General features: G+C 43.1%; 3 protein-coding genes across 4 annotated transcripts in view; 2 read left to right on the top strand and 1 right to left on the bottom strand.

Annotated features, from left to right (window-relative positions):
- Positions 1-30,113: 30,113 nt before the first annotated feature.
- Positions 30,114-33,271, top strand: LOC311358228 (uncharacterized protein; the record flags this gene model as incomplete). The annotated part of the gene is made up of 4 exons (XM_084478231.1): positions 30,114-30,564; positions 31,333-31,493; positions 32,859-33,094; positions 33,178-33,271. 4 exons carry the CDS (start codon positions 30,114-30,116, stop codon positions 33,269-33,271), a joined length of 942 nt encoding a protein of 313 aa, XP_084334357.1.
- An 18,649-nt stretch (positions 33,272-51,920) lies between these two features.
- Positions 51,921-57,574, bottom strand: LOC311358607 (tubulin alpha chain-like; the record flags this gene model as incomplete). 2 transcript variants are annotated; one of them, XM_084478696.1, is made up of 3 exons in its annotated part: positions 51,921-53,407; positions 54,031-54,241; positions 57,437-57,574. In XM_084478696.1, the coding sequence occupies 3 exons, from the start codon at positions 57,437-57,439 to the stop codon at positions 52,194-52,196; spliced, it is 1,428 nt and encodes a 475-aa protein (XP_084334822.1). In that variant the 3' UTR covers positions 51,921-52,193. The 2 variants fall into 2 exon arrangements, with proteins under 2 accessions (XP_084334822.1, XP_084334823.1); XM_084478697.1 differs by lacking the exon at positions 57,437-57,574 and having other exon boundaries at positions 51,921-53,168; positions 53,259-53,407; positions 54,031-54,265.
- Positions 57,575-64,468: 6,894 nt separating this feature from the next.
- Positions 64,469-72,089, top strand: part of LOC311358227 (tubulin alpha-1A chain-like) — a gene marked incomplete at both ends in the record, with an annotated part of 14,120 nt that continues 6,499 nt past the window's right edge. The window contains 3 exons of the mRNA XM_084478230.1: positions 64,469-64,496; positions 64,881-65,071; positions 71,427-71,504. Of these exons, the coding sequence (XP_084334356.1) occupies positions 64,469-64,496; positions 64,881-65,071; positions 71,427-71,504 (297 nt within the window). The remainder of the gene's footprint in view (positions 64,497-64,880; positions 65,072-71,426; positions 71,505-72,089) is intronic.

The following is a 72,089-nucleotide window of genomic DNA, read 5'->3' as shown; positions in this document are numbered from 1 at the left end:
CTCTGCAGGCTACACATGCAGAAGCTCGAGCAGCAGAAGGAGCATCGGGAGGACCGATTGAAGAAGGCCATGGAGAGGACTCAGGCCAACAGCAGGAAAACAGTCCGTCTACACGCACAATATTACAATACAAAGGATCACTCATACATCACACCTCTTCTTCATCTGGTAACATTCGGCAGATTGCCACTAGTCAGCCCAGATCCAAGCCTGTTACAGCAAAGATCAAGTACAGCAACATGAACATCTCAGAACAGGATCAGCTGCACGCCTACTTCTTCACCTGAAGAAGAATAGCCTCACTAGTAGCCTTGGACATATCCTATGCTAATAAAATTAGTAGATGTATGTGTATATTACAGAATCCGGCTTTTCCCTTTTACAGTTTCAACCAAGTCAAGCTGAAGGTCTGGCAAATCCCTTGTTAAAGGGCTTATATAATGCCAAACAGTACGAGTGTGATAAGCCATTACAAGCCGCTTTGTGTTTTCGTGATAACACAAGTGGGAGTGTCCACCCAGATGTATGATGGATAGATGAGCAACATTTGCTTCAGATTTTCAAACAGCTTTAAATGGCTAAACACTAAACCTGTTGGCATAATATAACCCCTATAAAAAGGTACTGCAGCTAAGATTTAACATCTACTGTTACTTAGTAGAAATGCCATAGCCATCCAGTCTTAGAAATGCAGTGAGAATATTTGTGTTGAGTTTACCTTGCCTGCATCTTCATCCTTGATGGAAATTCTTTGTCGAGTTAAACATGGCCCGGAAGAACAATACATTTTGCTTTCGCATTTCATTTGCAAGAGAGCAAGGGAGCAGAGTTATGAGCGTCCACAAGGTGCACCTTGAGCCTGGAGCAGAGTTATGAGTGTCTGGATGGGGCCTCTTGAGCCTGCGGCAGAGTTATGAGCGTCCACGTGGGGCTCATAACGTTGAATTAGAAAAAAGATTCAGCAACAAGGCGAAACAGGTCTCATTTAAATAGAGTGCCATTAGTCTTGATTGTATACAAACGAGGATTCAGGACTGGTAATAGAGGACAAAGCTATGATTACAAGTTCACAAGTATGATGTGGACGATGCAAGTTTATACTCTAGTGGTATGTATTTCAGCCATTAGGGCATGATGCTTAATACACACCTTGATAGCCCTTAATAACATCATTAGTACATTAGTGACCAACTATAGCCAACTAACTAACCAAGCAACTAAACAACCAAATCACAACTATCCAATAAAAAAACCTACCAATTGATGATTTCTTACCAACTTCATTGCGACCCAGATGTTTGATGTCTTCATTCAGGAGGTAGAGAGACGACCTGCTTCCAGTGAAGGTTTATGTTGCATTTAGCAACACAAATGTACAGTATGTTGAGGGTAGTGGTGTAAGCCCCCATTAAGTTACATCTCTCCAGCCCTCTGGCACGTCTCCATCACTAGAGGAACTTCTCCCATATGTGTCTTTCACACTCTGTGGGCCGTCACACTGGGCTATTTCTAACCAATCCCACTAAATATAGCTCTTAAATCTTACCTACAGCAATCTAGAAAACATGATGTGATTATACATCAACGTGATTATATCATTTCGTAGCTGCTCCATGAATGGAGATAAGCTAGACAATAACCAGTGTGTGGTTGGTTTTGCAGTCCAACTACCTAAACCCTCTGGTGGCCGTGAGAATGGTGCCTGGTGGGGAAGCGCTGGGCCAAGTTCCAGTGCCGCGTGGTCGCCGATAAGATCACCTATGAGAACATTCACAACCCGTATGAAGGGAAGGTCGTCTTCACCCTCAAGAACCTCCACATTGAACCCAACAGTGTACACCACCACGGCCCTGCTATGTAAATATCAGCGCCAAGTTGACCGGAACCTCTATTTTAAAGAGCACAGCTCTGTCATATAAATATCAGCTCCAAGTTGACCGGAACCATTCAATTATTTGGATAATTGGTTATATCCAATAATAACCACTGCTTGGACACCACTTTGTTTGTAGTCTTGGTTCCTTTTAATAATATCATAACTCAAGTTCATACTGCAGGCCGTTTCTGTCACCTTTATTCTCTCTAAGTTTGAAAACATGATGTTTTTGCAAAGATGCATGCCATGTTAATAAATGTTAATAACTTTTTTTTCTTGATATGTATCTTATCATTTGATCAATAAAGAAACAGATGTTGTCCTCATGGCTTCGATGGAAGACACCTGCGAGCCGCACTTGACAGTGAACCTTGACCATGAGTCAGCCATTTGTTAAAGGCCTGAATGAAAAATATGTACTGTATATGCTCATATATGTCCATTTAGCTTTTTCGTCATTAATCAATGATTTAACCAACAAAGTATATACGCTTTATTCTATAATTGATTGTGGTCTTGGTTGCAGCTGACTTAATATTACTTTATGTGTAAGTTATTGAGTGAATAATCTTTATCATGAATCCCAAAATGTGTTTATGCATAACACAGTAGGCCTACTAAGATACCATTTTTATTCATCTGAAAATAATTGTATTTTATTATGCATTAAACATTGGAGGAAGGCATGCTTTATTTTTATTATATGTCCTATGTTACCATTTATACCATTTATTTTAAGTGACCTTCCAACTGAAAATAAAGTGCTTGGCGGTTCACTATAAACGCTGTCAGTTGATTGACAGCCTATGGTGCTATACCATTATGACATCATATAGGGCAACTGTCATAATCATCTCCACGTTAACAACGGTTTGTTTTGGGACATAGTACTGCATTGCGTTTTTGACTTCCAAGGTAGTTAGATGCTATTTGTGTAGACGAAGAGGCATTGATTGCATGTTACACATACTTTCAAAGCCAACTCGACACGAACGCAAAAACACGCCAGGACAACGTGAACTGCACAAAAAGGTAAGAGGTAGGAGTTGGGAAAACTTCTGGCGGCGAAATCACAAACGTCAAATGTTGGGAGATGTCTGGGCTAGTGCACTGTACCGAAACATACCGTAACACGGCTCGTCCAGTGTCAAATCCATAGTTTCTTTTCTTTGGTTAAGTGGACGTGACAGCGGAACGTTTACATCCTAGTCTGCCATCTATTGACCAAACATGATATGAAGTAAAGTTATTACCATCTTGTTGGGAAGGGTAACATAACCTTTCATGTGGTTACAATGTTTTCATTGGAGGAAGATATGCTTTATAATCATATAGCCCATGTTAACTTTTGGACAATTTATTCTATTCAATTTATTCATTTTGCAATCTTATAAATAAAGCCTTTGCCTATGGCTTTTCTTTATATGCACGCTGATGTCACCATGATGACATCATAGAAGGTTCACCTCACAATTACCTTACACATTTACATAGGCTTGTTTAAGAACACTTCATGTCATTGCGCTGTCGACTTCCAAGAGAAGAATTTTAGGCGACATATGAATGTGACCAGAACATGCCTGTTAATATTTTTTTTTTCTGTATGAAAAGGCTAGCTATTTGTGAGTCGTGACCGACTGGGTAAATTTAGAATTAGCTATTCATTATAGTACATTATTTATACAAGACTATAAATCCAAACACTTGTATATAAGATCCTGGGATTCAATGTCAATATGCATATCTTAATATTCTTTATAATGTAATAATAATATTAATGAAACTTAATAACAATCTTGAAAATAAGAATCAATATTATAAACACACACAATATCAAAGCACACTTCCACTCCTTCAATTACTAGGAGCCCGTCAGCATGGAGGCCCCCCGGCCCACCCTGCTGACCCCCCAGTGTGCTAAGCCTCTTGTTCAGAAGAAGAGGGTCGTCCTTCCCGACATCACCAAGACCCGGCAGGGACCCCCCCGCCGAGCTGGTGAACTGGTCAGTGTTCCTGGTGAACTAGTCCAGTGCTGTCCTTCATATCCACATTATCTGTATTATCTCAGATGAGGCACAGGCTTTCCTGATTCCCAGCCATGTATGCACTGTGTGTCCACAGTGGCTACACTGAGACAGTGTATATGGTAAACCTGGACATATCTGTCCCCATGTCTTGTCTTTAAATTCATCACAGCTACTGATGGTGGCAAATATAGTCTTCCTGTGCTTTCCTGTATAATAACAAAGAGATCAAAATGACAAAGTGAACCACCACTGAATTATACAACCATGATGTGCAATGCTGTTACTTCAACATAACATTAAATTGTAAAAGAAATGGCAGGTTTGTTTCCATCGTCGCATTTGTATGATTTAAACTAGTGCTGTCAGTTAAACACGTTTTTTTTTTTTACCCTTTTATTGATGGGCAGTGTTACATTGTCTGAGAGATGCTTCTGCTCCATTTGCTCCAAGTGAGAATGTTAGTGTGAAATTGAACACTACAGGTTATGAAACCCAGCCTTCCACTCCTTTGCTTGTATTACTAGGAGCCCATCAGCATGGAAGCCCCCCGGCCCACCCTGCTGACCCCCCAGCGTGCTGTCCTTCCAGCAATCAACAAGACACGGCAGGGACCCCCCCGCCGAGCAGGTGAGCTGGTCAGGGGGAGACCCCAGATGATGGTTTCCTCCGCCCTCTTTCAGTACTCTGTGAAGGTGAAGCGGGCGGAGATCCAGAGGCTGGAGGAGGCCCACCACCTGGAGGAGCAGCGGATGCGGAAGGCAGAGCAGCTGCTGGAGCAGGACCAGCTCCTGTTTGAGAAGATCCGGAAGGAGAACAAACACAACTTGGTGGAAGCCATTCAGATGTGAGTCTCCCATGTGAAGGCATAGAAGACGCGTGAAGTGCGTTGGGACTCGGATTATCACCCGTATTAACACAGGGCTTTACATAGTTACAAACCCAACCCACTTTGGGATCTTTGTGTTCTCCTTTAACGACATGTCTGTTAAGCATGAATAGGAGGTGATGAAATAAATAGTATCTTTATCTAGGAAATAAATTCCCATGTAATTTCCCTTGCCATGTCTGGTCATTTGACAGTGCTCAAAAAGAGAGATGGTGCAATCTGGAGAAGATGGCTGATATCAAGAAACTTGAAAAAGAAATTGTGTCAATTAAAAGGTAACTTCCTGTTCGTGGTACAAACGTGGTGTTTCCTTTCAATAGACATAACTGGCCTTCAAGTCTGTACACTCTTGGGAAAATCAGTGGAACAATCTCATCAGCAGCCCAACATGGATTGTGAGTCTTGAACTCTTGGTGTTCTTCTCCATCAGTGACATCTCGAAGAAGGAGGAGCAGCTGAAGGAGCATCAGATGTCCCAGGTCTTCCTTCTGAAGCTGTCCCCTGCGGACTGGAGGGCGGCCCAGCAGGCCAAGGACCTGCATGGTAAGGCCCACATAGGTAAAGCCCTGCTAGGCAAGGCCGGGCTAGCCAAGGCCCATCCAGCCAGCACTAAGGCAAGACAGGTGGACAGAGACAGGGCTGCCGTCCTGGACTGAGGAAAGGAACACCAAGCCTAAGAGCTGAGATCAGTCTATCCGATGTGCAGGAGACATCGAGCTACAGAAGTAGCACCAGACCACTAAACATGCTTTTTCTCAAAGGGTTTTGTTTTGATTACTGCTCCCCCACATTGCTCATCATTTCGTCTTGTTTGGGGGATCAAACTGGGGCGACTGAAGAGGAGCGCCCGTTAACAGACGGTGAATAACCCGTTGTTCACCCTGCAGGTTCCCCAAGGAAAGCGTCGGCTCGTGTTCCGAAGCTCCCGCCCATCAGAGACCCAAAGTGCCGGCTCTCCCCCATGAGCACCGATAGACAGTAAGAGACCTACCTACCTCCACCCCCCCATCACTCCCCCCTCCCAATCAGGGGTTCTGTCCCCCTGGTGACGGGAACTGACCTGGGGTTTGTTTCCTGTGTTTCAGGACACCTGAATCCAACCCCAGCCCTAGCTATGACTATGAGGTAACGTAACACTTGAAATACAATCAAAAATCCCCATTTCTTTCTCTTGTTAAACTCATTTTCTCCATTGCTGCACTATTCACTAGCCAGCCCCTCTAGACCTCCATGGACGGTACAGATGAAGAAGTAGTATCCTTTACTATTTTTATGCACCCATTGCACTCGTAACTTTCGCTGGAAAGAGGGATCCCTCCTGTCCCTTCTCAGGGTCTCCTCCTGCTCAGGGCTGGTCCTCCATTGGGGCTCTGAACCCCTTTGAGGCTGAACCGGGGACTGGGACTAGGGGCTGCTCTGCAAACCTACTGGACTCGGAGGGGAGTAACTCTGCCCCCCATCTCCCTGTAGGAGGAGCCTGAGCTGTATTTCACAGAGCCGCAGCAGCTCCTGGACCTGCTGACGGAGCTGGAGGAGCAGAACCTCATGATGTTCCAGGAGTCCAAAGAGGCCGAGGAGGACCTGGAGTACCTCCAGCGCACCACGGCCGCCATCAAGAAGAAGATGTAAGACCCCCGCAGCAGCTCCTGCAGCCCACTGCCCAGAGCGGTTGGGAGTGGACCTAGTGGTACTAGTCAGACCTGCACGGTACACAGCGCCGTGAGAGACGCTCACAGTGGATAGAGTTGCAGACTGTAGGTTTACCTGTCTTTGGACCATGTGTTACTTATGACTTATGATCCACCACAACGATGATCCGTATATATATACAGTGCTGCGTAAACGTTCACCTCCCACCATGGAGCCAAGCCAGGCACTCGTGCGTCAGTACAGGGAACATACTGCCTGTAGTACTCTGTTGTACGGCAGGTTGCATTGAGAGGTTGTGACGTTAACGTGTGTGTGGTACACTGTGCTGCTCCTTGTTCAGGGAGAGGGACAAGGGGGAGATGAGCTCCAAGATGGACATCGTCTCCCAGACCATCGCTGCAGAGAAAGAGCAGGCCGCAGAGCTGGAGCTGAAGGCCCGCCTCTGCAACTTTGGGAAATCGAAATCAATGGAAGAGGTATGCAGGAATTTATTCATTATCTTTTCATAGAGGAAAATGGATTTAATTTTCATTTAGCCAAAACAAAGGCAAAATAAGCCCCGCCCTCTAGCCCAGTGTCATGAAAACCAAAACAGTTACAGGATACTACTGATCTATTGTTGTCCTCACCTCTACGGCTCTGCATCGGGTGCACAGGACCAGATGCTGGAGGGCCTGGGCTGCAAGGTGGAGGAGGTGTACCGCCGCTGCGTGGGTGACATACAGGCCAACCTCACCACCATCCAGAAGCTGGCAGTCATCGAGAGCCATGTTATCCAGCTCCTGGATAACATGGAGAGCATCCCCCAGGACACCTTGGACCAGGTGGAGCAGATGAAGGACCAGGAGAGGATGATGAGGTGGGTGGCCTGAGACTATTGGGTAATGAGGAGGAGGAGGAGGAGGAGGAGTTGGAAGGCCTTGAGACTACTGGGTCATGAGGAGGAGGAGGAGGAGGTGGAAGGCCTTGAGACTACTGGGTCAAGAGGAGGAGGAGGAGGTGGAAGGCCTTGATGCTACTGGGTCGTGAGGAGGAGGAGTGGTTAGTGTGTTTTCTCCTAACTGAAAGGTTCTTGGTTCTGATCCCCAATGTTCGCAGTCCATCTGTAGGCCTCCTGTGCACATGGAAGAAGCCTGTGTCTTCCATATGCGTGAAAGTCCTGTTTGACCCATTGGTCCTCACAACCTACTCCCGACATGCACTTTGTCACGTTACGTCACCGACCTCCTATGGCTTTGTGGCCCGTACGTAAGGTACAGGACGTACTGTGTGCACATCCTGTACCTTAACCCCATGCATCTGAACTCACTGAAGTAGCTTTGTACAAGTGTCAGTAAACAGTTTCAGTTTTCCTTTCCGACAGCTACATTAAGTTTCAGGAGATAAGCGTAGGTGAATACAGTACGTGCACATGAAATATGTATGAACTAAACTCCTCAAACACCAACACATGTGGGCGCCCCTCTCACCCGCTCTGCAGGCTACACATGCAGAAGCTCGAGCAGCAGAAGGAGCATCGGGAGGACCGATTGAAGAAGGCCATGGAGAGGACTCAGGCCAACAGCAGGAAAACAGTCCGTCTACACGCACAATATTACAATACAAAGGATCACTCATACATCACACCTCTTCTTCATCTGGTAACATTCGGCAGATTGCCACTAGTCAGTTCATAGATGTTTGCATGATGTATGTAATGGGCATTTGTTTATCCGTTACAGAATTACAGACGGTTGATGCCCAGATCCAAGCCTGTTACAGCAATGATCAAGTACAGCAACGTGAACGTCTCAGAACAGGACGAGCTGCACGCCTACTTCTTCACCTGAAGAAGCATAGCCTCACTAGTAGCCTTGGACACATCCTACACTAATAAAATGAGTAGATGTATGTGTATATTACAGAATCCGGCTTTTCCCTTTTACAATTTCAACTAATCAAGCTGAAGGTCTGGCAAATCCCTTGTTAAAGGGTGTTAGATTGCAGTTTATTTCTAAACTGTTTGTATAGACTCTGCGTTGTGTATTTTTCGTTGTAGTAATTCTTTAAGTGGAAATCAAGGCAACTTCACAGTTTGGATCAGAGGGTCGAATAGATGGTTTATTCAAGGATGTAATACAACACAGGTACAGACTTGGGTTGAATAGTCTTTGGCCCTGTCCCAATTCTCCCCCTTCTCCTAGATTTGAGCCCTAACCCTACGCTGTAAAAACGATAACTTGAAATTGCTGGCCTTGAAAGGATTTTTACGTTGAGTGAATATAAAACTACAAGTTGCACTGTAAACTGTTTATTTGAGCTGTTTCAACTAACTTCCAAACGTTTCTGGTTAAAAGTTGATCTTACTCCATAAACTGAGTTATAAACAAATAAGAATTGAATCCTATGGTTCCAACTTCCCATGCATTAGCGCCCGGAGGTGATGTAATAGGTGGTTGATTTCATGCATGATGTTATTATTTCACTCTTCCCCTGTCCTTCTTAAAGTGCTTGGGCCCGGTTTTGGTGTGGGACACGAGCTCGGGAGACTGGTGGGTGAGAGGAGTGGCAGTGTGTATGAGTGTTGGTTGTAGATAGCTGGTGGTGGTTGAGTTGTTGTTGTTTTTACTTGTTCTGGATTGATTGGTTATTGATTGATTTATTTTGATTGTTTCTTTGGTACAGAATCCCATCTAGGTGGGCTTCTGTTTTAAGGGGGGGGATGTGACGACCCAGGTGGGTCTTGACCCCTCCCCTGCTGTTTGTATGCCTGTGTTGCTCTCCCTACTATTGTCGGCTGTTGGACCTTGTGGGTTGTGGGTTGGACCGGGTCTGCAGTATATAGAGCCTGCCCAGACAACAGACCTGGCTTCTCCCTCCTCCAGGCATTTGATTTCCTTTGGTCCTTTGTTTGTAAATGGTCCTCATTTATATAGCACTTTACAGTGTTGACTGACATTCACCGATTCATGCACACATTCACACACCAATGGCAGAATCAACCATGCAGGCCATCCCGGAGGAGCCGGGAATCAAACCAGCAATGGTTCCCAGCCAACCCGCTCTACCTCCTGAGCTAATGCTGCCCCCATGTGTTTGTAACACATGGACTGATCTTCGCATCTTCGACCTTTTTGGTTACTTTCATTTATACTGACTTGCACCACACTTCTTATTATATTTATTTCAAAATAAATTCTTTATTGTTTTTGAAACAGCGTGGTCTCCCCAGTTTATGTTGCATGCATAGAGCCAGCATGTCACATGGGATCCTATGAATCCTATATGGCATCCTAAGTTTTAAAGCTGTTTATTACCCTCATGGTGAAAAATAAACATGCAAAATGGTTTAAAATGAAAAGGCTGGTTTATTGTCCGTTTGTGTAATTGTTAATAGGATTTCCTTTGTAAGGAAAACTCAAAATTGATTTTTTTACACATGAATGATTCAATATAATATTGACTTAGAATTCTTAGTGTGTACAACTAGATTTGTGAACTTAGTCTCAACTTTGAAATTAGCTGGTACAACTATAAGAATTAAGTTGGCACAACTGTGTGATATTTTCTTCAAAACGTAGAAGTTTGAGTTGACATGAAAACCCAAAAATCCTGTGCAGACAGTTGCCTTGAAATTTCAAGTTGAATTCACTTTTTATTTTTTACAGTGTACATTATGTGCATTCCCGCGAAGGGGTAGGGTGTCCCAATACTCAGGGGAGCAAGGGGGAGTGCCTATTTTAAAATCAACCCTTGAACACTAGCCAGCTCAGGAGCTGACTTGCAGCTAAGGGCAGTCAAAGCAAGTGTTCTTGTTAAGGGGAGAGAAATTGGACTGGGCCTTAGTGTAGGAGGTGAGGAGCAGTCTCCCGACATTCTCCTTGGCTGTCGATCCCTCTTCTCACCGAACCAAAGGTTTGGGGCGAGTATTATAATAAAGGAACAACAACAAAAGAATAGAAGCAGTCTCTCCCATGATAAGGTCTATAGCCCTGGCTACGACCAGGTTGGTTCGATCTTGGTTGGTCCATAAAGAAATGGAGGATTGTTGGAAATCACACCTTGTTTTGGTAGGAGAGGCACTGGCCTTTTTCCACACTAACACAGAGAGACACTTAAAAACACCAACATTCTACATTCCTCCCTCTTGATCATATTAAATGTAGTTTAAAGATCACCCTGAGAATTCAGTGTATCTACTGGTAAACAATTAACAATGAATTAAATCAACCAAAGAAAGCATAAAAGGCAATAGAAAACATAAAAGTATATTCATCATACACAAGTAAATCAGGTGTAGGCTTCTTAAAATAATACAATTATTATTCAATTAAAATCTTCTGCTTTTAATTGTATTCAGCCACACGTTTTGGCAGAGAGGTTAAAAAACATACACAACATTGACCCAGGAATGGCTGATGGGTTTTTTTAACTGACAGATCTCAACATGTCAGGGTCAATGATGTTTTATCAGATGCTCTTATGTCTTCCACAGGTTCACCACAGGGCTGTGTCCTTTCACCTCTTTTATTTGTTTTATACACCAATATGTGCCAAAGCCAACACCAAGGACCTTTTATTGTTAAATTTGCTGATGATTCTGTCATAGTGTCTCTTTTAAACTCAGATGACCAAGATCATTGCCCTGTGGTGTCAGACTTTATCAGCTGGTGTAATTTATCCTTTTTAGATTTCAATGTTAAGATTATAGCTGCTGCGCAGCAATGGGTCGGGTCCGGGCTAATTTTGGCAAATTCTGAGCAACAAACAGGAAGACAGGACAGTTGACCTTATAATGTTCAATTTGCACCAGTTGAGGATTGAACCCACAACCTCTGGAACCAAAGACCATTGTCTATCGCACTGAGCTAATTGGCAAGTGGCATCTCAACAGTGGCTTCACAAACCTGAAAAAAGTCCACCAAGAGACATTATAATATGCCTTCGAAGGGATTACAGTAGTGCCTAGCCTACTCTATGTAGGTGTATGACTACCATGGTAGTGTAATGGATAGAGTGCCTGCCGTTAGTGCGGGGGATCAGGGCTCGATTCTCAGAAATGACGACACCTTTCATAGACTTTTTTTTTAGTCTCTACTTGATCTTAAACTTTTTACTTTTTACCAACTCCTTTCTACATTGCGTAAAGGTCTTCAGAAATTTCGGATTAGCGGACCGTCGGAATGGCAGTCCTTCAGAATGGGGATCGCCCCCCCAAAAGACAATTGTGTAAACATAGACTAGCCTATCCAATTCCTGCTAAATACATTTTCAATCTTCCTAAGAAAAATTGAGAATATTTTGGAGTCTCCCATGAAGCAAAACACTTAGGCTATGGTTAAAACCAAATCACCAACATTTCCATGCTGTCAAGATACAATTTATGTCAGACTTTTGTTTGATAACAGAATTGCTGATATTTTGACTTGCTGTATACAGCAACCTGGACAGCGACTCCTTGAGTCTATTCAAGAAGCTACACACAAATTATCTTTACCAGCCAGTTAGCACAGTGGTTTAGAAGCTGGTTCTTGGTGCCACAGGTTGTTCAAAACCCAGTTAGAATGAAGTTGATACCTCATCAAAATACCAGATGGCCTCATTTAGAAATATAAATTCTTCTTGATGGAGACAGCACACCTCTGAATAAAAAAAAAAGAGAATCCAGGACACAATTGTATTCCTAGGTTGTTTTCTTTTTCTGAGAAAATCATCATGAATGAAAACTCACCAAACTCTGCACACAAAAGCCAATAGTCCTGATGGTGGCGCTACAGCAAATGTCTAAATTTTAAAACTTTGAAAATTCATACGAAATCAACCATATGCGACAGCTTCACAACTTCCATTTAACTGTAGCCCCAACATTGGAGAAAGTTATGTACATTTTTTTTCCTTCACTCTGTTTTTTCAAAGACCAATTATGCTTTTCCAGCTTTTCAGACTCATAATGATTATTACTATCCTGTCTTCCTATTCCCGTTTGTTGCTCAATTGCCAAATTTTGCCCGGAACCGACCCATCGCTGCGCAGCACCTATAATTGTATTTTTTATTTGGAGGCTTGCTGTGATGTCACTATGAGGACTTCTGGCATTTTTATGTGTCATTATCATCATCCCCTTGCTGGGTCTTGAACCCACATCCCCTCGCACCACAAACCAGCGCTTAACTCAGTGAGCTAATTATCTGGAAGTGAGACATGGTGTGTGTCTTCTCAAATAGACTCAAGGAGTCAGTGTCCGGACAGCTGTTGTAAAGGCAAATTTAAAAAATGGTCAAAATTTCAGAAATTCAGTCATCTAAACAAAAATCTGATAATACATAAATTGCATCTTGACAGCATGGAAATGTTGGTGATTTGTTTTTAATGATAAGTGTTTTGCTTCATAAGAGAAAATATGATGTTTAAAAATTCCACTCTCACATTGGCTGCAGTTGTTCCCATGAGAGCAGAATTCAAAATGTTCTCAAAAATTCAGTTTTTGAGATAAAATTCTGATATTTGCCAAACTTCATCAACCATGACTCCAGAATATTCTCAATTTTTTTCAGGAAGATTGAAAATGTATTTATCAAGAATTTGATGGTATACGTTTACAGTACTGTTTACAGTCATACGTTTTCATGCACTGTAGGATCAATTTTTGCTTAATCAAAAATCTGAGAAACAAGTTTTGTTGAGGACGGTCTGGAGATGCTCTGTACCAAGAATGTACCAAGAATGCTCTGTACCAAAAATTGTGGGAGGAGATACATTTTATAAGTTTTACAGTTATTGAAAAAAACAGAGTGATGGACTTCATAATTTGTAATGAGTTTAAGTGGACAAAAGTTTCAGCAGTATTGAGGCTACATTGTGGTGAAGTTTCAACACTGTAGCATCTACCGTTGGTTTGGTAGGAATTTTTTAAGTTTTTAAATTTAAACGCTTATTGTGCCCCCCCTAGGAGGGGGGGGCACATGTCCTTGGAATTGAGTGAATCTGGCATGGGACTGGACCTTTGTGCAAAGTTTGGTGAGTTTTCACCCATGGGAAGTATGACTTCCTTGGAAGAAGAAAGAAGAAGAAGAAGAAAGAATTCCTAGGAATACAATAGGTTCCCGGCAGCTTAGCTGCCCGGACCCTAAAGACCAAGAATATGATTATTGATTTTAGGAAAAAAAACAGGATATCATCTCTCCTGTTGATATCAATGGTCTGGCTGTGGAAATTGTTCAAAATCATAAATGCCTCTGGACTGTTGACAATAACCTTTGAGCATCAGATTGACCAGGTATGTAAGAAAGCTCACCAACGCATGGATTTTTATCGCAAACTGCACTTTTATGAATATGTTTTACTCTTGTTTTATTGAATCTGTTTATTGAACTTTTTCTTTTATCTGCTGGTAGGGTTTTTAACTTAAAAAAAACAAAAACCGTCTGCATAGTATTAGAAATGAATGTAGCAAGATTGCTGGGGCTACCTTAAATAACCTGACATCCATTCACAAAAACAGAGCCACCATGAAAGCCCGGTGGATCCTAGATGATGGTAGTCACCCCCTGCTCTCAGAGTTCCTACCTCTTCCGTCTGGCCATAGATTTGTGTCCAAAAGATGTAAGACCAATAGATACATTTAGCAGATGCTTTTATCCAAAGCAACGTACAACTGTTAATACACACAGACAGCGGAGTTAACCATGCAAGGCGATAGCCAGCTCATCTGGAGCAGTTAAGTGTCTTGCTCAGGAACACTAGGAAGAGCCAGGGATTGAACTTGCAACCTACCAGTTACATATCACCCTACCCTACCTCCTGAGCTAAGCCAACCCTTTAAATATAGAATTTTAGATACCTTCATACCAACTGTCACTATAGTTTCTTAAACACTATCAAATGAGTGTTTTTAACTAGTACTGTCTATTGTTTTACGTTGTTTTTGACTGTATCATGTTTCTATGTTATGTTATTTATTATGTCCACTGGTGAGTTTTCATGTCTATGTAGCCTATGTATGAAATGTGTGTTTCTCTCTGCTGGCTGCACAACAAATTGCCCCATTGGAGATAATAAAGACACCCTGAACCTTGAACCTGTAGGGTTTAGCAACGCATTCTGAAAGAAAATACTGTAGCGTCTAACGCATAAAATCACCATACAAACTGGTCCTTAGCCCTACAGGTGGGGCTAAGGTGCAAAGTTGCAAAGTTGCCTATTTGCGGTGCAAATAGCCTTACATGTACACTGACTGGATGAGAAAATAAGCCTAGGTTAGTAGCCTACTTCTATTTCTTCCACCCTGAACTAAATATTCTTGAATGTGAGAACACTTTTTAAAACCAACAATAGCATTAAGTCAGCGGTCAGCCTTCAAATTTCATTATTACTATTACTATTATTGTTTGTGAGGTGAGTAGTAGGCTAGTCCAAGGCTAAGCTACTTTTTGGCCCTGGAAAAATGTGTTAGGCAGTTTTTGGTTAGGGACAATGTACAGAAATTAAGGAATACCACACTTTTAAAATTATATATTTTGTCTGTTGCCTATATTAAGACAATGCAGCTGTGCGCCTCTTTACAAGAGAAGCCAATAATTCTAGGCGTATTTGTAAATGTAAACATCACTCACCAACATGAAAAGTGAGTCAGCGGGCAGCATTCTGATTTAGTTATTAGGCTATTAATTGTTAAACTAGTAGGCCTAGGCAAAGCTACTTTTTAGGCCTGGATTTGGCTTTTGGGTTTTTATGTAGCCTAGTTGGTTAAAGACAATGTAGGCTACAGTGAAAGAAATTCACACTTTTTAAAATGACATAATTTTGTTCATTGTCAATGCAGCTGTGTGTCTGTTAATCAGAGATTCCAATTATTCTGGACATGACTGCATCCTTATGTAAAAAAAATAATAATTCCCCCCGTTTTGGTCATGTTCTGTTGAGCTAGGTTGAGATCCCCAGAAGAGGAGGTGTTGGTGAGAGAGAGGAGAAAGGATCTCATCCTTTTTTACTGGGTGAGTTCACAGTAGTCCAACGCTACCTTAATCTGGAAGACTGTATCAGATGAGTTACTAATCATCACTACTGATGATAACAACTCACAATGTGTGTGTGTGTGTGTGTGTGTGTGTGTGTGTGTGTGTGTGTGTGTGTGTGTGTGTGTGTCTCTCCCTCTCTCAAACATACATACTCAGAGTTCAAGAGTTCAAAGTTCATTCAGGAGTCAGCTGCATTCATCCTTTTTGACTGGGTAAGTTCACAATTTATTGCGTACTACTCTTGTTAGAGTTAGCATCTGATCCATCATTCCTCATCTCTATTCTTTCTCTTTTCTTCCTGAAACACACAGGTACACCCAATAGGATGAATGCTGCTTTAAGATCCTCCATCACATTACTGTGATGGAGTGGTGGAGTATACTTTTTTGTAGTGTTAATAAATGACACTTTTTCGAACTATTTAATGTGTCCACTCTCACTGATGTTCTGATCTGATCAATACCCCGGTGTATGTGGAGGGTGAAGCTCCGTCTGAGCAGCGATGTGTTTTATGTAGTTTCCGGACACCGATAATATAACGCTACGGTGTGTGGTGCATTTTATATACAACACCGCTCATTGTTACACAGTTACACAACCACGGTACTAAAGAGTATCGTAACCATGGGGATAACACGCCCCCTACTCCTAAACCCTCAGCCCTAAACGCAGCTCCTCTTGGGATTATCTCCTTCATTCATTTATTTTCTCTTAACTTTTTTTAAATGGACACGGTAAAGTTTTCTGGTAATTTTACCAATTGAACTTTTGCAGTACAGTACGCCCCACTAGGTGTCAGTATAATACAGGAGTAATATAGTAGCCTAGTAGCCTAACGTTTGATAGTACACAGCTGCCTGTTAGTGTACACATAGTTTAACACTTCCCAGATCAAAAAAGAAAAATCGGTTTACTTTGTATTATTTCCTTGAAGTCCAAAGATGCGTTCCACGATTCATCAAAATAAATGATGTAAGGGTAGTGAAGTCAAACTTTGTTTTGTCCTAGCACATTTCATATAAGGTATCTTGCTGGACAATAATAATGTGTACTATAATTTAATACTGTGGACACAAATCAAAATAAAAAGTGTCAATGCAAACTTTTATGCAGCACATATGCTGCACATAAACACAAAATGCACAGTCCAATGTTGCTTACAAATCAATGGAAATATGACGACACACAGGGCAAGTCTTAGTCGGATTAATAATGATCTCAATCTGTCGAGTTGTATGCCATATGTGCATATGATTTATGTTTTCCTATGCATAAATGATGCAGTCCTTTATTTCATTTGTTGAGCTTGGACTTAATAGCTGTATTCTGCCTAACCAACATGTCAGCAAAATAATTCCAATGCATTTTTCACCCTTCTTTCAAATGGAAGCAGCCTACACATCGTGACATAATTCATCTCCAATGCCTCTGGACTATTGCTAGAGATTATTTGAACAAGATTTACTGCCATTCAAGTCAATTAAATCAAAGTGTGGTGTGGATTCTTTATCTTTAAATCAATATGAATGTATCCCACCTCTCATTCGGTGTGATTGCTATAGTGGAAAAGACCCAAATAATGTTGACCTTTCTATCAAGAGGAAGTTGACCCTTTGACAGATGTTCCTGGGTTGTTGCGCTCTTTTAGTTAATTCTATTGGTTCATTTTCAGGATCGCTCAGGAACAATGTTTGACATTAAAAACATTTTACCTTTCAAAAAGTGGTAACAAGCCTCTGTCTTACTTATAGCTTATAACATCAACACAGCTCTCTCATAAATCATGATTTTAACTTATAAAGGAGTTGTTTACGCTTTGGCATGAAAACTGGGTGAATTAGCATAGTGAGTTGAGCTGTTAGTTGATTGTATTGACGGTATTGAGCCGTTCCAGTGTCAAGGCTGATTTCATTATGGAGCGGGGAACGTGTGTGTGTCAACACGCTGGCCACTAGACTTGTGATTTACTCCTGCATCAATCTAGTGATTTAGGGGAAAGAAGGGGAATACATTCCCTAACGGGAAAAAATGTGTTTGCAGTTTAAGGGATATCCATTTTTATTTGACCTCACAAACGTTGATAGATTTAAACGCCACTTTTTTCCTCCCAATGTATTATTTTCTTATTGTAACTTAAGAGGTACAAAAGGCTGACAACCTACCAATATTATAATATATATATATTTAGGAAATAATTCAATTTGAGTGAGTCTCTATCTCTCACAATGTTTAATAATACAACTCAACTTTGGATAACGTTGGAAAATATATTGAGTTATGGTTTCAAACCGTTTAATTCTGCAGATGTGTTTCTCTCTCTAAACCACACCTGGAATAACAACAACAACCACGTTATCTGAACCATTTCAGAATCAAAACATGCCGTGTAAACATGCCGTGAGTGTTAGAAACTACTCATAATCATTTAGAAGAGGCTTCCATCCACTATCATCTTTAAGTTAAATATATATATATATATATATAATTGATCAGGTTGTAATTGTTCCCACATTGTTCTCAAGGACGCCTATTAGGAATGACACCTTTCTACTAGGAGCCACAACGTTTCCCAGCAGAGACCCCCACCATGAAAAGAGAGAAAGAGAGAGACAGCCAGAGCGAGAGAGAGAGAGAGACAGGGAGAAAGAGAGACAGGAGAGACTGAGACACCCAAGCACTGACTGCACCACCAGGATTGTGTCCCCAGTGTGTCTCGGTGGCGGGCAGCAGGGCGGCAGACTGCGGGGCTTCTCCGTGATTAATGGCCTGTTGCTGTGGGCCAGAGAGCTGGTGTCCTCTGGTACCCCCCATGACACCAGCCCACTCAATGGTGCCATCAATTTGTAGCTATTACCATGTCAATCAGGAACAATGAGGGGACCAGCGATGACGTTGGGGGGGGGGGGGGGGGGGGGGTGGTGGAGAGAGAGAGAGATGCTACACCATCTGTGGTTAAAGTGCCGGACGCCGGAATTCATTCGAGAAATAATTTGTGCTAAAATACTTTTTTTGTCTTGGAAAAACACTGAAACATGGCAACTTGGAAAAACACATCAGGATACATAATAACGCACAAATTAAAATTTTCATCATACAAAGGAACATATGCACATACAGCTTCTTCACAGTGTGAACAGTGAACAAAGCCATGCTAGATACAAACCTAACAAGTAGCTGTCCCTCAGACGAGGTCGAGCCTCCCCCCTCCCCAGGCCCCGTGGGGCCCTGGGAATCGGGGCCGCTGATATAGGTGAGCAAACACATGATTAGCAGCCCATTAAATAGAAGAACAAACACACAAGTTAAGATGTGTGTGTGTGGGGGTGTTCTCCGTGTGTGTATAGGTATGGCTGTTGAACTCAGGGTCCATTCACACTGATACTCAGGTGTCCTTGAGATATTTCGATACATTTCGAGACCTTCTCTGTTCCCTCCAACCTGCTTCCCACTCAATCAATCTTGTTTTATTCCTATTAACACTTTATTTGTATTTATTTCCTCAAGCAGGTGTTACTTTTTAAGGGCCAACGTGAAACCTTTTCAACGTGTTTACCAAACTTGGCAGCACTATGAACTTAAATATGAGCTTTATCTCATTTATCTCAGAAACTGGCTCAACATACCATACAGGTTCATTTCTGACTGATTTATAATATATATATATATATATTATAAATATAAATATAATCTTCTGAATCGAACTGAATCGAATCGTTCCATTTTAAAAATTTATCGTTCCTGAATCGTATCGTACCCCATGTATCGAGATGCGCATCGAATCGTCTTTGATTGGAGAGATGCACACCCCTAACAAATACACTTCTTCTCTAGTCTTTGATAAATCTTTTTGAAGGAAATGCCACATTTATAAGTTGATTCATTTTGTGAAATGATTGTCTACTTTCAACAAGAAATCCATTGCATCATACCCTCTCGAATTGAGCCGTGCCACATCGAATCAAATCGAAATCCTTCTGAATCGAACTGAATCGAATCGTTCCATTTTAAAAATTTATCGTTCCTGAATCGTATCATACCACATGTATTGAGATACGCATCGAATCGTCTTTTATTGGAGAGATGCACACCCCTAATATATATATATATATATATATATATATATATATATATATAATTTATAAGAGGCAGGTTAATGAAGCAGTAATGATATTTAACACAACTCTGTAATTAAATTGCATCACTCATGGTTTAACAAAGACATGGTCACTAATTGCACATCACACAACCTGCAATTAATTCATTTGTTGATTGGTCACCTCCAATGGATTAAAAATGGGATTTTATTGAATCATTTAATGATAACATAAGCAATAGTAGAAAAGGCCTCTAATGGAACTGGGTGTCTCGTGTGTTTAGTGCGTCACCACATCTAGAGCCCTGCTCCCCCATCCAGCCCACCACCTGGAGGACACTCATTCCCTGGCTGACCACTGGCCTCTCAAAGCTGTGCTCACACTTCCCCTTTGCATGCACATGAACACATAAACAAACCACACACACACACACACACACACACACACACACACACACTGCCATGGGTTAGGGGTTCCCACTGCCCCCTCACTCCTCATAATGTAACCACTCACCATATTGTAAGACACTTTGGATAAAAGGGTTCACAAAATGACATATATTACATTAAATTGTTGGACCGAGTCGCATGAATGCCATTTATTTCCTTCTCTTTTCATAACGTATTGAATACCATGACGACTAGAAGGCTGAAGACCTGAATATCCAACCAATGTACCCAACTGAAAGTGATTCTGTTTAATTAAATGAACAACTAAACCTCACTGTCATATTCAGCCTATCACAGGAATAAAAAGATAAATCCTCGTAAAGGACGCGTCTCTTAAATGACTCCTCCGCTCCCTCCCAGCCACGCTCCACCGGAGGCTCTGCAGCCATAAACCACACGACATGTTGGTGAATCACCGGGGGTCAGGTGAGGAGACGATAATGAGTGATGAATTCCTCCCCTGTCCCCTCGTGGACATGAAAATACACACTCGCAGGCACACACATGTACAGGCGCCCACGCACACACACACACACACACACACACACACACACACACACACACACACACACACAACACACGCGCACAACACTGATTAAACGGTGCCGGCGTGTATTGGTGGGAGGGGCCGGCGGAGCGTGAGGCTAATTGAACTGTCAGCTTTAATGTCCTCGTCCCTCTGCGCCCGGGAAACGATGAAGACTAGATTAAAAACACACGAGTCAGAGGAAGAGGAGGAGGAGCTGGGCGGGGCGGGAGCGGTGGGCGTGATGAACAGAGGTGGTATTCCTTGTTTCTTTACTCCTCAGCTGTCGGTTTGACCTGAAGAAGGAGGTCACAGGGTCTGTGGAGCTACAGCAGGGAACCGACCAATGAGATTCACCCTGTTCTCCCTGTTTATGCAAACGTCTTGTTTTGAAGGTTGCTGTAATGGCCTGCGGGGTATACTATGAACCTCGATTAGTGGGTTAGCGAGGTATGTGGCGCTCAAAGTCGCTCTATTTGAGCGTCGCTGTAGCACCATGGTGACTTATGCTGTGCTATTCGCAAGGTTGTAGCTGCGCTCAATACATTGCTAAATGTGTTTGTGGTGTTTCCTAGCTTTTTTCCCAGTCAAACTGTCTGGGCAAACTGCCCAGTCTGCCTCCGTGAGAGAGTGGTAGAGTGGAGGTAGAGAGTGGTAGAGTGGAGGTAGAGTGGAGGTAGAGAGTGGTAGATAGTGGTAGAGTGTGGTAGAGTGGAGGTAGCGCGTCAGTCTTGAATCTCTGTGTGCGGGGTTCGTCTCCCAAGTGATTTGGGATTCATGTGATTTTGAGATTTATGTGTACTTATTCTCTAAAGGTTATGCAATTATTTTTTTGTGCTTATTTCTAACTTGAACCCATGTTCTCAAGGCCGTGCTGGCACCATGTCTAGATCAGGGTATAAGGCATGATGATGAACAGGTGAGATTTGAACCCCGATCGCTGGTGTTTGGGTCTTAAACTTATCCACTACTCCACCGCCGCTACCTCACAGCGGTTGAAAACATATGCGATACATTTCTTAGGGTGTATTTAAAGTGAATTCCCTAAATTGTAGAATAAAGCAGGTTGGACGTTTTTTTTCCATTTGAAATCATCACCACTCTATTGGGATTAATGGTGAACAATTCTGCATTTGGCATAGATATTTTCTAGACTATATGCAGAATCTTTCACTTACGAATTTACACGTTTGGCTGTTTTTTGCCAGCCCACCTCCCTAGCCTTATTAGGTGCTGTGTTGCCCCTAGTTGATATCTGATTCTTGAACTCCTCATAGGAGTTAATAAGGACTATCTGTTCCTCTTGAGTGAAATAGACTGCTCTTGATCTATCCATTTTGTAAAGGTGAGTAAAATGACGAGATAAACGCCCCTTTTACTTAAACATGCATTGAAGCTGATGCGGAAAACCTGGCTTGACAAATCAAATCCTAAGTGAGCTTCTTGGTACCATTTAACTCTGAACGCACACACACACACACGCACACACACACACACACACACACACACACACACACACACACACACACACACACACACACACACACACACACACACACACACTCCAGTCCATATTATTATTCCTGTGTTTGGTTGGCTTTAACATCTATACCATTCCACACAATGGTATAGATGTTAAACAAAACCAACAAAACCAACACAAACAACTTCAACACACATGTTGTGATGTATTTTGTGATGATCTTCATTCATCTCTCATTTCAATGTTCACAACCTGTCCAGCCAGGGTCCAGGTGGTCCTCTACTGCAGCTCTCTGGAGCATGCTGCTCCGTCACTCTACTTTAACACATAGAAATGTTTAAAAAATACAACTTTACCTTGAGTTGTGTTGCTGGTGTTGTGTTGTTAATGTGTGGTTAATGTGTTGCTGGTGTTGTGTTGTTAATGTGTTGTTAATGTGTTGTTAATGTGTTGCTGGTGTTGTGTTGTTAATGTGTTGCTGGTGTTAGTGAAGGTGTCTGAGAACCAGCGCTGGCAGAGCAGCAGATGTGTAACTGCCCTGTCCCACCAACAGCCTCCTCTGCCCCCCCTCTACCCCTCCTCTACCCCCCTGCCCCCCCCCTGCTTTGTGTCCCTCCAACTCTTACATGTGTCTGGCCCCTCCCCTCTTTCAGCTAACCTGCTACGGGGCTCATTAGCTATGTGTGCCCCCCCCCCCCCCCCCCCGCCTCATTGTGCTCACTGACTGTTTACTGTGGAAGTAGCAATCAGCGGCCTCAGGCCCCGCCCACCGCACTGTGCCCACGTCAAGCTGCCCACAGCCGCCATTAATCAATGGGGTCGGACCCCCTGATTAAACACACTGAACCCGGCGGCCACGCCCTCCTCTACAGCACCAGGAAGTGTTCTATTCCCCGGCGGTCCATTAGCCAGCCAATCAGGGCATGACAAGGGGCCGGACAATAGAGGTCCCGACACAGGAGAGGATAATAGAAGGAGCACTGGGCCTAATGATGGCCTCTCTGTCAGGGTGTCCAGGGAACACATGGCCGACCCTGTAGTGCTGTTACCATGACCATATATAGATAAATGAATACAACACTAATTAGGATTACTAACCCTAACCCTAACCCTAACAACCAAACAAACACAAGTTAGGTTTCTTATGTTCATGCAACTGCATAATAATAGTAACAAATAATAATAGTAATTAAAACTGCGAGCAGTGTTGAGGGAGTCAAGCTGATAAACTAATTAAACAAAATTAAAACATAAACTACCAAGTTTGGTTATGATATGTCAAAGGGCTGCTGAGATACAGGCTTACTTGCTGTTTGGCGGCTTTGTGGTCAAATTTGATTGGCTGTTGCGGCCAAACGGTTTTGAATTTGAAGATTCTGTGTATAAGTTTTGTGAGGCATCGTCTGAGCAACATATGTGCCAAGTTTGGAGATGATTGGACAAAATGTGTGATGTGTGAAACATTTTGAAGGTTTTTGACATAAACCAAGATGGCGGACAATTTATCATGACGCAATATGACGTCATAGGGTGCGTTGAACTCGGCTTGGCCCAAGGATTCCAATGATGCCTTGTTTGTGAATATTGGTTGAATGTGTCAAAAGTTATAAACATGAATGCATGTCCAACTTTGACCTGTTGGTGGCGCTAGAGCTCATGGGCTAGCGACCTCAAATTTGCTGTGAGGGCTTATGGGACTGTCCTGAATCACTGTGCCAAATTTCACAACCTTTTGCCATTGGGTTCTATGGGCTGCCATAGACTCCCATTGAATGAAAATAATATTTGAACTGTTGGTGGCGCTAGAGCTCATGGGCTAGCAACCTCAAATTTGCTGTGAGGGCTTATGGGACTGTCCTGAATCAGTGTGCCAAATTTCACAACTTTTTACCATTTGGTTCTATGGGCTGCCATAGACTCCAATGGCAGGTAAATAATAATAATAATAATAATAATAATAATAGGAAAACGTAGAATAACAATGGTTGTCTCGCAGCTTCGCTGCTTGACTCCCAATAATAGTAAATAATAACAACTAGTCATCTCAATGTAAAGTACAATTAACATTCCATATATACAGATAAATAAATCTCCCTTCACTAACTACACGCCACAGTTAGGTGTGCGCGTTTGTCACCAAATTGAATTCACATATTTATTCAAGCATATTTTTACGTTGTACACGCCAATATCAATAATGCCAATGCTACCCACAATGCTTTTAGCAACCAACCTTCATCTCAGCATAATATGCAACAGTCTATTTTTATACACCTCTCACACACACTTGTTTATGTGTGTGTGGGGGTGGCATCTCCCTATCGTTTTTTATTAACATATTTAGTTTACTACTTCAATTTTACAAATGATGGGTATCTGTGGAAGGAAACGTAGAAGCAGCAGGCCAGGCCTTCATCAGGTAAAGTGCTCTCTTTTTGATTTGATTCCACATTTCCGTGCACAGTGCTGGCATGGCGGGGCGGGGGGGCCTGTTAACCAGGGTCAGACACCACCACCCCGGGGGTGAACCTTCATGTCACATTTGTGTATGAATAGAGGCAGAGTGAATGGCTCTTTTTATGGCTGCCTCGAGAGCAGCAGTAATGGGCTCCAGAGAGAGATAATGTGGGAGGCCAGACTGTGAGTGTGTGTGTGTGTGTGTGTGTGTGTGTGTGTGTGTGTGTGTGTGTGTGTGTGTGTGTGGGTGTGTGTGTATGTGTGTGTTTAGCATCCACGCCACTCCGTGGGGCTGCTCTTTGTGTAAACGCTGGTACTGGTGGTGTGTTTGTCTGTGCCTGTGCGTGCGTGCGTGTGTGTGTGTGTGTGTGTGTGTGTACAAGTGAGTGCGTGTACAAGTGTGTAAACAAGTGCCTATACGAGTGTGTACGAGTGTGTCTGTTATTCTTAACTTCAAATCTGAAGTGTTTGACTCTGTGAAAAGGCCCTGAGGACTGAGGCGGCGTGTCCTCTGAGTTCACACGCTGTGACGCTGGTACACAGAGCTGTACCGCTCTGTCTGATGCTGGTACACAGAGCTGTACCGCTCTGTCTGACGCTGGTACACAGAGCCGTACCGCTCTGTCTGACGCTGGTACACAGAGCTGTACCGCTCTGTCTGACGCTGGTACACAGAGCTGTACTGCTCTGTCTGACGCTGGTACACAGAGCTGTACTGCTCTGTCTGATGCTGTGACGCTGGTACACAGAGCCGTACTGCTCTGTCTGACACTGGTACACAGAGCTGTACTACTCTGTCTGACGCTGGTACACAGAGCTGTACTGCTCTGTCTGACGCTGGTACACAGAGCTGTACTGCTCTGTCTGACGCTGGTACACAGAGCCGTACTGCTCTGTCTGACACTGTGACGCTGGTACACAGAGCTGTACTGCTCTGTCTGACGCTGGTACACAGAGCCGCACTGCTCTGTCTGACTCGCTGAGACTCTGACTTGAAAGGGAAATCAAACAGAAAGTGTTTGATTGAAGTGTGGCTTTATCAAACGTCATGTTACAATAAGTTGATATCGATGTTGATTTAGAAGTATGAAGGTTGATTCATGGGCCAATCAGCTACATTACAGCCTGGTATAAATCTTGTAGTCCATCGCTGTAATAAAGTTAGTGCTGTACAAAGTGTATGAAGGATGTGTATTTATGGCTTGATCACCCCTTTGTCAGTAAATTCATAATGTATGATTGGTGTAATCGAAAACAGAGAGCTCTTTGTTTGTAGTTGTTAATCGCTCTACAACCATAAATCCAAACGCTGGTATATTACCAGCCTCCTTATCTCTTGGCGGTGTGAAATGTTTTTTTCAAACAGATGTCGCTAATGAACTAATATTATAAACATTTTCTTCAGTTTTAAGAGACTCTATTGAAGTTGACTCACTTGCTATAAATGAGATGATGTTAAATCTAAAGCTGCATGCTGTGCATTCATAAAGCAAAAGGACCAAACCAAAGGAAACAGTCACAACGGCTGTCTGCTATCTCGAAGAGAGACGATCAGAGGGCTTTGATCATTTTACAGTCAGCTTTTACAGCCTGGATGATAGGGCCATTATGAGACGGTTCCATCGTAATGTTTCACTCATTATAGGCCCCGCCGTCCAACAAGGTTAATAGCACTAAAACAAAATGGAGGAGAGAAGTCACAGTGTTAATCACGTACAGAAATGCATGGGCAGCACAAGCTGTGATGGTTCACAGCGAGTTGGATTAAACACCGTGCACCCCCTTAGGCTGATGTAATGATTGCAGGGCTCAGTTAAACACACGGTTACAGAAGGAATAACTGGAGACCAGGAATGGAAATCATTCCAATCATCGAAGAAGCTAGAGTCAGCATCTTGGAACAAAGTGCCCTCAGGCTTAGGTGTGCTTGTTTGTGTGCACATATTCACACACATCATAGCGTGATATAAGAATAAAGCACGTCTCTTAAGGGAGAATGCAGAGAGCCCGCACATAGACATCTTGCTACTGTGCATCAACGTAAAGGAGACCATCATGATGAGCTTTATTGTGATGAAGTAGTTCTGCACACCGGTGTATCAGCAACAGTCTGAGCCCTATACACGCCTTCAGGGCCACACACATGGGCCAGAAACATAGGGGGGCTAGGGGGCCCTCGGCCCCTTAGACCACCACACAGAGGCTGTGTCTCAATTCAGGGGCCACAACCTTCGAAGGACGCGGCCTATGAAGGTGTGGCCTTTGTAGACCGCGAAGGCCAAACGGAAGGCCGAACGAACATTGTTAAATGAGACGGTCTGGCCTACAGAGCATTTCCGGGTTGCGTAACCAGCCGTTAACGCCCTTTTCCTTGCGTGACCACACGCCGCTCCTGTCGCCTAGCAACCCTGACAGCTGCAGTTCAAACCAGACAGTGGAGGAGAAATATGGAGCCAGAAATCATAATTGTATTTGTTATGTTTTATCTTTTATTGGACGAGTGGGAGAAGATTCACCACCGGAGCCGGCGGATGAAGAGGAAGAGAGGACGTTGGCTTACCATTACCGTTACCATTAGTTTAACGTTATATGGCTAGCGTTAATGTCATTGAACTTTCAACGCGCAATGAATCTTGAGATACATTGGGCCGTGAAGGATCTTTCAAATCCGGGAAAAGAAGGCTGCATTTCTCGGCCGCATTTGAAGGAGCCTTCGAAATGGGACAGCCTTGATGCGCCGCTGTGACACAATTGGTCTTCAAATGCGTCCCGAAGGATGCGAGCCCTGAATTGAGACACAGCCTGGACCTACATTCCTTCAGAGCCCTGCACCTCATCCTGCACATGACTCCCCCCGGGCCTCCCTCCCCTCAGCATGCCCAGCAGATCGCCCAGCATACACCGTGAAGCCACTGTTTTCCCTCACCTTACATCTCCAGCTTGCTTTAATTGATTCCCCTCCACTGCGTGTCTTTGTCCATCTTCCCGCCTGCAGTTCATTCCCATTGACACTAGCTCACCTCCTTGTTTTTGTCATGTTACTTGTTTCCCAAATTGTATTTTTTTTCTGGCCGGTTAATGGAACAGAGAATTTGAGTTTCTTTATTAAAAGCCCTTTTGTTATGTTTCCTGGATCCCAGTCTGCATTTGCATCCTGCCCCTCTATGTGTCTGCTGCCCCCCAAACACTGACCGCGACACAGGGCACACACGCGCCAGAGCATCCGCCTAGCTCCTCAGCTCCCCACCCGAGCAGTAGTGTTGAGTGGCATCTAGCAGGCAGACTCAACCTCATGTTGGAGCTACTGAACCCTGACAGGCCGGTATCGCCGCTGTAGCTCGTCCTACCTCGTTGCAAGGGGAGGGGGCAGGTGACTGCAATCTGTAACCTCACCCCTAGATGTCATTAATCAGACACACTACACCTTTAAGCAGATGCATATTCTGCATAAACTAAATCTATTTACACATCTATTTAAACTAATCTAAATCTAATTACACACATACAGGTGAGTACTAGGTAAGTAACAAAAGGTACTACAGTCTACATCAAGGTAAGTATTAAGCACATTGATTCATGTGTATGTTAACTGAAATAATTTCTCATAAATAATCCATAAACTTAATAACAAATAATTATAACGTAACTAAGAATGTCTCCAAATGCAGATGTAATCCTAATTATGGCTTTGACACACACACACACACACACACACACACACACACACACACACACACACACACACACACACACACACACACACACACACACACACACACAGGGATCCTTTTATATGCGGGGTCATTCAGCAACAGGTGTTGTCCTGTTTGTCTTTGAAGTAAGAACCGTTTTTTTTTCCCAGGCTGGCCGGCCTCTTATCAGTCCCCTACCAGGAAGTTCCACTTTACCAGAGCCCTATGTCGACTACTACCACCACACCAATGTATACCACACCAACCATACATCTTTAAAGATACACTGTGTGGCTTCCAACTCAAACCGGCAATTATGGTAACTTCTATCATTTCTTCCACTGAATATTAACATCTGGAAACTTTTTCCCACCTTTCTATATTTGAAATTGTTATGAAGGCCTTTTTTATTGGCATGGTTTAGTTAGTTTAGATTGCTTGAGTTTGACAGTCCAAGTGGAAGTCAATGAAAATAACAGATCAATAGAATTCTATGAGGTGAGGAGTGGGGGGGGGGGGGGGGGGGGGGGGGGGGGGGGGTGCGGGGGTCATTTTCTATACCAGCCACCCAGTGGGTTATACCAGCCACCCAGTGGGTTATACCAGCCACCCAGTGGGTCATTCCAGCCACCCAGTGGGTTATACCAGCCACCCAGTGGGTTATATCAGCCACCCAGTGGGTTATACCAGCCACCCAGTGGGTCATACCAGCCACCCAGTGGGTTATACCAGCCACCCAGTGGGTCATAAGCAAACCACAAAGCCTCATTTGATTGGACTCCCTTGTGGGGTGACATTTAATAGTGTGTTTACTGCCTCCATGTTTGCTCTGTGATGTGTTGATGAGAGGTAATCATGCAGTCTGCAGAGATAAGACAGTTTCACTCCAGTCCGACCGATCCACCATAAAATGTAATGGAGAGTCTGGTGTAAACTACTGATTTGCCTTATCTTCTTTTAAAGGGGATGTTAATTAACACTGCTGCGTTCCCAACGTGTGTGTGCATGTGTGTGTGTGTGTGTGTGTGTGTGTGTGTGTGTGTGTGTGTGTGTGTGTGTGTGTATGTCTGACAGAGAGAGACCAGATTAAATAAACTATTTGAGAAACAGACACAGAGACAAACAGAGCAAAATAGACAGAACCAGAGAGAAAGACAGACAGAGAGCCAGACATACACAGAGAGACAGAGAGACAGACAGACAGACAGACAGAGAGAGAGCGAGAGAGCGAGAGAGAGAGAGAGAGAGAGAGAGAGAGAGAGAGAGAGAGAGAGAGAGAGAGAGAGAGAGAGAGATTGAGAGACACAGAGGGAAAGAGAAAGAGAAAGAGAGAGGCAGTGAATCTAGTTCTTAGTTTCTTATCTTGAGGCTGAGGTGCAGGAAAACGGATTGGCTGACTGGCTCATCAAATTATAAACCAATGTTTATGGATAAGGCTTCATTAAACCTGTACAACTAAAACACTGCTTTTTCCACTGCTGTGACCACTGCTACCTCTGGACGTGTGAAGGTGACTCGTTTTACAAGCGTGAAAGCCACTGAAGATGATCGTTTGGGTGTAATTTCTTGGGAAGAATGATGACTTGAACGCTGAACGCTGAACTTGCGGTCGTTTGACCAATCAGCGAAGAGGAGATTGGGGAACACTTGTGCGCCGGGTGTGTGTGTGTGTGTGTGTGTGTGTGTGTGTGTGTGTGTGTGTGTGTGTGTGTGTGTGTGTGTGTGTGTGTGTGTGTGTGTTAGGGGGGGGGGGGGATAGGGTTGCCCACTCCCGAGTGACAGCGTGGACGGGTTTAACGCAGAGCTGGAGACCACTACGGAGGAGAGGCGGCACAGATAGCAGGACAGCAGCCTTGGTCGTTGAGCTTGATGCTTTTTATTTCATTCAGTATGACATGAAATGCTGCACACATTCAACTGAGGTTTATAGTGGGATAATCATCATTTATTTTTGGAGACTTTTAAAGTAGCAGCGAAATGAAGACCAGCATTGCAAAATCACAAAACTTTGGCATCGACGCGCTCCTGGCCCCCCCGCAGGAACGGGACGACGCGTCGTCAGGGTCGTACGGCCGGAGTCCCGGGGACAGCCCGGGGTCCTGCCCCGGCTCCGAGTCCTCCTCCCCTCGGCGGACTCCGAACCACCACCCTCACATCACCGCGGGTCTGCTCTCTAAATGCCCGCTCCTCAGCTACGCCCAGTCGGGGTTTCCAACGATGGCCCCATCGGTTCATCCCGGATTGTACCCGGGCTCAATGTACCACCTGGCCGCCCTGGGGAGCCAGCACCCCGCCTTCTTATACCCGGGCTTCCCCCATCTGGTCCAGCCTTGCCCGGAGCAGTTTAAGGGGTCGGGTCTGACCGGGTCCCCCCAGCTGGAGTCGTGGTTCAGAGCTGGGATGTTACCCAGATTTGGAGATTACGCAGGTAATTATATAAATATATAGCCTAATATAATTATATATTCATAGCCTTTCTTATTCATTGTTTCATATCTGACCAGATGTATTATTAGTATTATTACAACAATAATAGATGACAATGACATCAGATGAAGGAGGTATTTTTATTTTATTTATCTATTTTAATTTTGTTTGAAATTTGTTTTAAACGAACTATCTCTTTTTGTAGTTTCAGTCCAACAATGTAAGGGCATCAGAAGGTGATCATAGGACGGAGACCCCAGAGGCCCCCGGCTACTCCAAGGCCTGTTTTTGTAGAATCTATTGATATTTATTGGTTACAGTAATATCTGAAAAGGAGGCATAAGATTTAATTAAGGAAATTAATAGATGCCATTTATAGCGTTTTCATTAAGGTAATGCACCTCTATGAAGCTTTATGACTCCCCATATAACCGTATCACCTCCCGTGTCCTCACACGTCACCCACTCAGAGTCAGGGCCATAACCCAGACGTCATCACACGAACAACGAAAGTGATTGATAAAATACAAACTGACTCTAAGAAGTGAATGCATTTAAAACGAGAAAAGCCTAAAATAAATAGGCCGGTTTTATTTTTAGTCTAACCCAAGTGCTCAAACTCAAATAAAACCACCAGGGATCGTTCTCCGGCAGAAGTGATGGAAGAATACTATTTAATGTGTGTGTGTGTGTGTGTGTGTGTGTGTGTGTGTGTGTGTGTGTGTGTGTGTGTGTGTGTGTGTGTGTGCGTGTGCGTGTGCGTGTGCAGCGTCCTCGCAGGCGGGGCTCCTGGGGAAGTGTCGAAGGCCCCGCACCGCCTTCAGCAGCCAGCAGCTGCTGGAGCTGGAGAACCAATTCAAGGACAACAAGTACCTGTCCCGGCCCAAGAGGTTCGAGGTGGCCACCTCCCTGATGCTCACCGAGACCCAGGTAGCCTGAGAGGGCTGGTGTGTTTGGGGGCCGCTTGTAACCTTGAACTGCTGAAGAACGTCCTTCACTTGGTCCACATTCAGGCCGAGCTTTGCTTCATTATTCCCGGATTCAGTAAAATGCACTGCAATTTCCATGTCCCTTTTTCACATATATACAATTTGAATTATATGTTAAATCTAAATCTTAAATCCAAATCTATATCCTAAATCTAAATCTACATTTATATCTTTATGCATAGGCCTACATCTTAAATCGAAATTCTTAATCTGAGGCCAAAATAAATCAAAAATCTTTATAGGCCTATATAGGCCTACCATAGGAAATACTAAATCTAAATGCTAAATCTATAGCTGATAAATAGAAATCATAATTCTAAATCTAAATCGAGGTCCTAAATTGAAATCTATATTTTATATCTAAATCTAAATCCTAAAACTAAATAGGCCTACTAATTCCGAAGCTAAATCGTATAGAAAATCGCGAGATCCTAAATCTAAATCCTGAATCCATTCAACAGATATGGTTATTTTCATACATATACTAATTGGTACTGACTCCTAACCAGTCATATTTTGGGTGTGGCATCACGTGCATTTGGCAAGAAATGCGCGCATGGACAGAAGTTCAGCTGTTTCACATCAGTCGATTTAGCCAAAAATATACAAGGTGCGGTAACAGCAGCTCTGCAGGTCGGACCTACAGACAGACAGACACTTATTCTCACACTGCTAATATGACTGGTTAGGAGGCAGAACTAATTTGTGTGAGAATTAGCCTATCTGTTGGATGGATTTAGAATTTCGATATCAGATTCAGCATTTAGATTTAGGATTTAGATTTAGATATAAGATTCAACATTTAGATTTAGATTTAGGATGTCGATTTAGATATACAGATTTTAATTGATATAGGCCTACAAGATTTAGCATTTCAGATTTAACATTTCGATTTAGGATTTCGATATAAGATTTCGATTTCGATATAAAATTAAATTTAGATTTAGGATTTTGATTCAACATAAAGGCCTCATTTTAATTTCATATGTGACTAAGGGATATGCAGTGCAGTTTGGAGGTTTTTTATTGATTCAATCTGGAACAAGTGAAACAAAGCTTGAGTTAAATCTGGAACAATTGAAGCCCCTCCATAGATATGGACTGATCTCGACTTTCGGCTGTTCGTTTTCACAAGAACTGGAACATAGCCTAGGCCTATATGTTAAAATATCTATCAATATTTTAAAACAATGTTGAAACAATGTTGGTTCCTGGTTCGAATGTCACCGTAGCGACATCTTTGTTAAACGCTTGAATACAATGTAGGCGAGTGTGTATTTAGATATGTCGGTTGTTGTGGTCGCAGGTGAAGATCTGGTTCCAGAACCGTCGAATGAAGTGGAAGAGGAGCCGCAAAGCCAAGGAGCAGACAGCCTCCGGACAGCCTCCGGACCAGGCCAGGCCCGGGACGGGGAGCCCCGGGGCCGGTCGGGACCAGGCCAGGTCCGGGACGGGGAGCCCCGGGGCTGGGCAGCACCAGGCCCGGCCGCGGGACAGCAGCCACAGCTCCGGCCAGGAAGACGAAGAAGAGCTGGAGAGGGAGCAGGACGACGAAGATGATGATGATGATGAGGATGATAATGAGAGTGACGACGAGGTGATCGAATTGATTAACCGTGGGCCAGGCACTTTGGGGGCCGCTGGCCTCCGGAAGAACAGCGGGGGAGGGAGGGAGGTACGGTGAGAAGAGGAAGAGGAGGGGTCCGGGATGAAGAATAGGCTTTGTCTATCGAGTAAAGGATAGACAAAGTCTTTAAAAAAAGGTTTTATTTGAAGGTCCTTTCATTCTTCCTCAGATGATCACAAGTAACTCAAGTAACTTGATTCATTACCAACGGATCAGATGTCTTGTGGGACCTATTTATGATCCATTATTTCCACCCGCTGGCTTGGATAGACATTGGGCCAGAAAGGAACTTGTTAATACCTGGAGCCTCGGTTTTATTTTTGTATCCCATGTAAACCAGGCTAAAGAGCAACGGGCATCAGACGTTCAGGAGCCTATGCGTTTGGAAGGATAATAATGGAAAGCGACAGATATTTTATAAAAGGCCTATTACCCTCACCCTTACCCGTACCCTGATCCATCCGGTCACTCTTGCTTGAAACAATGCAATGTTTGAAAGGATTTGGGTAGGGAGTGGCCTCCAAATGAAGCGAAGGACCGGGTAGGCCTGCCTGGACCTTCCGTGTTTCATGAAATAAAGGCAGATAGTTTAGGATATTGGGATGGCATTGTAAGTAGTGTACTGTTACAATTCTTTAATGGTTCGTTACAAATACTTCCAAAATATATACCATATCGATTTAATTCCAAATTTAGAAAGAAAAGATTTTAAGTTAAAAATCCAATAGGCCCAAGCGAGAAAGAAAACCCCAAATCTGCTATGTATGTGACTTATGATTTTTTTTTTAAAGTGTGATGTTGTAAATGTTCATTTAATACTATATATATCTTAATGGAAATATTTTGTGAGTAGCCTGTCTGTCTGAGCCATTATACTTTACATTACACTTTCCTGTGAATTACTGCACTTAATGTGTAACCTATAGCATATTCCCATGTTTTGTACCTCATCTTTATATTATGTGTATGTTATTTAATTTACGAAAATCTAGATCCTAATATATTTACTTTAAATGCAACAGCAGTTCTTAGATTTTTATGAAAATTAAATTGATGAAAATAAACTTACAATTTAACAAAAGTTTCTGCAAATCATATGGGGAACTGGCAATGGATATTTAAATATTGTTTTGGATGGCGAGTTGCAGCCTCATTCAGAATATAAAACTGACATCTATATTCTTTGTAGATCTAGTCAATTAGCTTGGTCACCTTATACTCTTCTAAAGCGAGATTGTAGCCTGGTTTCACATCCAGGTGTTTGCCTAGTGTCAGGGTGCTGGCAGGGCAGCAGGAACAAGGAGGGATGGATCCAGACACATCGACATCAAAAGGTCTTTAATGTATCAAATGTCTGTTCCATGAACAATAAGGTACAAAGAACCAACAAGGGAACAAAGGAGGTGAACTCATATGAATGGGGAGAGATTAATGGGGGGTGTGTTGCAGGATGGATGAGGGACAAGGACACAGGTGAGGGGAAGGAGGTGATAGCAGGCTTGAGATCTAGGGTGAGCGAAAACGTCTCGGGACATCTGGCGTACAAAGGGAGAATGAACACCACAGAACATGACAGTACCCCCCCTTAACGGACAGATTCCAGATGTCCCACCAGGTCTATCAGGGTGGGTGGAGGGGGTCTGGAGAGAGATTCAGGGGCAAGTGGCCTGAAAGCCGGATGGACCAGCCAGGAACCTCAGGTGGATGGCCTGGGCGGCGGGCGCTGGACCGGGAACAAGCAGGAGACCATGCATCAACATTTGAACAGAGTTCCTACGTCAATAATTATAATATTTATAATAATTCTAGTATCTTTCATGAAGCATAACTTCCAGGAAGGGAAGTAGGAGCAAAAGGGGAAGTGCTCTTCTTGTAGTGATGTTGCATTGAGATGATTGTAGTTTACACTACTCTTTCCATAAGGTTGTGTGACTGCAGTACAGGCAGTGAAAGTTTGCAGCTGCTCTGCACTGACGTTTACATTTACAAATGAAGTAACCTGTGAAGCACAGACAAATATTCAAAGTCTTTGAGTGGGAGCACAATTTCTGTTAAATTGTCGTTGTAATTGTTACATTTCTGTATACAAACAACACATATTGTCATACCTAAACTGCAGCTCACTACTGTAGCTGCAGCAGATACATGTGTAAATACAGAATGTTTCAGGGTCAGGATTGTCCTTTATGGGGGTGGATGCTGCCAATCAAAACAAATCACCTGAACCTAATTTGAATGGGAACAGAATGACATATTAAAGGACAATGGGATACAAACTCAACCCAACTATAGGGATGAATTTAGGTTGTCCAGGAGCCGGGGGACTGAACTATTGTTTGTTAGTCTTTTTTTCTACCTAAACTTACAGATCTGCGGTGCCTACTCAAGGTTTAGAAGGGTGCCTGGTGTTATCACTTGGGCAACTTCATCTATTAGGCTTAATCCACTGATGTCCTATACATTCTATGGCAAGATACAGGAGAAAACTTATCCAGCCTTTTATTCACGTTAATACAACATTTCTTTGTATTGCAAGTTTTTTTGAATTGTATGTTTGTATAAGCAAATGAGGCATTACTAACTATGCTCTAATTTGCATGCATACATTTCAGGTAAAGAAATCTGGGTGCACAGGATGCAGATATAATAATAATGATGAGCGTAGGACATATCAAAAAACATGTTGGATCTCATCCTGAGGGTACCGTATATGCTTTCAGAAAATATATGGTTTAGGTGGTATTTTATTATTATTATATAAATTGTATAATATATATATATATATAATAATTATTATATGTATTATTATTGTTGTTATTATCAGCCTGTTCTTGCCAATCTGGGGAAAACGAGTTTGAGTTTGAGGTCTGTGGGAGTGCTGCCTGTGACACAGCAGTTGATATCTGATCTATTTTGACCTCACTCAGACCCTCACTACGGTCTTAACCGTGAATGATACCATCCTTCTACCTATCTTTCGAGACCATAACAATATCGAGTCATATGACTGACCTTAAGGAGGCGGGGCTCAAAGTGCATAAAGCACCCTGGGGAGGGTTCCTCTTTGCCTTTCTTGCCTCATCTAGAGGCCGGTAAGTTGTGTTTGAAAATTTAGGGAGCTAGTAATCCGTCACATAATTGTGCAGGTGCCTTGGGTCCCTGAGGATTGTTAAACTGGCTTCCCTGTGATTACGTTAAGTGATTACGTGATTAAGGTCTGCAGTAGTTTTGTAGAGCACATGGTGTTTGATTTCTGTTGATTGTTTAACACCTGTTGCCTTTTTCCCTTAGACTGCAAAGAGAAAGCAGCGTTTGGTGAGAATACAAAGAGAAGTATAACAAACAATCAGGCTGCCTTTCGGCGTTTGAAGGTTTCCTTTATTTATTTAATTATTTTTCCTTGTACGTCCCTAGAGTGGTGACTCGTACTATTTCATAGTTGATTTTTATTTAATTGGTAGTCAACTTAAGTTTCCCCTAAACCTCTGTGCGCAGTAGGTGGGTTTTCTTTATTTATCCCCCATTGTACGTTCGCGTACATTTTGTGGGTTAGTTTGATTTTGTCTGGGCAGTAAGTTTTACAGATATTATACAGTATTGTCTGCTGTTCGCAGTCGGCAGGGTTTTTTTGTTGGGCATTATGGCCCCCCAGACATGTCATTTTTGTGGAGCGACCATGGACCCGTGTGATAGTCACAGAGCGTGTCCCCCACGTTTGGGTAAGGCTCACCTTTTGGAGGATGTGGACTCCCCATGCCTAGCTGCATTGGACCTGCCTCTGGAGGAGAGGTCTCCTCTCTGGCTGGGTTAGAACACCCTCACTGGGCTGTGGCAGCTTCTCCTCCTACCGATGGTAGGCTACAGGATCGAGTTAGCGGTCATTCACGCAAACGCCAACGTGAGCATTCCCATGGGCGTAGTAGAAAAGAAGAAAAGAAACAAGCCTTGAAGGGGGCTCTGCAGCCAGTGCAATGCCCAGCCCCCGCCCCAGTGGCGACTTCAGGGCAGGAGGACATAAAGCTGCAAATTTTGTCTGCCATTCGTGGTTTGACCGACAGGGTTGTCAGAATTGAAGCTCGCTCTCAGGGTGCAGCTTTCTCTGAGGCTAATATCCCTGGCAGAGCCTCCCCCGCACATCTGTCATCATGCCAGGAGCCAAAAGCCAATCACCCGGATTCCATCTCCCTCTATGCCCATGGTTCACTTTTCGGCAAAGAGGGACAACTGGAGTTTGCTGAGGAATCACACGGCCTCAGCTCATCCCACCCAGAGGGGTCTGCTTTGGCAGATGATTGTTCGGAAGAGCCTACTTGAGACCCCAATGGAAGTTCAACAGAGGGGGTCTGGGCTGGCATTTCACAACCCCATCCCTCGGTGGCTATTCCGGCAGTGGAAGATTACTGCAAAATGCAAAAAAAAAGCTTGGAATGCTCCTAGCCAAGCACCTCAGTTAAATTCGGGCTGCAGGAGGATGGCCAAGGTACCCGTCGGAGACAGGACTGGGTGATATGCCTCCGGTGGAGAAGGAGATGGCAGCCTTAACCTCTCTCGGCCCGGAGAAGGTCACGGCTGACCCACGGTGTCCACGGAAGGAGTGTGACAAGACAAGTGGAGCCGGGCTCAATGTTTCATCCAGACTCCCATAACATGCTAAGGAAGGCCGAACAGACTGTACGTACTAGGGAGTGTGTGCAACGTACACATTTAGTCGCCCTGTGAGGACAGGGCAGTGACCTACTGGCCAGCAGCAACCATATCAGACTGCTTGGAGCCGTCAAGATCCTTGGGCGAGTGACACATGCCAGAACCCGGGTAACCAAGGCTACGGCAGTGCTAACTTAAGGTCACTGCAGCAGGGGTTTCGGTCCCACTCAACAGCGAGAGGGGCTCCCCAAACGAGACGTCCCCCAAGGGGCCCAGTGCCCCGGCGGGGTCATGAATAGGATTGGTGGGGCAGCCGCCGGGGTTCACTCCCAGCTACGCCTGGACAGCTGGGAGCAGAAAGTCTCAGACCCCTGGGTGCTGGCAACAGTCGCAAGGGGTTACAGGCTCCAATTTCGGCGGCAGCCCCCACCTTTTTCCAGGGTCCGTATAACATCCATGAAGGACCCAGTCCAGGCAGACGTTTTGGCCGAGGAGATCGCCACGCTACTGCAAGAAGACGCAATTGTAAAAGTCAGTTCCAGCGAACAGCACACTGGCTTTTACTCAATATATTTCCTGGTCCCAAAGAAAGATGGGGGGTTGCGCCCCATCCTAGACCTCCGAGGCTTAATGCATTTCTAAAAAATGCAAGTTAAAAAATGTACCCTTCAAGATGCTGCACACAAGGCACATCCTGGAGTCAATAGAGGAAAAGGAGTGGTTCACCACTATCGATCGCAAGAATGCTTATTTTCACGTCCCTATTTGTCAGGAACAGGCTTCAAAGTCCTCCCATTTGGCCTCTCCCTGTCTCCCAGGGTATTCACCAGGGTGGTGGCAGCTGCCCTGATGCCCCTACAGAGGGCAGGCTTAAAGATCATGCCGCTTAGAACTAATCCACCTTCAGAGACTGCTGGGGTCAATTTTGGCAGCGGTGGTGGTGATCCCGTTGGGCCTCCTCAGGGCTCGGCCTCTACAGCGGTGGCTGAATGCTTTCAACCTAAATCCACACAGGGACAGGTATGTAAAGCTCCGGATAACACAGTCATGTCTTCGAGCTCTGCGCCCATGGCGGGACAGCAGGTGGCTTACACAGGGAACCCCCCTGGGCAATCTGCCCTCGAGGTGAACCCTGGTTTCTACGGACGCTTCCCAGACATGCTGGGGAGCAGTCTGGGAAGGCAGAACAGTGAGGGGTTTCTGGGGGCCTCCTTGGGACACAGAACACATCAATGTGCTGGAGCTGATGGCATGTACTTGTAAGAACAGACAATTCTGCCACGGTGTACAACATCAACTATCAGGGCGGCACGAGGTCTCTCTCTTGTCTAAAGGTGGCTCAGAGGCTTCTGACTTAGGCTTTCCCACGTCTGGCCTCACTCAAGGCGGTTTACATACCTGGGGTTTTGACCATAGTGGCGGACCTCCTCTCCATGTTCGGGCCTCCCCCGGGGGAGTGGAGACTACACCCAGAGGTTGTGGCGACCTTGTCAGCTCACTTTGGAACATTCAAAGTGGATCTCTTTGTATCCAGGGAGACAACCCATTGCCAGAGGTGGTTCTCCCTGAGACAACCGTGCAGCCCTTTAGGCCTGGATGCACTGTCTCAAGAGTGGCCGGAAGGGTTACTATACGCTTTCCCTCCACTTCCATTGGTACCCCATGTGCTAAACAGGATTGCCCAGGGCTGCTACAGGGTCCTGTTAGTGGCCCCACCCTGGCCAAGGAGACATTGGTTCTCGGCCCTCCTCCGTCTTGTTTACGGCCAACCCTGGCCCTTGCCTCACAGGGCAGACCTTCTCTCTCAGGCCAAATCTGGCATCCGAACCCAGCTGTAATGCAGTTGGCCCCTCCTCAGTCCATCTCTCAAAATTTGAGCAAGGCTGTCCTGGAGACGATAAATAATGCCAGGGCACCATCCACATGAGCCAATTACCAACAAAGATGGAAGTTTTTCTCGTCATGGTACCAAGGGAGTTGGACCCTATCACCTGTCCAGTGGCTTTGGTGCTTCTCTTCCTGCAGTCCCTAATGGACTCGGGGAGGGCAGCAAGCACCCTGAGGGTCTATACTGACGCTATTTCTGTATTTCACGAGACAGTTGGAGATCTTTCTGTGGGATCTTTCTGTCCTTGAGGAACTGGTGTCTCAGTTCCTCAAGGGCACTAACCGTCTGCGACCAGACAGGAGCCTGAGAGCTCCATCTTGGGACCTCCCTTTGGTGTTGAAGTCCTTGACTAATGCCCCATATGAACTGCTGGAGCAGTCGGATTTAAAGCTTTTGGCACAAAAAACGACATTTCTTTTGGCCATATGTTCAGCTAAAAGGGTGAGTGAGCTACATACACTCTGCATCTGTTAGTGACAAGTGCTTGAGGTGGAAGCCTGAGAATGCGGGGGTGTCTCTGTGGCCAAATCCATGCTTCCTACCTAAGGTGGTAAGGCCAGACACAGTTAATCAAGCTATTGAACTGGAAGCATTTCACCCTGATCCAGTGTGCCAAGGAGGAATTGCTCTTCATACATTGTGTCCAGTAAGAGCATTGAGGGCTTATGTTGATCGTACACAGCAGCTGAGGCAGGCACATACTAAGCTGTTTGTGTGTTATGCTGATAAGCAGTTGGGCCACCCAGTGTCTAAGCAGCGTCTTTCACCAGATTTTATAGTCACTGTTGCGTCCGCAACAATGGGCTCCACTATTCTCATGTCTGCCACCGAGCAGACTGATAACGGAGAATCTTCTTCCTCGTGACATTGTTGATATGACTCATCCACGGTTAAGACCGTAGTGACGGTCTGAGTGAGGTCGAAATAGATCGTAAGTTATGAACATAACTATGGATCTATGGGACCGAACGATGACCATCACTATCTCTTGTCGCTCGCAACGGGCTGAGGCGTGCTGAGGCACTCGAAGTATGCACTTCGAGCCCCGCCTCCTTAAGGTCAGTCATATGACTGTTGATATTATGGTCTCGCAAGATAGGTAGAAGGATGGTATCATTCACGGTTAAGACCGTAGTGACGGTCTGAGTGAGGTCTCATAGATCCATAGTTATGTTCATAACTTACGTTGTTAACAGCAAATCACAATTGCTATGCCAAACTCCTTGGGCCTCTACGAATAGTCATCTCTCTCCTAACCTTTATGCGTCCTTTCCTTAACCTTTGTGGAAAAAGTCATCGGGTCAAGGAGAGATGGAAAGGTGCTTCCTTTCTAACATAGGAAAACACTGCACTGTTTAAAATGAATTCGACTCCACTTTTCCTAACCAACGTCATTGCGCAACGGCGGGTATTGCTGACCTCTAGTGTCTCTAGCGTGGAATTACAATTTTCCGAAGATGGGACTACAACAAGCGCTCTTTTGATCCATGCGTTCTTCTCGTATTGATTTCAATCAGGTTATCGCCAACAGTGAGAATCACTGAATATATTTGAGGCCACTTGAATTCATATGTGGACAAAAAAGAGGCCAAACTTATGTTGATGTTGAAATTAACTGCCCCCAGTAATCTTTCTTAAATGTGAAGTCAGCATTTTATTTTCTTATGGTGTATATTGTGTGCTTACTAACCAGCAATAAATGAATTCATTTCGATTCAAATAATGATGTTTCTGGAATTGGTATATTATCAATTGTATTTTCTTCTCTTCTCTCTTCTTCTGCTTTACCGCGTCTCTCATGCGTCTTTGCGTAGAGTCGTTAAACTTCGTCGGTGGCCGGTTTATTTAAATATTGCCGGCGTAAAGGATTATGGGATACCAATATCTCCTTTCCTTTCGTATAGAATTCAAACCACCTTTTCTCCAAGTACTTCCAGGTCATCTCCTTAGGAAAGGAAATTTCCTATGCAAAAAAGACTATTCTTAGAGGCCTCTTGTATCCTTGTATCCTTGTAATTATTGACCCGGAAGTGACGGCTGTGATTATCTTCGGCACTCGGCCTACAAACTCGTACTTACAACCGAATCACAGCTGTGCTGATATTCAGTACAACAGCACTCCCTCTCGTGTGATCTTGCTTAAATAACACAGTCAATGTAGCGCTCAATAACATTTAATCTATCTTATCATAATTTAGAAATAAAGATATATAAATAAAGAAATGCCTCATAGGTGTGCGGTGACACATTGCTCAAACAGTGGGAAAGGATTGTCCTTTTTTAAATTTTCCAAGAACGAAAAATGTAGCGTTCTTGGTTGCTCCTGTATGAATGATCATAGACTACCTGAGGGCTGCACCTGGGAGGGAAAGTTGGCAAAAACCGGAGAGCCCGGTAAAATCGCACATGGCCTATTCAAGCTGCACTCTACCAAGTGTTAGAGCTTGAGCACTTAACTTAACCTTAACCTTAACCGATTGTTCCATATAATTGTTCCATACAATTGTTCCATAAAATAGTTTGTTAACGATTTAAAAAACTTCAACATCTGCTATAGTCTATAGACTGTATAGTTGTATAGTTGTTTTTTTTAGGAATTACTATGTCATGGGCTAGCGACCTTCACAGGGAAAATAGTCTACACCACTTCTCATTGAGTTATATTCATTCAATGATCTTTACAGATTGGTTGGTTGTAAGCCATTGAGTTGAATTTGAATTGACCATCTGCCCTGCAACACATAATAGCTACACATGTTTGTTAAATGAGGAATATGGTCTAGGCTACATCATGACCTCCTAACACAGATTGAGAGTCACATTGAAACAGTAATTATACAAACTTGCAACGGGGAAGTTTATTCACAGTTCAGAGAAATAAAAAAAGGCATCAAAACATTAAGAAAAATAACCTCACCTTTGTTATTCTACAGTTAACACTAACATTAACACAAACATTATATAACACAACTATACTAGGGGTGGGCTGGGCTGGGCAGAGGAGACAACAATAAGAACAATAACCAATAGTAAATAAACAAAAATGAGAAATGATAGGATACTATACTACAACAATACTGAACATACTGAAGATACAAGATATCACAATGATTCACAAACCAGCTCATATTTATTTACATCCTTAGATCCTTAGACACAAGGAAAAAATGTCCTTTGGCATCATATCACAAATGAATTGTACAATTGTCCCATATGAATTGTACAAGCTTCACCCCATCAGAATGGCCCCAAAGCTTACTGAGAGGCATCTGCCCACATTCTCCAAGATGAGTGTCAGTTTGGCTACACAGGTGTTTAGCCACAGTCTGTGCTGGTGAAGTTTATTAATCTTTTCAAAAACTATTCAGATTGTAATGTGATACTGACCACCTATTAACTTGTTGTATCTGTATCTGACCCAGGCATTCTGCGATACATTGCAGAGACTGCCAGCAGAGGCAAAAGATACAGCAGACGCCGATGACGAGTGGGAGGACTTCCCATTCCCCCCCTCCTCCGACTTCCCCTAACACCAGGAGTCCCCTCATATCCTGAGTGAACAAACGTCTCACGTTTGTCTGCGGTCTTGCAGCAAGATACAGACATTTTAGCAGACAGGACAGGAACACCATCTTAAGTATTATTTCTGAATGTGATCCCCTATGCATGTGACTGAGAGGTATTATTACTGATAAATATAAAGGGAATCTGCAAAATGCTGACAGTCTGCAATAAAATGCATTCTTCTGCACTGGGTGACAGAAAAGGTCTAAAGTACAATGGCATGAGGTCATACTTGAACATGTATCTTTATAATACTGGACATGTCGGTTACCTTCCTTAAATATTGTAACCCATAGAACATGAACCCCATTTATGTCACGCATTGGATAAATATCTTCACTAGATATCTGGTGCCCCCTGCTGGCCTCCACTGGTAAGTTCTGAAATGCGGATCTCTTCGCTGTTACAAAGTGGAACTACCGTGGCCGATCACATGGTGACATCCATCTATTCACTACATGGCGCACTTGATTGCTCTATTGTAGGCCTAATTTTGAATATATATAGATACATATATGTATCTACATGTATATGTATAAATATATAATTGATTGAAATCTTTATTGTCCACTGTTACAACACACACACACACACACACACACACACACACACACACACACACACACACACACACACACACACACACACACACACACACACACACACACACACACACACACACACACACAGACAAGACTACACAGCACATACAACATAAGAGCTTCTGGCACCACAGATTAACAGACTTGTAGCAACAGCATAAGCCTGGCCGATATGCGTGACACCCGTCACTTGGAGTGACGTGCGTCACGTTACAGGACTATCTCAACAGACATTGATTCATGGGAAGACGCATGAGAGACGCGGTAAAGCAGAAGAAGAGAACAGAATAAAATTGATAATAATGGATACCAATTCCAGAAACATAATTATTTGAATCGAAATGAATTCATTCATTGCTGGTTAGTAAGCACATAATATAGGCCTACACCATAAGAAAAGAAAATGCTAACTTCACATTAAAGAAAGACTAGGCTACTGGGGGCAGTTAATTTCAACATCAACATGTTTAGCCTCTTTTTTTCCACATGTGAATTGGGATTCAAGTGACCCCAAATATTCCCGTTGGCCAAGGCCGACCTAAGTGATTCTCATAATAACGTATACGATAACCTGATTGAAATCAAGGCTACGACAAGAACGCATGGATCAAAGCGCGCTTGTTGTAGTCTTCGGAAAAATGTAGTTCCACGCTAGAGACGCTAGAGGTCAGCAATACGCCGTCGCGCAATGACGTCGGTTGGGAAAAGTGGAGTCGAATTCATTTTAAACAGTGCTGTCTTTTCCTATGTTCGAAAGGAAGCACCTTTTCATCTCTCCTTGACCCGATGACGTTTTCCACAAAGGTTAAGTAAAGGAGGCATAAAGGTTAGGAGATTTGACTATTCGTAGAGGCCCAAGGTGTTTTTAGTTTCCTGGTCACGTGACGCCCCCTACGACGTAGAGCTGCCCGGTGTGTCAGGTAGATAAAGAGTCCCCGGGGCTATCCTATCGGCGCTGGCTTAGCTCATCGGTTACTTCCCAATCACTGTTGTGTTGCACCATCAGCGGCTCGTCGCTGCGGATCGAACCGCGGGCGCTGTCCAGCGTTTTGTCGTGATTATCATCAATACTCTGGCCGTTCTCATTATGTTGGGACGCAACTAGACACGGCAATAAAGACAAATCCTGTTACCATACTTTACTCTACTTTAACCATACTTGAGATAAACTGTCAATACCCGCATAAACTACCTCTTTGATTCCAGGAGATGCACTAAGACCACAAACACAGCAGGCCAGTCAACATTATAGGGCATGACTATGACAAATGTCACCACAAATGTCACCACAAATGTCATCATAACAAGGATATAGGAAGTTATTGGGTGAGTTCTGCATGCAACGCTCAACGATTGTCAGTAGTGCTGCATGAAGCACTCCTTTTTTTTTTTTTTCTACAAACTTTGGGACCTATCTCCTTCCACAATTTTTCACCTATAGACTCAATTCAAATTTTTAAATTTTTAAAGGTGCCATGACATGCCACCAGGTGTGGTGTGAATGATTAACCGTTACAAGCCGTTTTCGAAATCTGCCCCTTAAGATAGGGTGACCAGACGTCCCGATTTTGCGCTGCGTGTCCCGAGTCCCAGCAAAAGCCTGTTGGGACGCTAAATTGTCCCAGTTTCCACCAACCACTATGAAATGTCCCCTTTTGTCCGCCATTACATAGCCAACGTGGTCTTATTATAGCCCGATCATTAACTAAAAACCACATAGAATGATTAAAGCATCCAGCATATGATTTCAACAATGTGTGAGGGCACACGCAACAGGGTGTTATGTTGGGTGTGTAGTAATAACCAACACGAACGCGTTACTTTCCAGCAAAACAAATTTATCTCCGTTCTTGTATCAACCTCCATTACAATCTTCTTCCCTCCTCTTCTCGCATCTATCTCATCCAGTCTGCATTACTACGCCACCTAGAGGCTGTACAATTCAACTGAACATAACTGTATGAGTAACTCGATGCAGTAGTGAACACAACATCTCCCCCTTTCAATAAAGGCGAATTCCTTCATAACAAAACTTTAAATTACTTTTGTAATGGGATTCAAGTAGCACCATGCCTATAACATTTTTAAATAATAAAATGACAACCAATCAACCATTACAACAGCATTTAACAGTATGTAAATTGCATACCAAACATTTTAATGCATGCATTCTTTTATTTTCTTTAACAACCAACAAAAGGCATATTTATGCAGCTTCTTTAGTACAGGACAGCCCTTAGGTAGGCGGTTGCCTAAACCTCTCAGGTCTACTGTCCACATTTGTCTCTCATTGAGGTTCAGTTTGTTCAGTGTCATTGTCCATAGTGTTCATTTCTGGTAGTACAGAAAGATGTGATGCGTTCCAGATTCTACCATCATCCAACAGATAGGTGTATGGGCTTTTCTTCCGCACCACAGTTCTTGGCTTTGTGAACTTTTGTTCCCCTTTCTTTACCTTCCATGGCTTCCGAATCCTAACCTAATCACCAGGGTTGAAGGATGTCTTCCTTGCACTCCTCTTCCTGTCTGTGTACTGTTTTGAGTTTTCCTGTATCTTTCTAACTCGTTCATGCACCACATTCTTGTTTACGTGGACAGGAGTCATATCCATGATTTGGAGTTTTGTTCTCATTTGTCTTCCATGAAGCAGCTGGGGCTCACTCCAGTGGTTGAGTGTGGAGTAGCTCTGTAATCCATAAGGAAGGACCTTGTGAATGGCTTCCAGGGTGTCCCTTGCATTGAAGCAGTCTGGAGGCAGTCTTTAAGCACTCTGTTGAACCTTTCAACTTCTACATTTGCACAGGGATAATATAGAGATGATTTCAGGTGCACGATTCCTCTTTGCTTTAGGAAATTTCTGAATTCAGCTGATGTGAACTGAGTACCATTGTCACTCACTAACTCTTTTGGATTACCTTCCCGTGAAAAGGTTGCTATGAGGAACTGAATGATTGTTGCAGTATCAATCTGTGCCACAAAAGCTACTTCCGGCCATTTGCTGAAGTAGTCCACAAGTGTTATGGCATATCTGCAGTCTCTTGGTGCAGATTCAAAAGGACCAACTATGTCGATTGACACTTTTATTGTCCACTGTTACAACACACACACACACACACACACACACACACACACACACACACACACACACACACACACACACACACACACACACACACACACACACACACACACACACACACACACACACACACACAGACAAGACTACACAGCACATACAACATACAAGAGCTTCTGGCACCACAGATAAACAGACTTGTAGCAACAACATAAGCCTAGCCGATATATCTCAACAGACTTTGATTCATGGGAAGACGCATGAGAGACGCGGTAAAGCAGAAGAAGAGAACAGAATAAAATTGATAATAATGGATACCAATTCCAGAAACATAATTATTTGAATCAAAATTAATTAATTTATTGCTGGTTAGTAAGCACATAATATACACCATAAGAAAAGAAAATGCCAACTTCACATTTAAGAAAGACTAGGCAACTGGGGGCAGTTAATTTCAACATCAACATGTTTAGCCTCTTTTTTTGTAAATAGGCCAAAAACATACATGATTATTTTCCCCATTAGTCTTTGTTGTGAGCAGTGATCATGATTTGCCTCAATATCAGAATAACACCCATAGGACAAATAGCAATGGTTGGTGGAATGCCATGAAGTAGGTCTGTATAATATGCAGTGTAAGATTGTCCAGGCCCTGCAAGTCAGGATGTAGGCTATGAATCTGAATGAATTTTTAGGTAGGCTAGTGGCCATCCCCAAAATGCACCAGAATACAGGAAATCACATTTACCAAATCACAATCTTCAGGGGGAGGACCCCCAGACCCCCTCCCCTGACTGCACCCCACCAACAAATGTAATCACCAGCCGCCACTGGTCCTACGTGTTGAAATTGAGCTTAATATTGGCGTCTATGACCTCACATGCACATGCACTGCAGTCACGCGCAAAGTGTCCTGGTTTTAGTTTCAGGAAATCTGGTCACCCTACCTTAAGACATCACAGGTGGGCGTGTCTACCTAGATGTGTGACAGATGGATTTAAATATTTGAAACTTTTTAAGATATTCTACTTTTAAAATATATTTTTTTACAATGGAAGTCAATGGGAGGACAGCAAAGCCGTCCGTTCTCTGACACACACACAACTATTTCAGACTTTGTAACTTGGTCAATATTTAGCCGTTCGTTCAAACATTTAAAAAAGAAACACACTTGTATCTTTATTTGTAGAGAAACAGATCTTCGACATCGTATATACTTTTTCAGAAGTTTAACAGATTAATTTCATACCCTCTTCATAGATTTTCAGTTGGTTTCATTGACTTACGTTGAGGCTCTAGCGTGAGGACATTCTAGATGAGGCCATGGCTATCACAAAAGCTAACTATTGCGGACGTTCGGGAGCCTAAACAACGTCAATATTCAACCTAGAAACACAATGTCAAGCCTGAATGGTTACGTTATTTCTTGTTACACTGGGGCTAAAATATTGGAAATATGATTGTTATATATCGGGCGTTTGTCTGTAGCTAGAGGCTAGTTGATTGCTACATATGCGGTTTAGTCCCAGTATAAGCTAAATGCAAACAATGCTTAAACAATCTTTTTCACGTCATGCTATCGACATAAACAATATGTCCTATGAAAGCTGAGACTCCAAGGACTCCAACGGTATAAGCCTCATCATTTTGCAAGCTTATTTTGATGAACTAGATGTGAAGGAATAAGGTCAATAATATACTTTTCCCAAGTTACTACCACACACACACATGCTGCCTTCATGTGCTATGGAAATTATGGTAAATATCAAAAGCCAACGTGAAAATTGCACATTTTGATACACAAGCTGCCGAGATGAGATAACCTTTGACCTTTTCAACAGTAACAGGTCAGGGCCCCGTTTCCCAAAAGCATCGTTAGCCTAAGTGCTTCGTTAAGTTCATCGTACGAGCATCGTACAGTTTTCACACCGTTTCCCAAAAGCATTGTTGCGTAACGAATGTCGTGAAAACCCTCGTAGCTAATGAGGGCTCCAGGGGCACTCGTAGAGTGCTAAGAGCATCGTTACTATAGCCTCAGTGGAGTCACCAGCTGGACATTCTGTGGCATTGGATGTGTTTTATTAAAACACATCCAATACCAGTGAATGTCCAGCTGGTGCAATTTCACAATACCCCAAAAACTGTGGTTACCGCCGACATATTACTGGTAGACTACTGTTAGATTTAAACAGCAAAGACAGAGACATGTTAGAAGTCAACAAAAATATAATTTATTGCAGCAATTTCAAATTCCAAAAATACATGCCGAAATGTACCGATCAAACGCCACGTCACAAGGCAACCCTATCACAAGGCATATAATAAAATCTAATGATTCCATTGCTTGCGTGGGAGGTCGCTTGCGAGCTGCACTTGCTGTCTCCCTCTGATTTTAATTCAACCATCGTGGTTAAAATGTCCTCATATTGATCAATGACAGAAGACATACTGTAGGCTACATGAATCATGCTGAGACCAGCGGGTGTCTCTAGCCGTTTTTTGTTGTGATTGTTTGCCATAAAGCACTGTAGGCACTTCGGTGAGGCTGTGATGAAGTTCACTATTTATTGGACCGTGTCTAGACAGTTACGAACATCCCTGACCTTAGTGGAGTGCACAAACGCCAAGTTGAGGGCGTGGTTTCTGCAGTGAACGTAGACTGCTTCGGGAAACTGTGCTGCGATGCATGCTTTTCCCGCTTACATTGCTCGCACCATCATACCCCTGCCCAACAATATGGGCAGGATCTAGACCAGCAACAGCAATAGCCGTGTCAATGCCTCTGCGTTTGAATGATAAGGAAGCATCGAAAGATCCTTCTTGAGAATGATCGTACAAGCATGGATCCATCGTTATCGGGAAACTAGGCCCAGGATCTGTGGGTCCGCCACGTTTCATTTCACTACGACAACAAAAGCACTTGAACACAACACACTCGTAATTTCCAGTTCACAAATGGAAAGGATCATCTTTTCCATAGCACGTGAAGGCAGCATCCCTATCAGAACAGCTGAACTATTCTATGTTTTATCTGAAATGTATTCAAACTTGATCACTTTAGCTATTGGTTTATTACATTTTTTAAATGGTGTGTATGTTTACTCCATCTAGAATCCCTCCCTCCCTCAAATCCCTTCACTTGATTTAAGCCATTTAACATTTTCGACTCAAATGTAAAAATGTCGGCATATCTCAGAAGGGAAAGCGGGTTCACTTGTAACCAGAAGGTCGCTACTAATTATTAGTTCTCGGATCATGTGTGTCTGCTATTGTTATGAACTTAAAATTATTTTTGTGTGATAAAATGAAGCAATGCCACACACATTATGAATGTTGGTGATAATGTAAATTTTTTTAACAGTAGCTAAAGTAAAGCACAAGTAGTTTCTACATCTGGTGAATATTTAAGACAACTTTTGTGGACGTCCTTAAAAGACAAAGAAGGTCCCAACTACAGCACAGAGTTTACTACTTCACTTGTTTGTTGCCGATGTCAGCTTATCACTCACTTTCCAGTAGTTTCTGATAGCGCTATATCCCACAATGCTAAGCGGTGCAAGTGCAATTCAAATTTTACAGAAATGTGTTGTCTTATGAGGTAGCATACATTGCATTCACAATATTTTCACATTAATCTAAAGCTAAATTGGACTGTTCATTTCGCGGTTATGTGGAGCTAGAGAAATTATATATATATATATATATATATATATATATACACTAGGCCTGGGCAATGAAACAATAAATTATTGTATTGTGACACTTTTGATGAATATCAATACAAAACATGTTCAATATATAGGCCTACTGTATATCGATAAGAGACTGGACCACCAGCAGCTGGGTTTGTTACGCAAACACGGTTCCATACTTAATTACAATATTTGAGTGTTTTTCATTGTTGTATCGACATTGGAGTATTTATCAATGAAGAACAGTGGAAGGTCATATAAAGTGTTAAACAGAAGTGTTTAAATCCAGCATGGTAATTCCTAGTCTTTTTAGGTCATTACAATGAATAATTAGCGATATCGATCAATATTAGGGATGGGCATTTTAAGAAATGTATGATCAACTATTTAATCGTAATTTGTCTATAGGCTATTTTAAAAATTCCTGTTGGTAGAAAATTCAAAATACTGCATTTTTTCTCAAAGATGCCTATGCGGTGGTTGTAAAAGACTAACAATGCGCTCTTAAACACAGGAAACAATTCAAAAAGTCAAAATCTGTATCACAGAAGAATAACTTCTCCAACAATAATCATGTAAGTTTATGTGAACAACTACTTGAAAATAATAAATGTAGGTCTATGCGACACTTGTAAAAGCCGAACAATGAAGCTATGGCTCTCTTAAACGTTAAACAATTCAAAAAGACAAAATCTGTATTCCAATTCCCATAAGAACATGACCACACAGAACACAACCTCCTTTTGATCAATAAAAAAAATCACGTGATCGGCAAAATTCATAATAATCAATGATCATTGATTAATCACGACCGTCCCTAATCATTATGACCAAGTTATGTCTTTCAGCCATATCGCCCAGGCCTAATATACACGCATACAAATTATATTAATTGTGTTTATCATTACTGTCCAGAAAGATATTGCCCTTGTATGAAATGTGAAATGTGCTAGAACAAAGCAAAATTTGACTTCAATACTCATATATATATAAATAATTGATTTTGATGAACCATGTAATGCACCTTTGGACTACAAGGAAGTAATACAAAGGGAAAACTGAGAAGGATTTTGTGAATCTATAGCAGAACACAGGTATGTTTAAAATGGCTGGTTTTAGGCTGTGCATTGTAAGGCAACTTAGAGGCAGCTGTGTACAGTAAAATGTTGACTATATTTGGAACAGATGCTAAATGTCATGTAAAATACAGCCCAAGTTAAAATTGTTGGAAACTTTCACGTGTGCATTAAAAAAAAAGTTAAGACAGACTTAAAATAAATTGAGATCATTTTATTGAGGTTCCCTCAGAGGGAAAATTAAACAAACCAAAAAATGCTATTCTGAAATTAAGCTTATAAAAAAAAAGTACAATAACTGAAACAAAACCACCTTGACTGCATTTTCAGAAATATTTCATGCCAAAACAAAAGTTAATAAAAGAAATCAAAGTCGTTTTTAAACCCAGTCCCCCATTTACTTGAGATTCAACAAAGATAGTTATAAGATATATATTTTTTTCAACAGCCACTAAAGACATATCTAAGCTTGCTAATATTCTTCTCCTTCCTCATCCTCCTCAAATGAGTCAATGCCAACCTCTTCATAATCCTTCTCCAGAGCGGCCATGTCTTCTCTGGCCTCGGAGAACTCTCCTTCCTCCATGCCCTCCCCAACATACCAGTGGACAAAGGCCCTCTTGGCGTACATCAGGTCAAACTTGTGGTCGAGACGAGCCCATGCTTCAGCAATGGCAGTGGTGTTGCTCAGCATGCACACGGCCCTCTGGACCTTGGCCAGATCTCCGCCTGGAACCACAGTTGGTGGTTGGTAGTTGATGCCAACCTTGAAGCCTGTGGGACACCAGTCCACAAACTGGATGGTTCTCTTGGTCTTGATGGCAGCGATGGCGGAGTTGACGTCTTTAGGGACCACGTCACCTCGGTACAGCAGACAGCAGGCCATGTATTTACCATGGCGAGGGTCACATTTCACCATCTGGTTGGCTGGCTCAAAGCAGGCGTTGGTGATCTCTGCCACAGACAGCTGCTCGTGGTAGGCCTTCTCCGCGGAGATGACTGGAGCATAGGTGGCCAATGGGAAGTGGATACGAGGGTAGGGCACCAAGTTGGTCTGGAACTCAGTCAGGTCGACGTTCAGGGCACCATCGAAGCGAAGTGAGGCGGTGATCGAGGACACAATCTGGCTAATGAGCCTGTTGAGGTTGGTGTAGGATGGGCGTTCGATGTCGAGGTTCCTGCGGCAGATGTCGTAGATGGCTTCATTGTCCACCATGAAGGCACAGTCCGAGTGTTCCAGGGTGGTGTGGGTGGTCAGGATGGAGTTATAGGGCTCCACTACAGCTGTGGAGACCTGGGGCGCTGGGTAGATGGCAAACTCCAGCTTGGACTTCTTCCCAAAGTCGACAGAGAGCCGCTCCATCAGGAGAGAAGTGAACCCAGAACCGGTACCGCCGCCGAAGGAGTGGAAAACCAGGAATCCTTGGAGACCTGTGCACTGATCAGACTTCACACAGACAGAACACAGAATCAGAAACACTTGCAGTAAACATTTGTAGAAAACCTGAATCCACATAATGTCCACATAATGTCTCACCAGTTTGCGGATTCTGTCAAGGACAGAATCGATGATCTCCTTGCCGATGGTGTAGTGGCCGCGGGCGTAGTTGTTGGCTGCGTCCTCCTTCCCAGAGATGAGCTGCTCGGGGTGGAAGAGCTGGCGGTAGGTTCCTGTACGCACCTCATCTGTGTGGTTTAAAGATACAAACAGTGGATGAGAATACCATACCATTAAGTCAATAGCAGATACTTATCCAAAACCCACCAATATCCAATTCAAATGCACGTCATTAAAAGGAAAGCTTTCACTTGGACCCCCCCATAGTTTTGGGTCTTAGGGACTAATGCGGACCACATTTTTTTAATTGGTTGAGTATTGAGTGAGAACACTTGTACACAATAATCCACGGAAACGGTAATCCTATTAGGCCCTGACAATGTACGTCCTCTGAAAGTGTTGTTCTGCCACCGACAGGCTGATACTGTTATTTGTGTACAAGTGTCGGACCACATAATGGAAAGGATTACAGCTGGACCAATACTGGAACAATTTCAAAAATTGTTGTCCACATTTGCCCCTTAGACCTAAAATGACGAAATGAAAATGCTAAAGTTATCCATTAAGGAGCAGGAATGGGGGTCACACATTTTGTTAAAGGACGCCAAGAGGTAGGTGGCCTACATTGAGGATGGAGAACCAAGTACCTCAGCTGAGAGTGAAACCCTAGCCACAACTCTATCCTGCACCTCCTCATCACATATGCTCCTCGGAATATCCCGGCCTTTCACAACTATGCTCAGCAACTGACCAATCACGGTGGGTTCCAGGTCGACGAAGATGGCCCTCGGGACGTACTTCCCACCGCCGGTCTCACTGAAGAAGGTGGTGAAGGACTCGTCATGCTTTTTCTCTGCCATTCTGCCATCAGGCTGGATGCCGTGCTCCAGGCAGTACAGCTCCCAGCAGGTGTTGCCCATCTGCACCCCAGCTTGGCCCACATGCACAGAAATACACTCACGCTGCAATGGAAAAAAAACATACATGTGAAGGAGGAATGGAAGATGTTGGAAAAATGCCAAATGGAAAATTCCAAAGACCTGAAATGATTTTATCAGGCAGGACATGCAAAGCTGTAATTTTGTGTAACCACCACTGGGTGGAAGCAGATAGAAAAAAACGTTGAAGGCAAGAGCTCATGAATCAAATTGTGCTGTAGCAGCTGTCCTTGGCTCTCATGTTACAGCCCTATGCTATGGGAACATACTAGGAGCATAACATGGAGTAGAAATAGAGTACACAGTGACTGTTCAAATAAAGTACGTTCTATAAACCAATAACAGAAGAGAAGACCTTTCTCCAACAAAGTCTAACGCATTTTTACGCAGTCACATGGGAACACGGAATGTGAGCAGACAAGTTCGGAAGGGTGTTGCAAGACTCCTTACACTTGAAAGGAATTATCTATTTAATCAATTTATTCGCAGTAATCCTAAATATTTGTCATGAACTGGAAAGCAGGATAAGCACGTTTAGTGAAACATTTAGGAAAACCCTAAACCGATACTATGTTGAAATTCTTTCAATCCACATTAATATGACTATATTATAAAAGCTAAAGTTCACGTGTTCAACGGTTTGCAAACAAGCATGATTCCAAGTCATTAAGTCATAACAATGTGATATGCAATGCACTTTAATCCCAGACTTGACATTTGGGATTGTTTTAAACTGGATTCCAACCGAGTTTCATACAAGAGTCTGGTCAAGTAAGACCTGCATTAGATTGCTTTAGAAAACCTTGTCCTGATGTTTGCGTTTCCATTATTGTTATATTAACATTGTTACACTAATGTTTTCGGTCCGCATGGATTTAGTTGGACCAACATGGAGTGACAACCATTCAACATTTGTCCCGGGAACATCATTTGAACTTTGCCAACTTAGTGTATACAATAACATGGTGATGCCAACACATCAACACAAGTGAAACGCCATGTTTGAACTTGTGCTCTATACCATGGTTCAGCTACTACAACCCGTACCCTGTCAAGTGTCAATTGACTCAGCACTCTATTAAACTGTAAAGTGTATGAACCTTTAGTACCCATATAACGGCAAAGTTTTTTTCCCCCTCAATACATGACCCTTGCTAAATGAAAACCATAAGATTTCCAATGTACAGGGCCCGAATAACAAGCATATTTGACCATAATCTTCACATATAGATGGGTGTGAGGGTGGATGGAGGAGGGATAGTAAAAGGGGAGGACGGATACGGCATGGCCACCTAGTGAACACCAGGGTGTGACAGTGGAAGAGGAAATGGAAATGAGGTGAGGGGGAAATGAGGTAAGGGGTGGATTTGGTTGAGGCTCATTTTGTAGATTAAGATGTTGGCTGAGTGAATTTTCTTCTATAAAGATGTTGAAATGCCAAAAAATAATAAGCCCATGTTACATTTCATCCGTTCAAACTGTTTCAGATGTGTGTTTTTTTTGTCCATCAAATCTAAATTTCCCATAGTTATGTTTCCTTTGTGAGGACCGAAAGCGATAACATAAGCCAGTCCTGGACACATAAACACAAGAACGTCTGCCTGCTTCAATCATCACTGCCTTTGCGACGTTAAATAGTGACCATACCGACCGATGACCAGCTTAACCAGGTCAGCTGATTTGCACGTAGATGCTATTTTGAGATTCTTATTAACCGGACACCCACAGCTGTTAATGACAAGGGTGACTTGATAACGCTTATCCCAGTCTGTTTGGATCGGTTGCTTGTGTACTTTAAATGTTGAAAAGGTTAAAGGTTTATTTTACTTTGATGAATACATTTTAAAGGAATGTTAGTTTGACACGTTTAGTTTGAAAACGCTGCACTTATTACGACTCCAACCGCATAGTATGTTTTGTAAGCAATAAACAAAGGCTTTCTGAATCCGTAAACTGTCCCTGTGTGCGTAGTTGCTCTGACACAGTCACACAGCACAGGGTGTGTCTGTGGACACATACCACAAACGGCTGGAAACCGTCGTGTGGTTTTAAAGATTGGGTTACTGCACTGTGTCCTAAGAACATACATGGGGAAAGGCAGAGAGGAAGTGAGCCCCATTTCACTTTATTCTGTTCTCTATTGCGGATGACATGGTTACCTTTTTTGACCCCAGGCCAGCGTACCATTACCCCATATGAAGGCATTGGGCTGCCTTCGTATAGGTACGAGGGCAGCCCAATGCTAGGGAAGGCCATTTGGAGAAAACCAGCAGGATCAAGCTAGTTTTTGAAAGTATACAGCCGACACATATCTCAACACACCCTCCAGGCCTCCCGTGGCCCCTCCCCCCGAACACGTGACCAGCTCGCTAGCTTTAGCACTAGTCTGCGTAGGCTCGTGAAGACTTGTGCGCAATAAGTGCCCGGCGGGAACACTGCGTGCTGACAGCCGGGTAGGATGCCGGAAGACCGTGCAATCATTTAAATCGGGCCGCATTAAATGATTGCACGGAACTCAACTTACACAACACAACAGGTCTACATATAAGCCACATGTACCGGACGTATTTCCCCCCTGTTTACATAATTTGCATATGGTCGTCGGTTTTCCCTCTCATTTGGTTGCTTTGCGTCACCTGCTATACCCTTCGTTGTCGTTTTGAGGGTTGTGAACATCAAGCTTTTTGATAGAGACGGTGTCGATATCCACGTCAAAAAACATAAACGGTGCGCAGCAGCTTTTGGTCTTTTTTTGAGTCTAGCGCTCAGGCGGACTGGCGCAGTTGGGACACACCTAATCCCATTCCTCGGATGCCTGGACCTCATGGGGTCAGACCTCGACCCCCTTTAGCCCTCTTCCTGCACTCACTAACAGACACGTTTTTCAATCCTGCCGTTTCAAAATAGGTGAATGTTCCCACCACCTGCTCAGTCAGGTCACTGGCCAAATATAGATCGGTCGACTCGCAGCAGTGAAGGTCTACTTCTGGTCGAGCAGGCTGGGGGGGTAAACAGGACTGTGGAGGGAGTCCATTACACTAATCTGGCCGCTCTTCCATGGAGGCGCACACTAAAACCCTCCGACACAGTTTTAACACAAGATGGGCCGATGTTGTGAGGAATGAGTCCAAACAAAAAAAAACGCGCGATAGAAAACATGGAAATAGTTATTTCCATGTTTTGTAGCATACAGACTGAATAAATAAAGGGTCTACTTACCATTTTGCTTTCGAAGTGACTGCTTTCCAAAGAATGAAAACAAAGACTAAGTAGTCTAACTTTATATCTTCCCACAGCAACCGTCTATGGGGCTCTAGTGAGTTAGTAATGCCAGGTGGGGAGAAGAGCAGTCTGGCTACCCGAATGAGTCATTCCTGCGTCACCAGGCCACGCCCCCCGGTAGGCGATCGTCAGCAGGCCACCCCCCCCGGTAGGCGGTCGTCAGAAGGCCACGCCCCCCGGTAGGAGGCCATGAGATGTCCGTTGCAGTTGGGCGACCATTTTGTTTTGCGGACGCGCCTACACGTAAAAGGAATGGGTAGAGACAACGTGGGACGTCATTAACAACGTGAACGACTCCCTAAAGTGATACCGAAAATACGTTGTGTAACCCCTAAAGGAGCTGTTTTTATTTGTTTTATACAGTTAGTACGAACTTTGTTAGTGTTGTGGCAGTACTTTATTCAATGTTACCGTGTTTTGCCTAGTGATGGGTCGTTTGCGAACGATTCAGTTTGAATGATCGACTCTTTAACAAAAACGAACCAACCTGATTCCCTGTAGTGTGTAAGAGCATTTAAAACCAACATCCCGATTCCGAACATGAAGCGCTCCTCAGCTGAAAGGAACTTAGTTAATGTTGTGTTGATTGATGACCGTTTGCACCATTGCACGATCGTGATTCGTTTGAGAATGAGAACGAGGGAGGAGCTGAGTCTGACCGACTCAGCCATTTTGCTTTCGAAGAGTCTGACAGACTCACCACTACCGGCAATGCGACTGAATGAACGATTCTGAACGATTGTTCTTGGCGAACTGACCGATGCGAACTGAATCAAACAAACAAATCATGAAATCCACCATTAGTTTGCCCGTGTGTTTGGAGGTGGGGGGGGTGGCTTTAACAGGGCAGCCAGGTCTTTTCGGCATGAAGACCCATAAAATAAGCCCTCCAGACACTTTTTTTCGTTGATAATTGAAATAGAGCTTGCCCCAAGTTGCCCGGAGCAATGTACCAGCCCAAATGGCTTCCATGTTATTGGCTAGGGGCACAGCGAACACTTCCAAATCTGCATTTTTAACAATCTCCCCTCTTGATACTTGGCTGTTTTAAATTTGTTTGTGCCTCTATTATATTATTCACGGTAGCCGGTAATCGACTTGTGTGGACTTCCTGGAAACATGGACCTACTGGTAAGGCACAGACTTGGAAAACAGTCTTTTTTCATAAACTCCTGGTACACTAACTAAGTTGTTGATGCCTCGTTTTATGTGTAAGGACCCTAATCATGCTACTGCAGAGGTTTGGTGTTATTTTGAGCAATATTAGTGGTTAAAAAATGCAGATTTGGAAGCGTTCGCTGTGCCCCTAGCCAATAACATGGAAGCCATTTGGGCTGTTACATTGCTCCGGTCAACTTGGGGCTAGCTCTATACTCAATTATCAACGAAAAAAAGTGTCTGGAGGGCTTATTTTATGGTTCTTCATGCCGAAAAATACCGGAATTACACTTTAAAGTAAGCTCTACCTAAGTGTGGCCGATTCTGAATTAGCTCATGTAGAAGCCAAATGTTAAAGAAAAGTTGTAAGTAAAATGTGTCTTATTCGCAATGTCATTGAGAAGCACCACCAGTGACGGACTGGGAGCAAAAAACGGCCCGGGCATTTGCGCATTATAACCGGCCGGGTGTAATTGTTGACGGGGGGGGGGGTTGGTTACGCGTGGACACGATTGTTGACGGGGGGGGGGGTGATTGCGGGCCGCCGTCGCTACGGTGGGGCCGCGCGATCCCAACAAGCATGCCGCTCCGTGATTGGCCGGCCCAAATGGCCCACGGCAGGCCAAACGGCCCACGAGAAGCCGCGGCCCTTCTGGCATCTGCCCAAATGCCAGACCGTCCAGTCCGTCACTGAGCACCACACTACCCACAATCCTAAAGTGTAACATGGCATCTATGATTGGTGGAGCTCACCGTTACCATGGAAACGTTTACCAAACCCGCGAAAGTCTCCACAATCGTTTAGCACAGAGCAACCATGATTATCCTATCTGATATGAAGCTGTTTTCTAAGAGGTGAGGACAAGAGTGTCCAAAGGGTTGAAAATCTATTTAGGCCATGTATTGGACTGTAGTGTGTAGTGTGAGGGCCAGCAAGTGGGTTCTGTAGAGGCCAATATAAAAGAGAAGACATATAATGATGTGGTGAGTTTTGCGGGATTGCTCTTAAAAAGAGCTGTAAACGGTGAAAAATATGAAATGGTATCATCCCTATGGCAAAGTAAAGTAAAGTATCATCCCTATGGCATTTACCACTTGTTTGACGAAAATGATCTGCCAGATTTTGACAAACGGTTCAAGACTTTGCTTTAGTCGAGCCAATCGCTGCATTATGTGCTAAAAAAAATTGGCAGCACTGTTTCACCTGAACACTTGACAATTTGGGAACTTGCTCACAAAGGAAAAGTACCCAACCATGAGGAAATGTGCCAACTCCTCGACTGGCTCATTATTGGCTCTACTTCTTTATGCCAGTCAGCCTTTTCCCACATGATAATTAGTAAGTCCAAATAGCGTTCCACCATCACTGATGGTCATTTGGAAGCCTGCTTGAGAATAGCTTCCAGCAGCTACTCTCCAGACTATGAAACCCTGGTTGACTCCATTCAGTGCAAGTCATCAGAGTATGTACTCAGTATATATAAATAAATATATGTTTAGTATTTTTTAATCTAGGTAGATCATTTTGACCAGGTCATTTTGAAAGTAGCTTGCAGGCTGAAAAAGTGTGGGCACCCCTGAGCTAGGCCAAGCATTTGCCCTAGCAAAGGCCAGTAATCAGCATTTGTAATTTGTTTGCTGCTATATTGATGTTCAGAATATTGTATGTAGCACCTTTAAGGGTTTTGATGAGCACTGGAATTGTAATGTGGGTTTAATTACCTAAGAAAACTATTCACAAAAAACTATACACTTCACACCTCTGTTAGGTGTGCATTTCATACTATGTTTATATCTATTTTTTTGTTTTATTGTTCTACATTTGTATTAATATAGTGCTATCCAATTAATCGAAACACTGACTCTTTTTCAGTGGAGTGCAATATTCAATAGTCTTTTGATGTGAGTACATAGCATTTGCACTAGCCATGGCATGTAAAACAGCATTTGCAAAATAAATGCTTTATGCATGGATGAACACTGGCCTTATACTGTTTTGGTCAGTATTAATATAACATAATGCTGATGAATGTTGGTTGGAGGGGCCCCCTAGGAATTTTTGCCTAGGGCCCCAACAGACTCAAATCGCCACTGACTATAGATGTACACAGTCTTGTAACTGTTGAGCTTGATTGCAGTGGTGGTCATGGGGGCAATGTGATCACACTTTCTCCTCCGTAAGTGGCTGGTGCTGTACTTCTCTGGAAATTCTGCTCCTGATGGAGCTTTGTATGCACGCAAGAACACAGAGGAGTAGGGCAGCCATCTTGGTTCTGTATAGCTGAATAGGGAAACTGACGTTGCAGTTGGATATTCAAAATGTTACAGTAATGTCCTTTTCCTAAACTTGATGGAAAATGGCATTCACGGAATGCCATTTCACGGAAACATGTAAAGGAGGACTTAGGGAAAGACAACCTCGGTGCTAAGAGAATCCAACTGCACTTGTCTGGGCATATGTCTGGGCATAGATCCAAATTAGTATGATTGTATGAAAATAATTATTGGTCATCTTGATCGTTTGTTTCCATGAAAGGCCGAATGTGGCAACGTTTTTAAACGTTCCTGCCTCAAGGTATTGTGGGACAGCATTATTTCCTCGTAGAGGAAGGTCCAGTGTACTCTTTGCTAAAGGAGACAAGAAAGGAAGCATCGAAGCACCTTTCCTTGGCATTTAGAGAATTCACACAGCTCTTATGATGGCTGCCTGTTACGGACTGAACATGGCACATATTTACAAAACAGTTATCACGGTCATGAAGGAAGTGTAGCTCAATACAGAGTATATAAACAAAAATAATATATAAACAGAAATATCCAGAAGAAAACAGCAGTGTACCGCATTAGGAGTCAGTCTTGGCCCTTTATGTATAACAGTAGAGGGTCCCATATCATACCATAGTATTTCAGTTTGTCATTGTTGTGATATGTGATCTTTTCAAGGCTTAGTACATTCCCCATTTCCCTTAGCCACATTTCATTACTTGGTGCAGAGTCACTTTTCCACATCAGCAGAATCATTTTTTTCGCCACAACCATACCTAAAGAAACAGCTTGAGCTTCATACTTATTAGCCAAAAATAGAGCTCCTGTCCCCCCTAGAATGGCAACCAATGGATCTGGTTTCCATTTCTTATTAAAGGCTTTAGAGAAGCATTGGAAAATATCAGACCAGTAGGATGACATCTTTGTACAAGACCAAAGAGTATGGGCAAGTGTTCCTTCAGAAATCTTACATCTGTTACAAAGTGGGGATGTCGATGGGTCAAACTTATGTATCTTGGTCCTGCAATTGTACAAATGGTGTAATGTCTTAAACTGTATCAAGTTATGTCGGACATTAACTGAACAATCACTTATATTTGGCAGAAATGGCTGCCACTTTGATACTTCATTTCACTCAGTAAGGAACCTTCTAACCTTCTAAGAATATTTGTCCGCAACCTGCAGATTGGATGTATATTAATCACGATTGACACCCCAGCGAGTGTTTAGAGCCAAGATTGCAGCTGTACAGTTGACTAATCAGCATAACTGCCTGCCCTGCTGTTATACACTGCTTCAATGTTTACACTTTGAGGATATTTGACTGTAAATTGAGAAGAGTGAAAAGAGAAGTGAATGACACCAGCTGGTCTCTGTGAGATCAAATTAAAAGAGAAAAATATAAAGACGACGACACTCATACTTTTCTGTCTACTTACATCTCTTCGAAGACCTTAAAGCTCCCTGCCACCAAAATCCACAAACACAGCCTTTTCTACTACATTTGTACACTTTGAAGTGAGGTCCCATTAGAATCAGGACGATTGTGTTTACAGCTGTCTACCCCATCTTCGTCAGTATGTACAAATTGACATGACATACTCTTTGGATTGATGAATCAGCTTATTATTCATGCACAGAGAAAATAGTTCACATAAGGTGGGGGACACTCCCGCACAATCTTCTTCGTGACTGATGCTCTTCTTGGATTCAACTCCTTCAGTCTCATTTCATCTACAATGATTCTGACCATTTCCCTGTGTCTTTCAGCAGTGGGGTGCTTCTTACATGCAATGGCAGTTGTGACACAAGAAGGTATCCTGTTCCAAGGAACAACAGAATTGAGGCCAAATCGATTATTGAACCAGAGCTTGAGCCTCCTGGACTGCTATGGGCTGTGACAGAGTAGCTGGAGGTGGAGTCCTCTGTGGTGGCTGGGTCGATAACTGTGAGTGTCACATACCCATCTATAATAAATGAAAAAAGTCAGACAGGCGACATATTATACCACCGGGTATGAGTGTGATTAGCCGTTACAAGCTGTTTTGAAAATCTGCCTCTTCTGACATCACAAGTGGGGATATCCACCTAGATGTATGCTGGATAGATCAGTCTACCAGCCTACCCAGCGGACTATAGCAAACGTTGCTCATCTATCCGTCATACATCTAGGTGGACACTTGTGATGTCAGAAAAGGGAAATTTTCAAAACGGCTTGTCACGGCTAATCACACTCACACCTGGTGGTATGATATGTCACCTTTTTTCAGGGCCGGATTATCGATAATGGCACTTGGGCCAGTGCCCAGGGGCACCAACCAGTGGGGAGGCACCACATGGAACAAGCTTAAAAAAAAAGAATCGTAATTTTTAAATATTATCCACCTGAAAATGATGAAAGACCATACATTACCCGATTATGAATATTAATATCACCTCCCCCATCAACAACAAGTCAAGTTGAGGTACACTATACCGCACTGCACCTCAGTGGGTAAAACTGTTTTTATTGGCAGGCTAGCAGTTCCCCTCAACTTGCGCTAGCCTAGCACCAGCGATTTCTGCAACTGGGACTGAATGAAAAGTGTTGAAAACTGTCTCCAATGATAAATAACACACTGGCTCACTTGGGAATTTTCATATGCTGGGTAAACTGTTGAGGTATGTATTAATTTCTAAACAGTTAGATATGGTTTGGTATTGTTGTATGTTTTGAATGTAAACAGGTAATGATTAGGTTACTGATAGCCCCGTCCTTGTCATATGTTTCTATATGCTGACATTTGTGATGAATTAGGGAGAACAATAATGGGAGCGCACGGATGATTAACATACAAAATTAGGACGCATAATTAAGGGTCAATAATGTAGCAATAATGATGGCATTGGTTGTTGGGATATCCTGTGTGAGCCCACGAATAAAGCATTGAATGAGAAGTATTGACTGCGGCCTATTTGGGACAACGGTCTGGACACTTACACCTTGATTTGATCCTAATTCTTCAATTGGCGAGATAGGCAGGAGTGAAAAGGAGGACCATATCAGATCTATACTCCTTCAAAACCCTAATATAGTATTCATCTCATAGCTACAGACTTTGCAGGTATACATTTCTGGGCTAAACTTGTATAGTAGTTAGCAAAACCCTAGCTATTGAGCTATTGAGAAATACCTGTTGCTGATAATGACTCTGCGGGACAGCCTTAAGAGAAAAGAAAAATGCATGTCAGTCATTTTGGACAGACCACTTTATTCTGATCACTTCATTTTTTGTTTTGTTTATTTGATAAATACCTACTTGATGTACTAAATCGTCTTATTATGCAAGACATTACTTTTTAAATTTGCTTTTTTAAGTGGGACCATATAACCCTTTGTCACACTTGGCCAAGTGCCAGTTCGGGCGACTGTTCATCAACTTCTTGGGGCATGAGTCACATACCACCGTGGGAGATTTCCCTCAACCCTGCACGACCAGGGCTCTCCAGGGATTTTTAGGGATAGTGAACTTCTACCAGCGGTTCGTCCCTCCCGCTGCTGACCCCATGCAGCCCCTGTACGAGGCCCGCCAAGGTAACGCTGCCGTGGCCTGGTTGGAGATGGTCAAGGCGTTGTCAGACACAGAGGGGCCCTGGCCAACGCAACCATGCTGGCAGATCCGTTCCTCAACGCGCCCGTCGTCGCCCTACGACCGATGCATCATGCATCGGAATACCCCGTTGGCGCCGTCCACAGACAGCTGATTGACAGCTCCTGGCAACCGCTCACATTCCTCAGCCGACAGCCCCGCCCCAACGAGCAGAAATACATTGCTTTGGACTGCAAGCTTTTCGGACTCTACCTTGCTGTTCGCCATTTCTGTTTCCTGCTGGAGGCCCGTCCATTCACAGCATTTGTTGACCACAAGCCCCTTGTGCCTGCCATGGCAAAGGTTGCTGAGCCTTGGTCTGTTGCCAGCCGAGGCAACTCGCTTAACATCTCAGAGTGCTGACCAGGCCTACAGGAAAGCCATCACGAGTCTGCAGCAGTCTGACGTCCAGTTTGACGGCAGTAACATCTCGATCCTGTGTGGCATTTCAACCGTTCAGCCACACCCCAACGTCCCAGGAGTTGGAGACGATGACGTGCTCCACAGCCTCTCACACCCAGTTAGAAAGCCCTCACAGCGGTTGGTGTCAGCAATGTTTGTGTGGCACAGGCCGCGTAAGGAGGTCAGGGACGGATTGGGTCAATGCCTGTGTGGAATGTCAGACCAGAAGTCACCTACGGGAAGAAGAACCTTGCTTACCATGTCGCTGTTTGCCGTGCAACTGGGAAGATAGAAGAGAATAGCGATAGCAAGAAGAATCCTTGCGTTTATCTCAATTTGTTTTGAGATTATGTTGTGGATAAAACCAACATAATAATACTTACCAGAATATGAGAGGTCGATAAGGACTAGGGTTGAATGATCAAGGCTTTATTGTCACTACGCGGAGTAACGGCAAAACCTGAGTCGTTGGTCAAAGAACTCCCGAACGGTTGTCAAGACCCGAATTATATTCCCATTGTGTTGTTCTCCCAACATGCCCTTGGCCAATCACAACACTCTAAACCACGGGCCTTCCTGTTCCCCGTTGTCCACAATACATTCAGTAATATAGTAATTTAGCAAGAATTACATAAAAACAGGGTTATTAAACATTGTAGTTACATGAAGTTATAGATTACACATGAATTATATGAAGTGAGGTCTTTGATTAAAGTCCATTCATCACCTTGTTTATAACCTGATCTTAAATCACCATGACTCATCACATGTGTTTAAGAGATGAGCCCTGTAAAACCAATATTCATTTAAACAATAAAACATGCATTGTAATAGTTAATAACGCCACTTTATTTGTCTGTGGCATATACAGTCATAATCATAAAGCTGGTAATGTCTGACTTTTAGTAAAAGTATGGATTGAGTGAAGTCAGTTAGTTCACTCTGCCAGAATACACATCACAAGAACATATGGAGGAGGAACCGCAGGAGGGCATCTCTTCTCACTCGGACTTGGGTCTCTTTCAGGGACCACTAAAACATAAATGAGGTGGGGCTTCCTTCTTTTGTTAGCACGTGAGTGAGAGACATTTGTTGACCACTGAAAGCCAGGTAATATCAAGTGTTTAACATTTGGCTTCACTGTAACAATACTTATTTTGTATTATTGTATGTTTTATACTTAAAGTTAATCTTACTTATACTTATATCCCAGTGAACTGAGAAATAGGCTGATATCATTGACTAGAGGAATGCCTGTCTGGTGGTCTCCGGTCAGCCCAGGACCCTCTGAGGTGTTATGAATGACAAAGAGACAGGGCCCTCCCCAATCTGTTGACCCGGTTATTTTCCACCATTATTCCAAACATATGGTAAAGATGTTTTTTTTAAACCTTCATTATTTTCTACCATATTTGCAGGTAACTGAGGAAATGGGCCAGGGTCAGGGTTAAAGTTCTTCCACGTCTATTTTGTTGTTTAAGGGCTGTTGTAAACTGCTTTTAGGTGCATTACTGCTCCCTTCTGGATTGGAGGGTTAAAGTTCACAATATGACGTCACACAAATGGGCCATGAAGTGACACTCTCACATCGCTGCATATCTGCTGTAATCGCTGCAGGTGCTGATTTGGTGTGAATGAGCCCCAACTTCCCAGAACGTGTAATCGTTCCGCTAGCCATCTATGTCAGAATGTTGCTCACATACTAAAGGTTGATTTTTGTGAAACAAATAGCATGCCTTTACAGAGAGGACGACCCAAGCTGTCCATAGAGGTGCAATATTGGTAAGTTTATCGCAATTAAATCAGACAAGACTAAAAAAGTAGTGAAGAAAACATATTTACTATGTGCCCTGGTGCATAAAAGCATAATGCATAATGCATGAATCAGACAGGTACTCCTATGACACCCCTCTGTGAACAGGGCTACAGTATATGCCTAGTTGTTAAGGATAGCCACAATGAGCCTTTGTCTGATAGAAAACCCATACCTTACATAGCCAGTGAAGCCAGCAGGGAAACTGAGATGTAGACCTGTATTCTCTAACAGAACGGTGGGAGAATTCCCTGTGGGCAGGTTATCTTTATCTTGTCTGTCAGTGTCGTGTAACTTTCAAAATTCCGGTTGCTGAAATACTGCTCTAAGCCTACTGCTGAACAACCCATGGTCGAACACACACGCACATCTACTGGTGGTCAAGGTGTGTAGTTTAGAAAACGACCACTAGGTGGAGACTCTTACCTACGGCGGGGCGTTATCTCCTCTCCCTGAAAAAACGAATCGAATCGCTCAAATTAATGAGTAATTATCTATCTTGGAAAGGGTTCTTTTGTGTGGATACGGTTAGATGGATCACACTCAAGACTTCTATCCTAATTGGCGCAGAGATTGCATTTAACATAACAAATTGCATGCCAATCTAGAATAAAGGCATATTAGGCTACATTCCTTTCACATATGTGTGCAATTTATTTGTATGTACATTATTATGTTACATATAATGTATAATTTAATACAAACATGTATTTGTATTTTATAGGGATATATTTGAAAAATAAATGAATAAATAAATCAAGGCAAGCGCCATCTGGTTGCGCCTTAAGGTACCCCAGTGTGGTGACATCACGTTAGTGGGACTCATTTCAATCTGCAAATCTAGATCTAGATTAAAAATGTCTATGTTTGCATTCTGAATGTGTAGGCCTAATGTGTAGGAAACAGTTGCACACATGCATTATATTCGTTTTATTATTAGTCGATTATTTAGGATTGTAATATAGCTAGAGTTTCATCCTTATTGGAGACCAGTGAATCAATATTTACATTGGCAATAAAATGTTTCCATATTTTTAAAGAAGACTACTAGGCTACAATACGAATTTAAATGGAATTTGGGTTGCATTAGAAAACCTTAAAAAATGTGTGTGGGAATGATCAGTGTCACAACACGCGCTAACTCGTTCACTGTACAATCCTGTTAAAGAGCCAGTGATCCCAAAACAATTTTATCTCAGTGTTCTGATCCCTACAGAAACATTGGGTTGTAGTGGTTAGTCCTAAAGCACTTTCGGGATGTTTAGGTGTTGCCGGATGTTGAAGCTGAAATGGGTCTGCTGGGTACAGTACGGACTCGTGGTGAAATGTAATTTCCTGGTTTTGAGCACTTCCATGACGAAGTGGTGAACACATGCAGCCACTGGAGGGAGTGCGGGGCGTTGCCACGCGGTGTCCAAAAGGAGAGCAGCCTTTGCTGGGGCCGAGCCGTAAAGCGGGTCGCAAACTGGGGCGCCGAGGTCCGGGCGCCGAGGTCCGGGCTCCCACTAGGCAACGCCCCCGTTTCACTTTGACGCGATATGCGTAGGCATTATTTTACAATATGTATTTAGCACCCCGACACTTTATGTTGTAAAGTCAATATGTTTTTGTTTCTTTAAGTACAATTTGCTAATATTTGAGTATTAGTGTGAACAGCCACCTGCCTCATTGCCATATTTTAACCTTGGTTATAGGGCATGTTTGCTCATTATTGTTTGGAATTGTTTTATTTCTAATTATGTTCTATTCAATTTATCTTTCTGCAAACATTTTTTATGCACCCTGCAAGTATTAATTTATACATTTATACAAATTATGTAATCAAATTCAAAACAACATTGTTGTCCACTTGCTTGCAAGCGAAAAAATCTCCCTTTTCAAAAGGCTTCATCCATCTACATCTACATCCAATGTATCTTGTCTTTCTGTATATATGAATCTAATAAACTCAGGATATGTCTAGCAGCTCGTCGGTGCCCTTTGCTCTTTGTTGTCATATAGTCTCCACCCCGGTTTTCTATGCTCCATGAGAACACACTTCAATCACTCGGAGAAAGGAGTTGATGAACTGATTTAGAAAAATACATTCAGCTGTCTGGTATTAAAATCATGTCTCAACAATTAAATTGCAACAGAGCACAAATATTAATATGGCTGAGGTAATACTTAAAATATGGGCATCTTGGAAGCAAGAGCCAATCCAAAAAGATGAAAATGAACATCAGTAGCCAAGCTTCAACATCCGGCAAGTGCTTTTGACTAACCATTGCTGCTACGCCAGCACCCAAGCACCATCACTGCTCCACCATACACCAGCACCCAGGCACCATCACTGCTCCACCATACACCAGCACGCAGGCACCATCACTGCTCCACCATACACCAGCACCTAGGCACCATCACTGCTCCTCCACCTGCCACCCTGCAGCACCCAGCCAAGACCACTTCTCACATGTTTTTTAATACAACTGTCTTATTCTAAACATACATTATGTTTTCATCTCTCCATGGTCCACCCAGCACCGCTCCACCACTCAGCCCCCAATGCTGTAGGATACTATTACATACTAACAAGATTACTTATATAATACAGTAATATAACGTTTTTAAACTCTCAAATGTGCACTTTTAATCCATATCAATAGCGATGTACCGTAAAAAAGCTCTCGTCCTTATTGTGTAACGTTTTGTGATAAAAGTGATAATCCTAATTTCACGGAATTTAAGAATAATAGCTGTTCGTGGTTAACGTGTTGCTTACATTATCTACTATTCTCACGTTACCCTTATCTGTTTCCTGTTAACGTTCCCTAAATCCACTCATTAATGGGGATAATCCACATGCTTTAATGTACATGTTCATTTGATTCAGATTTGCTGAAAATATACGATCTGATAATTTCAACGTCTTGCCTTTTAAAAGTAAAAAATTGTCCACTGTAGTGGACGGAGATGTCACGACTCTCTTTCTGATTGGCTCTGGCACTTCTATCGACAAAGTGGTAAACTCCCACAGGCAGCAACTAGAGAGAAGGCGGACCATGCAGTGTCAGAAAGGAGAGCACGCTGCTGGTGAGGCCGAGCCCTGTCGCGTTGTCCCCAAAGAACAACAGACCCCGGAAGAATTGATTTTAGTGCTTGTTATAAGTGTTATTGTTGTTATTTAAGCAGTGCTGGAAGTTATAGCACAGCGGTATGACGACACCAGTGTGAGTGCTCTTATTGGACACACAACCCACTTGAGTTTCTATTAAAGGGTGCCTACTTCGCCACCAGCTGTGAGTGTCATTAGTGGTGCAAATGAAATTGCACCCAGGCCCTAGGAAATGTAATTGTGTGTGTGGTTGCTAGATAAAGCTTATTTGGCAATTATATGAAGAATTAAATATTTACACCTTCCCCTAAGCAGGTGTAATGGTGGCAGTGTGCAAGGAAAAGTAATCATTGGAGTAAGAATATTGTTTTATTATGGGCGCAGAACCCAGCAGCCTGTTGCTGCAGGATACTGGGCCAATGGGACGTTTAACTCTTATGTTTCACAACACAAAGCTAGATTACATGAGCAAACGCAAACCAAGTCAATTCCAACTTTTCCATGTGAAGAAGAGATCAGATGGACCTACCTTATTGAGGGAAACATGACTGGAATAATTACCTACCTTATGTGAGGCTAAAATAGTAAAATAAGTAACTGACTAGTTACTTATAGACTAAGAATCAACAGGCTGCTGGGTTACAGTGCACACTGAGCCCTCCCCCATAATAAAACAATATTCTTATTCCAATGATTACTTTTCCCCGCACACTGCCACCATTACACCTGCTTAGGGGAAGGTGTAAATATTTAGTTTTTCATATAATTGCCAGATAAGCTTTATCTAGCAACCACATACACAATAAATAGCACATAGGCATGCTTCATCTATACCAAAATACCCATATACTTATTTTTGCTTAGCATAGCAACGTAGAGGTGAGTTAGTATGGGTGTTGGTGTGCAGGTTACTTGGCTATAATGCTATTATATTGATCTCTATTGATAGTAAGCCTTTACTAAGATCATACTTACTAGGTGTGTGACTTACTCGGCTATGGATCAATTAGACTACTGAAGTGACTAACATGCCTTATTTCACCTGTTATTACAGTAACAGTTCCATAACATATAGAAGCATCGTCCCTTGAAGCCTCTCCCGGCTTTAGTCACTAACCAAGGTGCTTGTGTAGTGACTAAACAAGCAACTTTACAACCAAATGTGTGGAAAGAGGCACTTATCTGTCAAACAAGTGACAGAATAGTGTCCCCTATTAATATATAATTATCATAGCAAGGACAATGGTATCCTTATAGAATGACACATACTGGCCTAACCATATGTACAAGTAAGTAAGTAAATCCAGACTTATTCATTCAACACATTCTATCAGATTCTATTCTAATACAGTGCTCCAAGGATGTGAAATTCATAGTGATTTAAGGCTTGAAAGTTGTATTTGATTGCAATGTACCCATGGAGGTAAATACGTGTTTTAAGCATAACTCGGTTCTTATTCTTAATCTGCAATCAAATAAACAATGGACATATTGACTATGATTGAAGTGTTAATGAAGTCAAACATCGATAGTGTTATGATGTCTTGGTGTGTGCTCTTCGTCTAGTCCTTGGACACAGCCCACATGCTGCTCTCTGTCCTTCATGGGGACACCAGCCCTCTCAGGATGGAGCTGAAAGAGAAGGTAAACATAGTTGATGCAAGTGAGCAGGAGCAATCTGACCATCCCAAAAGACTGCAATAACAAATGATGTGAGGTCATCTATGGATTTAAAGACTTGTATTGGTCAGGGTGAGGGGTCGGCACCGCACAATAGGGAGGTCTATTTCTTTCCCTTCTGATATGGATTTTCTCCCTATAATCTAGCTTTATCCGTTCCGTATATTAGCTCCTTAAAATCAACTATACCTACAAAATGAGGTGTATTTGGAATACTCAAATCGCCATCCGGAAGCTTAATCCACTCGAGTAAATGACAACACATGTTCAACACACCATATATAATACATAACCCATTTAGAGTGCAGTGGTGCTTTGTTGAGGCTTATCAAGACATAGCTGTGGTTTAGTCAGAGTATTCCTCTCTCCACGCGTGAGAGAAGCCTCGTAGCTGCACAGTGCACACAATGAGCTGTTTGTAGCTCAAAGACAACAAACGCGTCTTTTGATTTATCCATGAAGAGTGGGGGCTTTCCAGCCTCCGTGGTATTTCGGTTGACACTGCCACAGTAACATTTGTTCACCAATGTAATTTTTAAGTCACCCATT

Source organism: Micromesistius poutassou (assembly GCF_964030765.1).
Source record: "Micromesistius poutassou genome assembly, chromosome: 14".
In the NCBI taxonomy this organism is placed as follows: domain Eukaryota; kingdom Metazoa; phylum Chordata; class Actinopteri; order Gadiformes; family Gadidae; genus Micromesistius; species Micromesistius poutassou.
This window is presented reverse-complemented; position numbering and strand designations above follow the sequence as displayed.